This window comes from Piliocolobus tephrosceles, chromosome 12 (genome assembly GCF_002776525.5).
Source record: "Piliocolobus tephrosceles isolate RC106 chromosome 12, ASM277652v3, whole genome shotgun sequence".
In the NCBI taxonomy this organism is placed as follows: domain Eukaryota; kingdom Metazoa; phylum Chordata; class Mammalia; order Primates; family Cercopithecidae; genus Piliocolobus; species Piliocolobus tephrosceles.
This window is the reverse complement of record NC_045445.1, coordinates 113,293,560-113,361,137: the sequence shown is the minus strand read 5'-3', so window position 1 is coordinate 113,361,137 and position 67,578 is coordinate 113,293,560. Positions and strand designations below refer to the sequence as shown.

At 37.2% G+C, this 67,578-nt stretch overlaps 1 protein-coding gene across 1 annotated transcript; it reads right to left on the bottom strand.

Moving 5' to 3' along the window:
• Positions 1-10,406: 10,406 nt before the first annotated feature.
• On the bottom strand, positions 10,407-41,119 carry TMEM47 (transmembrane protein 47). Its single transcript, XM_023202976.2, has 3 exons — positions 40,436-41,119; positions 22,913-23,053; positions 10,407-13,823 (listed from the first exon to the last, which is right to left on the bottom strand). The coding sequence occupies exons 1-3, from the start codon at positions 40,659-40,661 to the stop codon at positions 13,645-13,647; spliced, it is 546 nt and encodes a 181-aa protein (XP_023058744.1). The 5' UTR covers positions 40,662-41,119; the 3' UTR covers positions 10,407-13,644.
• Between the last annotated feature and the right edge of the window lie 26,459 nt (positions 41,120-67,578).

The following is a 67,578-nucleotide window of genomic DNA, read 5'->3' as shown; positions in this document are numbered from 1 at the left end:
GTTGAATATTGGCCCCCACTCTCTTCTGGCTTGTAGAGTTTCTGCCGAGAGATCTGCTGTCAGTCTGATGGGCTTCCCTTTGTGGGTAACCCGACCTTTCTCTCTGGCTGCCCTTAAGATTTTTTCCTTCATTTCAACTTTGGTGAATCTGGCAATTATGTGTCTTGGAGTTGCTCTTCTGGAGGAGTATCTTTGTGGCGTTCTCTGTATTTCCTGAATTTGAATGTTGGCCTGGCCTGCTAGGTTGGGGAAGTTCTCCTGGATGATATCCTGTAGAGTGTTTTCCAATTTGGTTCCATTTTCCCCCTCACTTTCAGGCACCCCAATCAGACGTAGATTTGGTCTTTTGACATAATCCCATACTTCTTGCAGGCTTTGTTCATTTCTTTTTCTTCTTTTTTCTTTTGGTTTCTCTTCTCGCTTCATTTCATTCATTTGATCCTCAATCGCTGATACTCTTTCTTCCAGTTGATCGAGTCGGTTACTGAAGCTTGTGCATTTGTCACGTATTTCTCGTGACATGGTTTTCATCTCTGTCATTTCGTTTATGACCTTCTCTGCATTAATTAGTCTAGCTGTCAATTCTTCCACTTTTTTTTCAAGATTTTTAGTTTCTTTGCGCTGGGTACGTAATTCCTCCTTTAGCTCTGAGAGGTTTGATGGACTGAAGCCTTCTTCTCTCATCTCATCAAAATCATTCTCTGACCAGCTTTGATCCGTTGCTGGCAATGGGCTGTGCTCCTTTGCAGGAGGAGATGCGCTCTTATTTTTTGAATTTCCAGCTTTTCTGCCCTGCTTTTTCCCCATCTTTGTGGTTTTATCTGTCACTGGTCTTTGATGATGGTGACGTACTGATGGGGTTTTGATTTAGGTGTCCTTCCTGTTTGATAGGTTTCCTTCTGACTGTCAGGACCCTCAGCTATAGGTCTGTTGGAGATTGCTTGAGGTCCACTCCAGACCCTGTTTGCCTGGGTATCAGCAGCAGAGGTTGCGGAAGATAGAATATTGCTGAACAGCGAGTGCACCTGTCTGATTCTTGCTTTGGAAGCTTCCTCTCAGGGGTGTACTCCACCCTGTGAGGTGTGGGGTGTCAGACTGCCCCTAGTGGGGGATGTCTCCCAGTTAGGCTACTCAGGGGTCAGTGACCCACTTGAGCAGGCAGACTGCCCCTTCTCAGATCTCAACCTCCGTGTTGGGAGATCCCCTGCTCTCTTCAAAGCTGTCAGACAGAGTCGTTCGCGTTTCACAGGCTTCTACTCCTTTAGCTGAGCCCTGTCCCCAGAGGCGCAGTCTACAGAGACAGGCAGGTTTCCTTGAGCTGCTGTGAGCTCCACCCAGTTCCAGCTTCCCAGGGGCTTTAGTTACCTACTTAAGCCTCAGCGATGGCGGGCGCCCCTCCCCCAGCCTCGCTGCTGCCTTGCGGTTAGATTGCCGCAGACTGCTGTGTTAGCAAGGAGAGAGGCTCCGTGGGCGTGGAACCCTCCCGGCCAGGTGTGGGATACAATCTCCGGTGTGCCGGTGTTACAGCGCAGTATTGGGGTGGGAGTTACCCGATTTTCCAGGTGTTGTGTGTCTCAGTTCCCCTGGCTAGGAAAAGGGACTCCCTTCCCCCTCGCGCTTCCCAGGTGAGGCGATGCCTCGCCCTGCTTCAGCTCTCGCTGGTCGGGCTGCAGCAGCTGACCAGCACCGATTGTCCGGCACTCCCGAGTGAGATGACCCCAGTACCTCAGTTGAAAATGCAGAAATCGCCGGTCTTGTGTGTCGCTGGCGCTGGGAGTTGGAGACTGAAGCTGCTCCTATTCGGCCATCTTGCTCCGCCCCTCTGGTCTGGAACTCTTGACCTCAGGTGATCCACGGGCATTGGCCTCCCAAAGTGCTGGGATTACAGACATGAGCCACTAAGCCCGGCCAATGTACTTAAATCTCAGATATTTGAATCCTAAGAGGTAACTGTGAAGTGAAAGTCCTTTACTTAAAAATAAGTAATAACTATATTTGATCAATTCTAAAACATATTTTTACATACTGAAATCAAAGTGCATCTTATAATCAATAGTATGCTTAATTTCTGTCAGCCTAGATTGAAGTCAAGGTCTTTCAGAGAGAATTTTCACTTGCTTTGGCCAGCCAACTTCAGGTACTAACCACCTGAGACCACTTTAAATTAAATTCTCTGCATGAGGTGTTTTGGGTCACACTGGTAATGTGAATTCAGACCTCAAAACTGCCTAAGTACTAAGTAGTGGTTAAAATTTTCCACCCTATGCCAAGGTTGAGATATGAAAGTTCTCTTATTATTTCTTTCTCTGTGGCCACACTATTGGGTCATGTAGTCTTATAATGAAGGTATAGCCTTTGTTGTCCCCATTTTATTTAGGGAATTCCTGTTTGATTGCCTCTCCACAAAATCCTGGTTGCATTTTTTCTTTCTTATTGGTACATAGAATCTTACAATCACTGGTGCCTTAGTTCATACAAAATACAGGTTACAGGTAATTAGAGATTTGGTTTTGTTTCCAAAGGAAAGTATTTAGCCCAGAATTGGATAGGAAGACTCAGATTGATGTTTACATGTATCATTTTGCTTAAGCACACATTAAATTTGGTCAGAATCTTGCTACATGCTCTATATTGTTAGTAAAAGCATCAGGTTGCAATAAGATTAGTGAACTTACTTTGAGAACTGTAAGTAATACTACAGTATAAGGAAGAATTGTTTCTAGGTGCATACTGCATTCCCAACTTGAATTCTAAGACCCTAGAAGTCTAAGATTATATTTTTAGCAATGTCCTGCTGCCTTGTATAGTATTGGGCCCATGTTAAAGATGCAATAAAACTTGTTGAATGGTTGGAGAGCTGAAAAATGAACATATGAAATAAATACAGTTGTAAGAAACACAAAAACTTCTGTAAATTTGTGTGGGTGTATGTGTGTGTGTACAACCGAATGCAAAGAAAAGGTCAATATCAGGACACAAGAGAAAAGACAGCTTCTGAGTCGATCTTCATTGTGAAAATGTTTTGGCCTTGCCAGGATTTGATATTATGGAGGAGTGCTTGGGAGGAGATTGGAAATCCTATCTACAATGCTTGCTCCAACAGATTCAATTCACAGCCTTAGCAGGTAATAAAAGAAGCCTCTGGACCATGTAAGAGATTGCTCTAGCATAGCTAGGTGCATTGGCCATTTTATGTATTAATGCCAATCTCAGATAAATCACTTTTCTGGTCTGCTGTGGAAGGAAAGAGGATATTTCTTTCAGTAAGCAAATGGAGGATTACTGACTTGCTGACCTTTCCTGACTGTGATAAAAGATGACTTCTTTCCTTTCAGCAATACTTCAAAAATGGAAATTGCTCTTTTAAACGTACGATGTAAGAATGAAGTAGGGAGCCAGCTATTATTCCATAAATAGATGGTGGCAGAGGGCATCCCTTGGGAAAGGGAGAGTTCTCATTAGGCCTGTTTTTCTGAGAGCTGTCAGTATGCATGTATTTGCATTTAAAGATTGTGGAGAAAGGAGGAAGCAAGTCTTGACCGGATATATTTTTAAGACTCTATTCTTATTCCTGCTACACTTAAATATAGTGTGTAAAATACAGCACTCTTAAATGCCTTATGCTATGTTTGTTATGTGGATTCATATGTCATTTTCCTGATGAAGGAGTCAGGAATGCAAAATTATTTTGCCCCACATTGTTAGATCCAAATAAGAATGGAAAATAACAAGGCACGTATTTTCTTTTGACCCAGGAAATTTGACAGTTTCCTAGTATTTCAAAAACAAATAGCTTTTGCTACGCAGGCCATAGGCAAAAGGAATGGGCTAAAGGGTTAGAATTTTCATTATGTATGTCCAAGAGTCTTTTGAAGGCTTGAGAAATGTAAACAAATGAGAAAATTATAATGTAGACTACGTAGTAATATCAAATACTGACAGAACTAAAATGGCCTGTCGGAAGTCCCACCATATTGCTCAAGTATTTTCCTGTCAATCAAGTCTTATAGGGCTCTTCTTTCCATGGCAAAAGTTACCAAAATTATTCCTTTGTCTTGTGTTCTGAGTGTATGTGGCTTCGCTACCAAACTTGAAGATATTGTTTACAACAAAGTAGGGATGGTGTGTTATACCAGTGGACATTTGCAATGATGAATCAATTTGTCTTAAGGGCCTAAGGCTATCTTCTGTCATACAGAATCAGAAAAATATCCATCAAAGCTTGATTGTCAATCAATCAATAGAACTTTCTTTTTGGAATTAAAACTTCTCAAAGTGGAGGGAAAAAAAAAAAAAAAAAAACCTCAAAGTGGATGCTTTTCTTTGGCCCTGGAAAAAGCTGTGGAAATGACAGATAATTTGAGTGCTTATAATACACTGTGTTTACAGTTATTAAAATCATTCCACCACATCATTTAAACACCTAATTTCTTTTTTTGTTTCTTTGCCAAAAAAAAAAAAAAACCTTTCCTTTTTTTGTAGGTGTTTATGTCATAGGAAGCAGTCCTTTATTTGAAGGTTTTTATCTATGTTGTAGGTGCACTTGAGATTGAAATACATACAAGTCATAATCTTTTCACACACACACACAAAAAGAATAAGTAGATTTGCCTTTAGGAAACCTGATAGCAAGAAAGTGGGATTTTACTTCCCCTCTTTTATTTAACCCCAGGCTGACTTGGGAACACAAATGTAGAGACTAGGTCCTGACCTTGGGTTCATCTGTCCGTACTTGTGTATAATCATTTTTTCATACACATAGTCACTATGTTAGCCAAGGGATGATCTAACAATAGTTGTAACTGTTAGGCTGACTTGCTTAAGCAGTCATGTAGGTCAAGTCACCAGAGACTTGGATGAGTACAATCTTTGTCCATAGTCAATTAACATGTCTGCTTCCACAAGCTTGGTTCTACCTGGACTTGATTCACCTGAGTCCAAAGTGGCACTACAGTGAAGACAGTAGAAACCCCAGTTGGTAGTTATTTGTGTGATACATTACTGTAAAATCCTCAAGAGCAGCCGTAAGCACAAAGAAGCAGTCAACTAAACTAGCATTACTGGAGAACACACATGAATGATGCTATCTTATAGGCCAACGCAGAATGTCGATGTATCCTAAAGATAAGATGGAGAAGAAACTACCATGAGTGATTTCAGAGATTCCAGGACAGTTTTCATGTCATCTGATAATGATTGATTTTCTCCCCTTAGCACATGACTTTGATCCAGAGAAAAATAAACACAAAAATGGAGAATTAATACTAAAATGCTTTTTACTTAGTTATATTCTACTGTAAGACAATTGGAACCAATTTTTTATGGGGGCAATAGAGAGTGTTTGGCACTCCCGGGTGGGATGGGAAGTTTGTAAACAAATCTTCGTGTACTTTTCAATTCTTGTTTGGAGAGTTAGCACAATATGAATACTGAACCATTTAAAACAAGGATCTTTGTCAAGATTCTCTTGCATCCAACTAAACCTGGTTTAATCAAAACAGGAAATTATTGGAAGAACACAGGAGTATTTTATGGACTATAAGGCAACTTGACCTCACTAAAAACTGAGACCACCCACTCTTGTTCTCTCTGGGTCCTACAGGATTCTCTCCTGACTACTTCTCTGTGCATATCTATTTCATTTCTTTATTCTTCCCAGTTTGTTTTCTTTGCATCTCTGCATACCCCAAAGCCTACAGTTTATGCATTTTATTACTAGCTACATATAGAGACCAATTCCCAATTAATAGGCAAGAGAAACAGAGTGGCTAGTTAAAGGCAGGAACTATCTGTCTAATTGTCTTTGACCAGGGGTGTAGGGTCATGTGGTACAAATGTGGCTACCTGCCAAATCTTCTGTTTGTCTCTAAGAAACCATTATGGGTGGAGCATAAACTCCAAAGTTAATCAATTCCATCAACCAGTCAGATTTCTACTCTTTTTTTTTTTTTTTTTTTTTTTTTTGAGACAGAGTTTCACTCTTGTCGCCCAGGCTGGAGTGTAATGGCACATTCTCGGCTCACTGCAGCCTCTGCCTCCCAGGTTCAAGTGATTCTCCTGCCTCAGCCTCCTGAGTAGCTGGGATTACAGGCACCCACCACCGTGTCTGGCTAATGTTTTGTATTTTTAGTAGAGACGGGGGGCGGGGGTTTACCACAGAGTTTTACCATGTCGGCCAGGCTGGTCTTGAACTCCTGACCTCAGGTAATCCACCAACCTCGGCCAGATTTCTACTTTTTCTCATACCTGCACGCTCTTATAACATATAATCATGACTAAATGGCAGCACTTGGAAGATCCAAATCTTTGACTTCCTTTTCCTATTAAATAACTTCCCCCAATCCTTCTTCTTTGTATTCCATAAGTTATAAACAATTTTAAAAGTGCTCTCATTTCAAAATAGATACCACACAAACCATTCAAAGTACATAAATGTATGCAATTTATATATATTTATACTTATAAATAAAAACCAGCCCAACTTCAGGAAAATAGCATATTAAAAGTGATTTCTCCATCCAAACAGCACAATAGTCAAACAAGCCTAACTGAAGCCAAACAGCACTTTTGGTTTGAATGAGCATAAGAGGGCTTAATTGTTGTCTCATCTTTTAGAGCATTTCTGATTCAAAGATGTCATGCAATCACTGGTAGCAGTAGTTTGCTGTATTTTGGCTCATACTTGTAACATCCTCAAAGCTCAAATGCCTGGCTAAATATGTACTAATGTTTATTGACTGTCTGAGACAGACAGGGAAAACTTATTTTTACTCAAGCCTGAACAATGGGGGAAGGTAACTCAAAATATTCCATGTCTCACAAGTTGGCTGGAAAGATAAGTGCTAAATACTGAAGTTTGTACAGAGAAATATACTGAGCAATGAATTTTGCAAAATTCCTCTTCATTATGAAGCAGTGAAAAACGCTAATGTCTTCAAAGAATATAATTGGAAATTTTTAATGAAACAGTATATCCCTATAAGGATTTCTATATTGTCAAATTTATGCCAGTGTATTCCAATGGGAAACGGCATTTGTACCTTGTGGTCAAATGAGAAACATACTTTTCATCATTATAAGTGTTAAATGTTTTATCACAACTTATTTTGCTGCCTTCACACAAACCATGTGCCTCAAAGAATTAACACAACCATCATAGCTAGATAGTGTTTAAGAAATCACCTAAAAGTTAAAAATAGGAAAACTTGTGCTTGATGTCAGAAGTTGTCACACCACTGAGCACTGATATAGACAAAGACGGACCTACTCTCCAAACATGCTTTGATGCAGGAGAAGTTTGCCCGGGAGAGGTTACCAAGCATGATACTATTATCTGCCTTTTTGTTAACATACAGTATCAAAGACTAGCAAAGTAGTCATTCTTCTCCATTTAACCCTTAACAATATAACTTTCCATTCATAAGAATCTTAAGAGAAATGCTTCCTGCTCAGGTTTAAAACAATTCCTTCAATGTCTTCGTTAACTATATTTTAATTTAAAAATTAAATAGAATGTAGGGATGATTTTCATTTATTTTACCTTTATGATGACAAATTCAAAGCAAGCTGAGGGGTAGCCTATGGTACCATCATTCCATATATGTAGTATTTTAGGCTTAATTCCATGACTGACTGCTCTCATCTAGTGTAAGAATGCCTTCAGGTCATCATAGACATAGCTTCATACATGGAAATGTAGCATACATAGAATTATTTTTTAGATACAGTTTTCTTCATTAATCCTTGTCACGTGTAAAAATTGAAGTATTCAAGGTTTCTGGTGGTTCGATGGCATGATTTTCCAGTACTTGTTCCAAGTTTCTTTTATAACCATTATTTCTATGAAGTCATTCAACTTGGAAATCATTGCTTGCCAAAACTGAGTTTCTCTGGTGAACCACTCAACACAGCTTTAGTTTTACAAAGAACACCATTCTTTGTGTGCTGTTAATCTTGGCTTAGAAACACCACATATTTTCCTTCCCAACTGAACAGTTCAGCTCCTGTTCTTTTAGTTATACTTTGGAACCATTTAAAGAGTTACTTGTAGAATACAAATGTGAGTCACCTAGCTGATGACTCTTTGAAAAAAGAGTTTCCACGTATGTGTACATATATTATATATATGTATAGGGACACTCTGCCCAGGACATCATTCAGTAGTTATTAGAAATGTGAGGACTTCTCAGTCCCCAAGCCTGCCTTGTATAGGAAACACTGTTGACATTTTATTACATGGGGTTTTATTATCTAGTCTGATTTTAACTTACTGGGATTAAGGTGCTACGGTACCACGACCAAACACTTGACATAGAAGTTAAAAAGTCAAATAAATTAGTGTTTCCTGTGAAAATACTCTTAAGCACTGAATTCGAATTTCTGGGTTTTTTTTTTTTTTTTTTTTTTTTTTTTTTTTATGGTGTCTTGCTCTGTCACCCAGGCTGGAGTGCAGCAGCACGATCTCGGGGTCACCGCAACTTCCACCTCCCAGGTTCAAGCGATTCTCCTGCATCGGCCTCCTGAGTACAGGCGTGGGCAACCACGCCCGGTTAATTTTTTGTATTTTTAGTAGAGATGGGGTTTCACCATGTTGGTCAGGCTGGTCTCGAACTCCTCACCTTGTGATCTGCCAGCCTTGGCCTCCCAGAGTGCTGGGATTTCAGACGCAAGCCACTGCGCCTGGCCTAATTTGTGTTCTTTTAATCTTAGTTAACATCACACTTCTGAAAAGCTATGAACAGAAAATAATAGCACGAAAATTTGATAATTTAGGTATTCAGTGGTTTAGTCTACAGAATACAAAACAATTTCACTATCAATTTACTTTCTAACCAAAATGACTTAAAACCCATCAAAATGGAACAGTGTTGACATAGCATGTGCCTGATTTCATAATTCAAACTGCAACAGCCCATATGGCCATTATGGAAAAGTAAATTGAAATTGCTTTTCTGTTTTCTGTTCACAGTGAAAGCTCTGAAGGCAAAGGATTTTTTCTTGTCAAATTCTAGTGAAACTATGTCTCCATGTCTTCCAAATTCAGAGAGACTGGGTCATGGATAATTACTAGGCAAGCCATGTTTGTAAAGGTGATTTACTCAAGAGTATGCTGTATAAAAATGAAAGCACTTATACTTAAAATACAATACATCAAATGAATGCTGCTACTCCATCAAATTAGAGTAAGGCCACTGAAAAGGAAAATTTCTAAAATGACAGAAAAACTGTGAAAAGGTTAGAAGTTATAACTTAAGTATGGATACATCTGAAAGTGTGATATTAAATATATCATAGGCTTATAGGGAATTTGTAGTATTTTCTTCTTAGTAAAACAAATACACTGTGATCCTTGCAAAATGTGATGGTTCCTATGAGACATGAAAAAACGTCTTGATGACAAATATATATTTTATATTCAAACTGATTTTATCAACAAAAGCAAGTTTGCTCAACTGTGGTTCTATTTATATCTTCAAGAAAAATTTTTGGGCCAGGTACAGTGGTGCACGCCTGTAATCTCAGCACTTTGGGAGGCCAAGGCAGCAGATAGCACTAGCTGAAAAGTTTAAGACCAGCCTGGGCAACATAGCAAAACCCCATCTCTACAAATACAAAAAATTAGCCGGGCATGGTACCATGTGCCTGTGGTCCCGGTTACTTGGAAGGCTGAGGTGGGAGGATAGCTTGAACCCGGGAGGCAGAGGTTGCAGTGGGCTGAGATTGCGCCACTGCACTCCAGCCTGGGTGGTGACAGAGTGAGACCCCTTCTCAAAAAAAAAAAAAAAAAAAAAAAAAAAAGAAAAAGAAAAAGAAAAAAATATTGGCATACATGCAAGTGAATTTTATTGAATGTCTAATTTAAATTGCTTTCCACATATACTCACCATTTATATACATTAAAGGGTGATGAGTTTTATCAGTTTCTTCACACATGCACATTGGACACACATGCTCATGCACACATACACACTGAATTTTTAGTCTTTCTAAGAAAGAGATAATACAGACAAGCCTGCTTTAACACTCTGCAAACATTGAAAATTACACAAAGAACAAAATACCATATCAAACCCTCTGACTAATTATTTCCAGTTGTGTGATTGGAGTCGGAACAATGGAAGCCAACACTACATCTCCTTTGTGTACCTTTTAAAACAGAAGGTTAAAAAAGATATTTAATAGTATTCCTTTATCACTGATCGCACAAAGGCTGTGGAGAATAGAAGGATCTTGGGAGATAATCTGTAATAAGAAATTTAAAAATGTTTTCAAGTAAAATCAGCATGTCATATTAAGATGTTTTCTAAATAATATATATTTTGAAGGAGAAAATGTAATGAATATATGTAATTTAGAAGCGCTGTCTAAAGAGTTTACACAACAGAGAAGACACAAAGTCAAACCACATCCGTGAAATCACTTTTATTTTTATTTTTTTCCACATAGATAACTTCATGTCAACTACAAAAATCATGAAATGAAGAACTGATTGTGAAACTGCAAACTCAAAATCACTGGAGTGATAAACAGGTTTTCCCCCAGATGACTTAAAAAAAAGTAACCAGGATACCATGAATTCATGTTTAAGTAGTAAACATGTCACATATTTAAAAATAATAAATATAGAATAGCAGTACAGAAACTAATAGCATAAACAGCATGAAGTATATTTTATTTTTTAAGACAGATGAAATTTCTAGGCACAGTTTTAGGCATTAAAGAGGACACAGAGGCATAGATTAGAGTGCGCTGCTCTGTACAAAAATACAGTCTGAATAAATTACATTGCTAGCCATACAATTAGACGTCACTTACCAGTCAGTTCATTGCATGTTTAACAATATACAGGTACATGCTAATCCATATATATCATTTATATTCAAACACATAAGTCTCTCTATATTTATGTCTTTAAAATTTACATGTTGAACTTACAAAAAGCTAAATAATTGTGCAAGAAATTGGAATAACTAGCCCTGCTGAGTATTTTATGCTATATGTGTGAGTATATATGTGTGTGTATACCTATATCTATAGATATAGCTCTATATCCATAGATATCTAACAATGGGTTTGTGGCTAACAATTCTGCTTAAGAACACATCAAACAAACCTAAAGCTGCAAAGACATAATGTTAATGTAGGTGAAAATTTCACTTGTGTTTATTCTGATAGACAAAATTGTAATTCAGATGAGAAGCAACAATTTTCATGTTGTACTGAGATTGTTAGTAATGAAACACTTTCAAATATCAGTGATGGTAGAAATATAGCATAGGGCTCTTTGCTGGGAAGGGAAAAAAGTCACATAAGAAATCCAGTTTTCAGTAAACTGCAAATATATGTGCCTCAACCTATAACATATCCTGTCACTTTGAGCTTGTCATATTGACAGAGAATGAAAACTTGATAAGACTCGAGATGTGATACTGGTTTAACAGGACACTGCATCCTCTACTAGGACCAAGAGAAGGGACTCATTGGTGTCAGCACCAAACTACTATTGTTTCATTATTCAGGAATAAAGAGATCTCAGAACAGAGAATGTTTAGTTGCTGAAATCCCTATCCAAATATCGTATTTCTCATGCTGCTCTGACAATATGCAATTAACTGCAAGACAGTCTGCCCCAAATTTTACTATTTCTCAAAAACTTGCTTCAAAAGACTCTATAATATTATCTTTCTGGAAAATTTCCATTCATAATTTCTAATGATTCTTTACAGAATCATATATTTTTATAAAGGTTTCTGTCTATGATGTATTTATTCACTTTTGTCTATCATTGCTAAAGTAAGACTAAACCTGGTATTTCATATTTGTGATTTTATAGAAAAGTCGTTAAGTGTGTTTTTTAGCATTTGGATAATAAAGTAGGTTTTTTTTTTTTTTTTTTTTTGGCTGTTGTTTTTGGCGACCATTCTTAAGACTAGCTGAAAGTAGAACTGTGCTTTGGGAGGTAAAACAAATTATTACATACTATCGATGTGGTCCTGGTCTTAACAGATTTTGCAATACAGTAACACATAGCTACTTTTTAAGTAATTTTTCTAATGCTTCTTTCTGCAAGAGGGCCAAAACCAGAACATACTGTTTTAGTGTCTTTGTTAACAAAAATAATTATTTATAACTTTTATATTAGAACTGTATATTTGATATAAAAATATGTTTACAATTAAGCTATCCAAATTTGTATATGAAACAGAATTAACACAAGTTTGCAGCATGAGATTAGTTGCAAACTTATTCCCTATTATTAATACTTCCTTCCATTGAACAGTCAGTAATTCCCTTAACATAAATCCACCCTAAGTGTGTGCACAAATCGGTTAGCCCATCAGTTAACTTCAGAGGACCAGGTGATAACCAGATGAATTCTACTCCTCTACTCAGACATTTAGATATTTATATAAATCTATCGCTATTCCTTTTTTTAAAAAATGAAGACATTTAAAATACTTGCAAAAAATAGCAGCCTTCTATTTTAATGAATTTTACACAAAATGATCATCCTAATTGCTATTCTCTTTTCAACTACAGTGCTTACAGAGAATCATTAATTTTCAGATTAACACCATTTCAATTTTTATTCTTAGGCAACTCTATTAACACTTTCCAGTGAAACAGTAAAGAACATAGAGCAAAAGCTTTAAGGTACCATACTTTTGTATGGTAAATAAGCATGAACAATCTAAGCCTCTTAACAATGCGTACAAGGTTAGTGTTCAAACCACTTCACTAGAGTAAATATTAATTTTATGTGTAATAGGCAAATGTATGTGGAGGGTTAAGGAACAACTAATTACCATTTATACTAATAGTTCACCTTCTATAAAAACATGGAAGCTTGTTACATATGCACACTTGTTTGCTGCAATGTTTGGCAAATGATTTAAAGGGTACAAAAGCAACTCATGCAGATTTCTTTCTGTTTGCCCCAGGAAAAACACAGATCCTCAATTTTTCCCCAGTCTAGATAGGGCTGAGGCACCAATTTCTAACCACATAATGAGAAGCACATGTCTCCAAGTCTTGACTCTCCTCCCAGGGAGATGCTGATTGCCAAAGCATAACCTCCCATTAAAAAGAGTATTCTTGAAGGTGGAATGTGTACCATTAACCAGTTACATTCACAACTCCCATTAGATGCTGAAGGGCAGTTCATTTTTCAAGGGCTCATTCAAGCAAACAACCAATAGCCAATGTAGTCATTGGGTAGGATAAGCAGGCAGTAAGGGCTCTAACAGTGGAATCCTTGTCAGCGCAAAGGAACTTCTAAATGTTGCTTATGCCAACTGCTCCCCTGCAGGCAATAGGAGATGGAGGCAAATCTCATTCCAACTAGTTTCTCACAATGGTTGCTGTCATATAGACCCTTCATTTGTCAAGAAAAACGATATGAACATATTGGAAGTTTGCAGCATTTGCCTATGTCTAATCAGCTTTCTTAATTTTGTGCAGATTTCTAACATGGATGTAAAAGCTGGTTATGATGTTGACAGCCAAAAGGCAAAAAAGATTAAATCAACTGAGCAAACTGCTTGATGCTCCACAAGTGTTTTAGAAAATAGTAAGTTAGAAAAGATGCAGACGTAATCCTTTTGTTGGATGGTGGTGGTTGTTTTTACTTTGAGACTATTGGTTCTAGTAGTAGTCTTCATAGTTCTTAGGGTTCAGGCAATAAAGGATGGCACCCCCAAACGAAAATATAGTTGCACCCCAGGCCAGGCCATAACCCCAGTTGAACTCATGGTAAATTTTCAAGCTCACAGTTTCAATGAACTTGATTGGGTAAAGGACCAGGCTGCAAACCTGTAAAACAACTGAAAGCAAAGCAAATCAAAATTAGAAAAATGTTATTTACAGCAAATAAAATAATATAAATATATAACTGTATATGTATGAGAGTAACTTTGTAATCAAATACACATAAAGGCCAAAAATTTTAACGATTGCTTGTTCTAGATGGTATACTTTAAAATACTAACAATGTTTTTGTTTAAATACCTTTTCCCAGTATATAAGAATTATCCTATTAATTAGTAAATCATTATTAGTATTGACGAAATAATTAGTGCAATATAATAATTTATATGAGCATACAAAGTAGTGATTTTCGCTTTACAAATATAATTATTATTATTATTATGCCAAGTAGTACTAGTTAAACTAAATTGTGCCACTACTAAAATGTGTAAGTAGCTCCTCAAGAATAGTGACCCCAGCCAGGCTCAGTGGATCATGCCTGTAATCCCAGCACTTTGGAAGGCCCAGGTGGGCAGATCATGAGGTCAGGAGTTTGAGACCAGCCTGCCCAACATGGTGAAACACTGTCTCTATTAAAAATACAAAAATTAGCCCGGTGTGGTGGCTTGCACCTGTAATCCCAGCTACTCAGGAGGCTAAGGCAGGAAAATCACTTGAACCCAGGAGGGGGAGGTTGCAGTGAGCTGAGATCGTGCCACTGCACTCCAGCCTGGGTGACACAGTGAGACTTCGTCTCAAAAAAAAAAAAAAGAATAGTGACCCCAATGCCAACTGGAACTCTTGTTATTTATGTATGCTATTAAGGAATTAGGAAATTCAAATTAATTTATATTGATGCAATTGGTCAACCTGTGAGTAATAATGTGCTTTTGATGTTGTTACTGCTTTGTAATACTAACTCATACCACTATACCAGAAAGCCCTACCATGATGTCTTTGCTTACATTACTCTGATCCAAAGCTACTTTCATTATTTTCTTCTCATCCAGTCTATGCCTCTTGTCTTTAAAAAGTGGCTTAAAAGTTATTAACAGATGCTATTTTCATATCTATTTTCCACCTACTTTCAAAAAAGAAGTCTCTAAAGGCAAGAGAGATAATGGCACAGGAAAACCTAGGCTAATTATGGCTACTCTAACAGAGGTCAAAAGATAGCTCTTAGTCCCTGGTGAGATCCGAGTTCTGTCAGGGCTAAAGGGAAAATATGATTAGTCATCCCGAATAAAATAAACCAAAATAATCAGGAAGGGAAAGTTTATTTTGTTTTAGTTTTGTTTTGTGTTGTTTTTACTATCTAAAATAAAATGAAATTTATCTTGTGGATATGCACAAGAGATAATGTCTTCCACTTAAAAGTCTTAACTTTCTATTAGATCAATTATTATGTAATTTTATTTTAATCAGTTTAACTACAATTAGTTAACTACAGCTTCATTCTCTACCATAGGACAGCTTCCACCCTCAAGAAATAGACAATCTTTTCCCTAAAAAATACGGACTACAGTTATATTTAACAGGGGTTGGCAAACTACCAAATCTGGTCTGCTTTTTTGTTTTTGAAAAAGTTTTATTGGAACACAGCCACACTCATTCATGTATGTATTTTCTATGCAACAATGGCAGAGTTGAGAAACTGCAAAAGAAACCACACAGCTCACAAAGCCAAAAGTATTTACTTTCTTGCCCTTAACAAAAAAGGTTTGCTAACCCCTGATATATGAAATAATTTTAGGGGGTAAAGTAATTTTTGTTTAATTCATCTTAAAAGAACAAAAATGTGAATAATTAAAGAAAAGGAGGGAACAAACTGACATAGTAAAACTATGTACATAAATATTTTTAATATAGCTTATATTTTCTAAAAGGAACATTAGGATGGATAGTGTGTTTAATTAAGATGGAATTTCATGTTTTAAAATATACTCTCATCTATTTTTAGCACATGTAAAAGATTATTACCAGTATGATGAAGCTTCCTAGAAAGTCTACATAAATAGTCATCTTTCTCTCCCATAAAACTGGTGAAATACAGCAAATTCATGAGGAAATGATTCCTCAAAATTTCTTTCTATAAGGCTCTGGCTAGGTGTCAAAGGACCTACCTGGAACTAGATATAAAAATACCCAACATTTCTGCTGTGTAGCCCAACACTGCTCTGCGTCAGCACTTTGCCTACCATTACTACTGAGAGTGGATACATAAGTAAGTTTGTATAAGAGGATACGCTACTGATATCCAAAACAGAAATTAGACCTTCTCAGAAAAAGTTTTGGTTGTTGTTAGGACTCAGCTGATGGCATATTATATGACCCACACTTCATCTATTTCCAGCTGGTAAGTGCTAAAATGTGCATTAATTTAAAAAAAGCCCAGTTGGCTCTGTGCCTTTGTGAGGAAAAGGGAGCTTTCATGTTTTAAATGTCATAAAACTAACAAGAAGTCAATTACTATCAACCATGACTACAGAAAAGAAAATTCCAAAGTTGCCAAGTACATTTGAAAAAAAAAAAAAGGCACTTCTCCTTAGGTTTCTATACTCTGGTCACTTGTCAAATATGCACTGATCCTACCAGGATATGACTGAAACCAGGATGTGAGTTAGGTTTAGTAATTCATTCACTCATTCAATAAATGCATCCATTCAATAAATATCTGAATGTTTCTAAAGTGATACGGTTTAAGGCATTACTGGTATCAAAAGAGACAAAGCTGCTACTCTCATGGGTAGCCAGTCCGTTAGTAAACAAATATAGAATATAATGTCACATATTGCTAAGAGACAAGAAATGCAAGAAAGCCGACAGACACAGGGATGAGGGCTGCTCTTTTAGATCAATCATGAGAGAAGGCTGCTCTGAAGAGGAGATACTGAGCACAGATCTGAATGAATTGGGGGTGCAGAACAACGTAGTGGGGACCGAGCATTCCAAAGTGAAAGGCACAGGCACTGCAAAACTCCCGACACAGGAGCACATCTGGTGCATTGGAACAGAAGTCAGAAGGCTGTGATTGCAGTACAGAGAGCAGGGAGGGAGAAGCATGAGATATGATGGAAGAGACAGCAGGGGCCCTTCATGGTTTATGGACAGCCTGTGACCCATAGCTAGGGTCTAGATTTTATTCTAAGTGTGACAGGCAGCTGGTAGAAGAGTTTGAGCAGAAGAGTAATAACTAATCTGAATTACTCTAAAATAATTACACTGCTTCTTTTGTGAACTGACTAGTCCCTGGAGTGAGGTGTTTACCTAGGCTGCTTTTAATATTCATTTCAACGTGTTTTATTTAGCAAATATTTGGCCTCCATGGTATAATATAATGATATAATTTCCCTCTAGTGGAAAAATGGAAATACAACTCCAATAGGCTCCACTGGCATACTCTCCTGAACAGCTTTCTTAGACTTTTATTGTGTTGGAGCTCAATAAAAATTACTGTAAAACACTTCGTGCCTCTGAATTATTCGACTCCCTTTGGAATCACAGAGAAAAATGAATGTAATAGCAAAACTGAGAAAAATAGAATTCTGCATTTGTAAATAATTTTCTCCATGTAATAAAATTCACAGATGTAGGTAAAAATGCCTTCTTGCCTTTCATAGATTCTGTAGAGGGAAGAAAAAAAAAAACAAAGAGTTCAGAAGTCAAGAAAATACCATTATACTATATTTCCATTTTACTACTAATCAATGAAACAAAATAGGCATTGGATATGGTATTCTCAATGCTCTACCTCAAAGATAACATAGGTATAGTTCTGGAACATTTTAGAATCTTAAGAGATTTGAGGTTCATTTTATGCCCCCTGCACTTTTTTGAAAACAGGCAATGAAACTATTAACCATGAAATTGTGTGGACCAGAGGCATGATGGGAATGCCTACTCATTCTTGTGTTTTATTCTAGTTTTAAGGGGATATTTTTCAGTGTTTTCAATATTAAAATATTCAAAGCAATTATACTGAAATATTCATTATTTTCTTCTAAGGAGGATATTTCAATATTTTGACAAACACATATTGGGTGCCTACTGTGTGCTGGATGAAGGGGATAAGATAGATAAGACATGGCCCTCGCCCTTTGATAATTCATACTCTGATAGTGCAGACAGGCACACAAGTAATTACAAATCAGTGCGTTCAACAGCAATAGTAGAGGCATGTTTACTTATAATACGTTCAACACACATTTACTGAGCTCGAACATTGTGCCAAGTACTGATTCAGCTTAGAGAAAGAAAGGAGGGCTTCAGAGGGACATCATTTGAATCGCTTCTTAAAGGATGGATGAAAGTTGGTCAGAAGAGGCAGAGGAAAGAAAAGACCTCTAGGAAGATGAAGCAGATTATATAGCATTTATAGGTATAAGAGAGTATGGCTAGAAGCAATTCGCATGGGTAAAATGAAGGGCGCATGCACAAGGCTGTTTAGTTCATACTATAATAGCATAGTGTTTCATAAAGTAATAAACTTTCGTTTCTCTAGGGAGACCATCTGAGAGGTTATTGTAATTGTATATGCGGTTGGTGTCCTATTCATATATTTTTATCCTCACCACTTCAGTACATGCTAGCCTGACTTCCAAATGCCAGCACCTGCATTTCTTTGCCTGAGTTTCCTCTGGCCACTAAAGCTACTTAAGCTGCCCATGGGGCAGGCCAGGTCCAGAAAATTAACACTTCTCCCCCTTGATCATAACTGACATTTCTCAACCAATGACTCTCCAAATTTGCTGTATTAATACCCCAGCTCTGTAGTCCTCCGAATGAGATAATTCTCGAGGTGTGTGTTCTACACCAGTTTTCAAAGTTTCCCCAAGAAGACTAAGCTCCAGCTGCTTCAAGTGACAACTGGCTTGATAATGTAACCTTTTAATGGCTGCTTTCCCATCCCTGTCTCATTTTTCCATATACCTTATCATATCCCTTCTTTTACCTTGCAAATAAAGTATATGCACTTGATTTCTTGTCTCGGGGTTGGCTTCTGAGGAAATCAAAGGGACAAGTGACAAGACCAGATGTTTATTTCACAAGGAGACCTCATGTGTTGTATCCAAGACAGATTACATGGGGAAGAGACTAGAGAAGGACAGGCCCCTAGGAGGTCATTCAGTTTGTGGGGACCTGTGGGCAGTGATGACTAAGGTGTCATCAGTGGGAAAGAAAAGCCAGGGAATCTAAAGAAAGACTAAAAGAAAGAACTGAAAAACTAGATTCTCAAGAAGGCAAAAGAAAGGAGTCATATGAACATCTTAAAACAGTCAGATATTGCCATAGAAAAACAAAACAAAGTAAGGGAAGACCAAATTTGGGGACTGAGACGTTCCATTTAGGGAAAAATTGTGGCCTTGACTAAGGAAATAATGATGGTGTATGAAAAAAAAAGGTATAAAATTAGGAGATAATTTAAAGGCAAAGGTTGATAGGCCCTACCAGCCAGGTTGGTCCCTAAATATAAAATTGACATAAAAGAAACAATAATTTGGAGAATAAAAAGCATTTGCCAGTGAAAAGTTAATATGAAGGTATCAATTTATTTTCTTTTTAAAATTCAATTTGTAACTACTCCTGGTAGCAGTATGAAATTAATTATTGGGTTGTGATACTGTAAATTGTTCTAGCCAAAGTGTAGTTTGATAACGGTACAGGGAAATTAACATGGAATCTAAATATTGTGAATAGAAGAACTCCCTTTCAGTTTGAAATCTAAACTGAACACTGATTTTTCTACCAAAATCTAGACTTGAAATGGCTCCACAGTATCTCACTGTGACTTATAGCATGGTGATGAGGGCTGTAAAACACAAGTCTCTAATCAGAGATAGCTCAGAGATGGAAATCAGTTGCAGGTCCCTGAAAAAAAAAAAAAAAATCACCTTTCTATATAAACAATCCTTATAGGAGGGTTTCTGCAGATGTAACATAAAGGAATCATCCTTAATAACATAATAAATGGGGATTCTGTATGTAAAATCAAATTATAAAAGAGAATTTTCTGCAGTTTGTATTAAAGGTCTTGGGAAGAAAGAAAACACTCATCCTACATTCCTGTGGGACATACAAATGACCTGCGGATAGTTCGAAACCAGACAATGAAAGAAGAGAACCTGGAAAGAGGCAGTTCCTCTAATTTCACCAAGTATTTAGTGAGAACTGGATGCCAGTTATCAGAATCACATCATATATTACCTATCACTGTCAGTTACACACACAAAAAAATATGCTGTAGTCAACTGTACTGGAAATGTGCATAGCTTTCATTATGTGCTATGGTTTAGCCATGCTGCACTGATCAGTTTGTGGTCTTTGTGACATCTCAAGGTACTGAATTCCTTCAGCTGTTGCTCCCAAGAAACGGAGTAACTGGAGTTACACGATGGACTCCAACTGTAGTGCACAGTTGGCAACTGAGTTCAAAATCAAGGCTGATTCTGCACTGATTTTTCCTATATGTGATATGTACTGAAGTAAAGATAACTGGGGAATCCTCATTCAGGCTTTCAAGTCAGATAGGTATCCTGAATTTAAACCCTAGATGTACAACTTACTAGTTAAAATAACCCTGGGAAATTACTTAGTTTTTCTGAACCTGTTTCTTTATTGATAATAGGGAGAAAATAAATAGCTAACTTTAAGACTGTTATATCCGAGACAGTGTATGTTAAGTGTCTAGCACTGTGACGTATGACAGGTGCTTAATTGATCATTCCTAGCAGCATTATTATTATAAAAATATCTAATTCTGAAGTCTAGATTTCTAGGATAGGTGAGAAAGAGGGTTGTGGAAAAAAGGACAGGATTTTAGATGGGCTACAGCAATGGCTAGCTCTTAGCTCTTCTAGCAACTATTCAAGAAGGTAATAAGGCCACCCTAAATAAAAGACCTCAGAGAAAAAAAAGAAGACAAAATCTTTAAAATCTGTTTGGCTATCTTTATGAGACTTAATTATCAGTTTTCAGTAAAAACCCTTAGAGTGGCCGGGCGCTGTGGCTCACACCTGTAATCACAGTACTTTGGAAGGCCGAGGTGGGTGGATCATGAGGTCAGGAGATCAAGACCATCCTGGCTAACATGGTGAAACCCTGTCTCTACTAACAGTACAAAAAAATTAGCTGGACGTGGTGGCGGGTGCCTGTATTCCCAGCTACTCGGGAGGCTGAGGCAGGAGAACGATGTGAACCCGGGAGGCGGAGCTTGCAGTGAGCAGAGATCGTGCCACCGCACTCCAGCCTAGGTGACAGAGCGAGACTCTGTCCCAAAAAATGAACAAACAAACAAAAAAACCCCTAGAGTATATTTTATACCACCAAGATTGTCTACTTGTATAGTGTAGGAGCCCAACATATTAAATAAGTAAAAACATAAATATATGAAAAAACATCCTTTTGATAATTATTACTTTTTTGAGCTCTTTTGGTCTTACCTTCGTAGTCATGTGAAACTAGCTGCTTCCTTCCTAAGACCCCAAAAGAGAAAGGGCTTAAATAAAAAAAACCTGAATTACAGTTACTTATTTGTTTACATGTCTGTTTTACCCCACCAGATTATGAGCTACGTGCCTTAGTCATTTTTATATCATTCATTCAAAAACTATGTATTGCGTGTATATGAGTACCAGGCATAGCACACAGTACTAAATCAAGTAAGTGTGAAGTCTCAGACAGAGAGGTTTCCAAGCGGTAGTAGCAATATGTCTGTTTTGATTTTATGTACTGCACGTGTCTCAGCAGAAAAAAAGACTTTTTATTTTATTTTTTTCCTTGAGACAGAGTCTTACTCTGTTGCCCAGGCTGGAATGCAATGGTGTGCTGTCGGCTCACTGTAGCCTCGAGCTCCCAGACTCCAGTGATTCGCCCATCTCAGCATCCTGAATAACTGGGACTAAGACTTCAAAGCTTTTTACTCTATTAGTGAGTATCTGTGGTGATACTGTGGCCAGTTTTATAGGTGTCTGATACTGTGTTTAGCCTGTAATAGGCACCTAAGAAATAGTTGCATAAATAAGTGAGGGAGTCAGTGGTTAATGAACCACTAGATTAAGATTCAGAAGCCTCCCAGGCCCAGGTCTGCCAGTAGCTACTAGGCAATCTTGAGCAAGTCACTTAAAGATTTGAATTAGATGTACTTCTGGATTCCTTCAGCCCTTTGGACCTTCGTTTTTATGACACCCCCAATTCTGACCAGCCTTCATGGGTATAAGAAAATGAACACAAACAGTAGGGGGCAGCAGAACACTTCTGTTTTGTATTTTTAGCTCAAACTACCCTTTAAATCCTGAGAAATTTAATCTATTCCAATCTTGAAACAGCTTTTAAAATCCATCTAACAGCCTAGATGGTTTTGTCAGTGTCTTCATTATTGACAGTCACAGAAGCTTATTTTGCAGTCTTCAAATCAGATATGACTGACAGGGTAAATTGAAGGCACCATAGAATGTTGCAGTTTGAGTCAAAAAGGAACAATATATTCAAAGGTATTTTTATAAATGAAAATTAAAGCTCACACCAAATCATGTATTGAATCATGTATTGGGCTTTTAGTCTGCAAGCCCCTTTTCTAAACAGTCCCCTCTCTTTTCATTTCATTGGTTGATACTTTAATCCAAGCTTTGCTTCATAGAATGATGGTTGATAAATTAATTAACATACAATTGACTTCATATAATTGACTTGTCTAATGGTTGGAGTTAAACATCACACATTTTCAGGATAACTATGTTTATTTTCAAAGAGATGTACAGCTTTAAGGGTACACATTTTGGAATTTGTTTTCAGTTCCTTATCAGAAAAAATAATGCTGCCTTAAGATCACCAGGGAAGCAGTATAAAAGGGGGGAAAAACTGGATGTAAAAAAAGACTGTTAGTAAATACACCTGCTGCAATTCCTAAGGTAATAGCCCTGTCAGGCAGTATTATTTATTCATGCTTTAGTTAGAGGTTTAGAAACTGCCATTGTGTTCTGTGAAATGCTTAACACACTGAAAACTTACAATCTGATAAAGCTTTAGCCAGGTTACCTTAAAAATATAGTAAATGCCTCTCAATTTTTATGTAATACAGCAAACACATACCTCTTCTGCATAAGAAAGGAGGATGGTAGAAAGGTTCATGAAACTTTAATGCTCATTTAAAAGTAATAAATCTGTTTACCTGCTGCAAAAAGCATGACCGCAACAGGTCTATAGAAACGCCTTCGAGATCCCACGCAGATAGAAATCAAACCCACCAGGAATGCAATGAGAATGATGGCAGCACCGCCCAGGAGTAAAGCCAGAGTAGCAATCTGCCAATCTGGAAAGAAAAAAGAAATTGTTTTTGAGTGGTAAGTCCTCAAAGAATCAACATAACTATGTTCAGCAGCCTTCACCTTGCAGTGGCTCAACAGATGTGATTTTACCGCATGCTAAGCATCCTTTGGCGTTTCAAATGCTTTGCAACAAAAATGAATAGGAAATGTACTTATTCAGAAAAGTCTCCTATGCTAAGCTCAGCAGAGTTTTTAGACCAGGGGTTTCCTAGGATTTTCTTCCAAGGACTCTATTACGCATTCATGTTAAGTCAAGTGTCCCCTCCATGACCTATTTTCAATATTATTATGATTTAAATTTTTATTGAGCAATAAAGTTCACAAATCTTAAGTATAGAAAGTAGAGAAGTAGATGAATTTTTATAGATATTTATACACCATCCAGATTAAAATACAGGACATTTCTATCACCCAGATTGTTCTCTTGCGCCCCTTCCCAGTCAATAATGACCCTCCCACCTGGGCTACTGAGGACATCCGTCACCACAGATTGAGTTTTGCCTATTCTTAAACTTCACATAAATGGTATAAACTATTTTGCGTCTGGTTTTTAAGTTTCTCATATTCATCCATGTTGTTGCATGTGACAGTAGTATATTCTTTTTTTATTGCTATTTCTTAGAAAGCCTTCCTTAATCATATAAAAATCTCCAAAGTTTTTATTTGTCTCTCCTCCACTCCCTCTAAAACAACTCCCCATCAAATTAGCATCAGGAATATTGTTTGTTTTTTCCACTTCTTTTTTATTTGATTCTAGTCTCACTGTTGTATTTACCACCATGGGTGTGGTTTCTAAAATTAAGTATTCCCAGGGAGCCAGAAGGGACTCTGAATGGCTGCTCAGCCCCTTCATTCATACACGGAAACAGTAAGCATATACTGATCACTTGTTATGTGCAGGCCTCTGTTCTCACACTCTTAGTGACACATAAACCTTATTGAAATGCACTCATTTCTTATAAAACAAAAATGTAGAAATAACATGATGAAAAACTGGCTCATTTTCCATTCATAAGTGGTAAAATATTCTCTCAAAAGAGACAAAGTGAATCTATGAAAGTACTATATAGGTTGGAAAACATCATATAAAACTATACTATGGAGAGCAGCAGTCGTTTAAAAGCCCCAAGTGCCTCTTCTGGCCCTCAATTTAATGTAAGTGCAGAAAATGCAAGTGGATTTTAATCTATCATTAAATTGCAATAGATTCTATCCTAAGTCCAGAAGTCATGGTATTTTGATGCTTCCCTCTGAAATTATCCCCCCAGAAAGCTTCCAAAATACACTCTTTGTTATGGTAGGATAAACGATGAGCAGAGGAATTGCCGATACCCTAAGATTTTCTTTTATTTATATTTGTATATCCCTGCCTCAAGCATCCTCTTCCACATCCTCTCCTCCTTTGAAATTGTGGATGCTTCACAGGCTCTCAGCTAGAACTTGCACTGCAATCAAGAAACAAACAAGGGGAAAATAGAACAAATCCAAACTTCTTAAAATATAAAGATGAATCACAACAAAGTGGAGAGCATCTTTTTAATGCCATCTATTTGTAACAAAGCGATACAACTTCAAACAAAAGTATATCTGCCTTTTAACTAGAAGTTAAAAGGATAGCCACACTGGGCTTTTTTATTCCATAACAGCATGTTGCATTGAATTAAAAGGCCAATATATATATATATATATATATATATTCCTTACATTTGAAGTCTCTAAATTTCTTGGGAAAAGTTTATACGAGTAAACAATTATATTGCACTTTGGCATGATGGAAATTCTTCTCAAAACAGGTGTGTAAATTGAAATTTCTGCATTAAAAAAGTCAAAGTTTAATTATATAAAAGTGTACAATGAAAAAAATAAAATCCATCCATCCATCCATCCATCTAGTTCCTGGAGAGTTTAAGAAAGCCTATGCCGAATATGTTCTAGTAGGTCTATTATTTTATAGAATGATTATTACTGTTAGCAACTTATCCTAAATTATTGTACATAAGTAAAAACTTTAAAGCATTGGCTTCATTTAAATCAAAATGTGACTAACTATCTACCCATATAAAATATCTTAAAATGAAAGCACAACAGATCTCTTTTTCCTGATAAGCTCTTTCACATAGCTCAATGTGAAAAAAAAAAAAAAAAATGCCACACATTTGACTGTTCACTTTCAGCCATAATTCAAATAGGAATTAATTTTGATCACTTTTCTCTATTTTAAACATCCTCAAAAAAATAGCTAAAATACATATGTTGTTTCGCATTTTGTAAAGATAGACTAAGGTAGAAAATGATAAGCAAACTTTCCGTATAAAGGGCCAGATGAGAAATATTTTTGGATTTATGATTTATGGTCTCTGTTGTACCCACTCAACTCTGCACAATAGCGTGAAAGCAGCCATAGACAATGTGTAAACAAGCTGGCTGTGCCCCAATAACTTATTTATTTATTTTTTTGAGACAGAGTCTCACTCTGTCACCCAGGCTGGAGTGCAGTGGCACGATCTAGGCTCACTGCAACCTCCGTCTCCTGGGTTCAAGTGATTCTCATGCCTCAGCCTCCCAAGTAGTAGGGATTACAGGAATGCACCACCACGCCCAGCTAATTTTTGTATTTTTAGTAGAGACCAGGTTTGCCATGTTGGTCAGGCTGGTCTCAAACTCCTGACTTCAAGTGATCCACCCGCCTTGGCCTCCCAAAGTGCTGGGATTATAGGCGCGAGCCACTGAGCCCGGAACCAATAAAACTTAATCTACAAAAACAGGTGGTGGGTTGTTTTGGACTCCATGGCTGAGCTGCTGTTTGCTAACCACTATACTTTATATAGCATTTCAAATGTTGAACTTTTTTCTAGGTAAAGATCTCTTAAACTACAAAACACACAATGAAGTTAATTTAATAAATGAATAATACAGGAGTGCAAAGTGATGCTTAACCAATATAGTGACAGAAAATTCCAAAAAATTCCTAATCGCATTTTTTACATTTCCTCAATATAGTAATTCTTCATTTCATTTGGAAAACAAGTAAAATGCTATAGTAGAAAGCACCAGGAGAATAAAAGTTAGTAAAAGGGACTAGAACCTAATTAGGAAAAGAACCTCCTATAGCATAGGAGATACTTCTAAAATGTAGATAAATGTAACCAGTTCTGGATTTTCTTCTAAATGTCCTATGTTTATTTTCAGCACTGAGGTTGTAGCTAATGACAAAGTTACCCTAGATGTAAAGTCAACAAGGAGAAGCATCAGCACTACCACTGTTGTGATATTTCTACCTTTCCTTTGGTTCACAACCAGAGATATGCCTGCTCAAACAGAAAAGTCATTTTATTTTCCAAAAGAAACTAGAAATGGGCCATGACTGCCACTGTTCTGGCCAAAACCTGGGGCTTAGACTGGATTATTGAGACTATATCCCTGGCGAATGGTGCCAAATTTTAGAATTGTTGTCATTATATCCATTTGGAATGATTCACTCAGGCCAGTTGCCCAGAACCAAAACTTTAAATTGCTGATCAGTTTAACCTCAATCAGGAAGCTGAAAAAGTGGTTCGATATGGCTATCATAGTCAAGGAGGTCCAAGGTGCATTTCAAGGTTCAGTGTGGGTACTTTGGAGCTGCAAACAGGGCCTGTGGCATCATATCTCTTTCAGTAAACAAATAGAATCCATTGTCCAAATAATAGCGCCAGCCTAAGAGGTGAACTAAAATCAGGGACTGTGTAAATCAGCCAGTTACCATTTCCCTCTCTCTTACTGAACAAGACTAAAATATGGGGAGTGAAAAAAAAAGCGAAAAATATTTTATAGACACCTACTAATGGCCATTCAAATAATAGGCTGGGCTTTATATTGACACAGTTGGACAGATATTTACTTACCATCCGAAGTCCAATACTAGATTTAGCAAGAATATATACATAAGACTTGGACAATTTTACAGTAATATTGTAAGTGACCAGAAAACTTGTTCTACCCTGACTTTTCCACTAAAAGATTTGCATGCCACAAATATTTGCTAACCTACACTCAGTGTTTGCAAAACAAATTAAAATTTCATAAAATTCTGTTTCCAGCACCATTTATTCAAAAAAGTCATGCATTTTAAGTTTTCACAATCAGTTAATTTCTGTATCAATCGTAGTTGTCCAATTATAGCCTTCACGGTATTTAGTCAGATCAGGTGTTAAGAGTCTGTAAAGATTTATTACTCCGCATTAGTTTTCTACCTTTCTATAAATAATATACCAATACTATAGCGGAACAGTAAACATAAACCAGACCTGCAGAACATCAATGACCATGGTGCTCTTTTACAAATTGCAGTGTTCTGCACAATTAAAATGGGCCATTGTTCAATGTCAGGCCAGCTGATTGGAAATCTGAGTTTGATTTCTGAGACCACAGAGAACAGGTGAAATCAGTTTTGAGGAAATAACATACATCCTTGGTTGATAAATTGGTGAGAGTTCGAATGAGCCGGGAGGCATGTTTTGGATCTGAAGACCAAACCTGAAATCAGGCTGCCATGTTACGTGTCAGGTTCTCTCAAGAGAATTTTGGCAAAATTGACACAGTGACACACTGGGGGCATTCAAACTGCACCCAAAGAAGTGGAAGCTCAAAATAAGTGTATCCTTCTTTACTAGTGTTTTCTATAACAGAAAAAAAAAAAAAGTAAAATGAAAAAAAAAAAGCCAGGAAAATACATATGCATAATGTTATATTCCTCTTGCAGTTACAGGATAAAAATCAGGCAGTCCCTATACTACACCATCGAGTTCAACATTAAGATGCAACTCAGGAACTGATTTCAAGTCCTCTTTCAAGGTATTTTTATTAGGTGGCATCAGAGTTTCCAATGTCTATAAATGGTTTAGTATTCTGCAGAATTGTGCTGACTTACTTTAGCAGTGTAACATATGAGACTGGTCTGAAATCGCCACTGCATTATGAAAATTCTATGGACCACATTATAATTGTCCAAATGGAGAATTGTCATTCCCTTGGGGAATTCATGATCAAAAGTCACTTCCAATTTTCAGAAAAGATAGAATTTTAACGAGGATACGTTTTCCATATTTTCGAGCCAAGGGCAAAACACAAAACCAGTTCCTAAAGCTTTCTGCCTCCACTCACCTCATTTAGAAAAATTCCATTTGTCAAACATTGGCTAATTTATTTACCTCTGTAGCTATTGGTTATATGCTGAGATTCATTCTACTATATGTAAATCCCTGAGCACACAATGGCTATTTCCTTTAGAAAATTAGATACAAGTAAAAAGCAATGGAAAAATACGTTTTTAACCTTAGCAACAGAAGTCCTACTGTTTAGGTGGGTAGTATTTCCCTCAATGTATTCTGTTGTTTTTATGGATGATTCTCCCTTTTCTATAATTCTCATCACAAATTAAAACACTGATTTTTAAATCACATTCTCATTTGTCAGACTGGCACTTGTATTTTCATTTTTGAATGCCTCCAAAAGGAAATTATATTATCCAAAATGATATCTATAACTGTAATAAAATAATTCGCTAGACAAGTTAGAACAGTGATTTTTCCCTATTATCTTGAATTACAAGTTATATACAAATTCTCCCTAATTCACCCACACAGACTGGATTATTTTCGCTCATTCCCATCAAACATTCAGCTTTTCTAAATACTTGTATTCATTTGTAGGATATATTTATAGCAAAACATTTAAATTATATTGTTGAGAACTTAGTTAAGTTAGTATTGCTAATCCCATTCTATCATCAGAAATTGGAAATAGTGGGATGGTTTAGTACTAAAGGCAAAAAAAAAAAAAAAGCTCAGATACAGAAGAATATTTCAAACTCACATTCCCTAAATTATCCATCTATTCACCAAAGACTATGTCTTTTTCCCAACTAGCTCACTTTGTCAGAAATTATGGCATTTAATTATTTTCACCAAATGTAACTAAAGAATTTTTCTTAATATTAATGCTACATATTTCTGAGTTTGGATAGGAAGGCTGTATCCTCACGTACAAAGAATGGAATGCTATTTTGTGTAGAAATATAAACTTAGCCTAACTACTTCTAAAGGTATCAAATGATCTACTTAACTTTTAAAAGTTAGTCTGCATGTGACTAATGAAGTGGAAAACTGAAACCGTTACTGAGGCAGTTTAAATCTTGGTTTGTTGGCTAAGTTGCATTCCGACCTAAATTTGTCGATACTGCATTAATTTTCCACCACTCTGTGATGTAGACACAAAGAAAGGCAGCCAAATGAATTCCAATTCTAATTTCAATAATTAAAATGACCACTTCTTTTATTAAAACAACTGATATCAAAACTATAATTTTTCTTAGGCAAAGAAATATTTCTTTGTATATGAGGATACAGCCTTTCTATCCAATATAAGGCAAGTAAGTGTTTGTATTTTATACATTTACGATATAAATACTATGTGTTGTGACACACAAAGCAAAATAGATGTTTGCAAAATAGATGTTTGCAAAAGCAACTATGTTAGGTATCCATAGTAGTAATCAGGCTGGCAACAATTTGATTTCAAAAGCTACCCTTTAGGCCCATTCACAGATACAGAGTGCCTCCGAAGTATGGTGCTAACCTGATTTTAAACTACAGACATAAATGACCCCAGGTAACCATCCAAACAGATGATGCAATTACCCTAATGACCAAAATGCATGTTAATTTTGCCAAATTTTGGAAAATCCCGGTTGTCCAAAATGCCAGATGGGTGCTACTAGTGTTTAACAATGACAATTTCATTCAAGATCTTGGAGCTGTTTTATGTTGATGTTAGAAAAAAAAAATACACATACTTTTCATTTTTAACAAATAGAGGAACATTTTAGCTGCTTCATAGAATTCTTAGACAATTCAGTGGAAATGTAATTAATAATCTAAACACAATAACATATGGTGTTTTTTCCTCAAATAAAACCATTTGAATACAGTATTTAGCAAAGAGCCTTGCTGTTAAGGCAAGTTCCAGTATGTGGACAAAAAGAAAGACACTATCATCTCTAATGACTGCTGTTTCTTACCATACACCATCTTTGAAAGCTTTCATTAGCATTTGATGGTAACTAGTGTTATCTAACAGGTACTGGTATTTTTCAATAATAATTTCTCATCATGGTATTTCTACCAAGTTGTGATGACTTTGGTATTTTGAACATTGCTCTTTTTTCACTCTTTGAATAAAAACCAAATTAGGTTACAACTAGGAAAAGTTGATTATTTTGAAAAGCACAAAGAAAACCTACTACTCCAGGATTAGGAGTGGGTGAAACTTACTTTAAGCAACTAAAGTTACTGTGATGGGTTTAGGGGAGCTAAGAATAATCGAAGAGTAGAATGAAGAAAGCCAGCCAGCCAGCCACGATGAGTATTAAGATATTCCTTTAGTAAATACAGAGGAATAAAACTGGCAAAGCTAGTACTCCCACCAGCTCCTTCTTAATGCCCCGCTGCAGAAATAGAACCTTTGTTTCCTCCTTCACAGCACTTTGCACATTTATTTAATTATTAATAATTTGTTTAAAACACACCATTTGTTTCACTCATCATTTTATTCTCACTACCTTCCACAATGCCTGGAACACAGACTAACTGGCTGACATTGTATCAGAATAATGTCTACCCCCTGCTAGAAAATCAATGACTATGTTTCAATGAAGTTAACTCATTGAGTACATGTGAGAAGATGGGAAAATAGAGGGAAGCACTCGAATATACCTCCCTTTAAGTTACCCAGAGGAGCTAAGAATAGATTCTAGGCTTCATTCACAGAGTATCATGGCAGCATTCTGGTGAATATTTGGTTTAGGGACCTTAAACATGATGGCAATAAAATCTTCTGTGATGAAAATTTGAGTTATTTTGTGTCTGTCCCTTTTTATGTACAGAGAATAAGTAATTCAGGGGTTTCAACTTCTATTTTTTTAACATTGTTTTGCCTGATAAACACACATTTTGAACAGAAAGCATAAATATTTGTGATCTTTTGAAACATGGCTCATTAAAATATCATTTTAAACCTCATAACAGTCAATAAGCTGACAGAGACAAAGGTAATATAGATATTTTTTCCCGGTTCTTTGGAAGAGCATGGATGATTCGTTACACATTTTTAAGTGAGAGTCCTTGGTGTCCATGATTAGAATAGAAAATTGATGATCTACAAGTGTCCCCAAATCACACATAAACCTAGGAGTAAAAATGTTAAGGAAAGGTGTCCTTGTCTAATTTTCAAGGGAGGTGAACCAATAGTTTGAAAAGATGAGTGAAATTTAACTGTCAGTGCCTTTAATGTGAGAGGCTGAAACTCTGCTGAAAGAACATTCTATCTTTTTTGATAAATTAATACATATTTTTAATAAAGCCAGAATGCAATTAAGTTGTTGAATGAAAAATTAATATTCATTTAATCAATTTAAGAAACTTAACATAGCTGACTTCCACATAATTTTGGGAACTCTTATTCAACTTAAAATTAAGCTATTGTTAGCCAAGCCGAGAGCCAAATCAGGAAGGCAATCCCATTTGCAATTGCCACAAAAATAAAATAAAATATCTAGGAATGCAGCTAACCAGGGGGGAGAAATATCTATAGGGATAATTATAAAACACTGCTCAAATAAAGCACAGAAGACACAAACAAATGGAAAAACATTCCATGCTCATGGATAGGAAGAATCAAGAGCATTAACATGGCCATACTGCCCAAAGGAATCTACAGATTCAATGCTATTCCTATCAAATTACCTATGGCATTCTTCACAGAACTAGAAAACCTATTTTCAAATTCATATGGAACCAAACAAAGAGCCCGAATAGCAAAGGCAATCCTATACAAAAAGAACAAAGTTGGTGGCATTACATTACCTGACTTCAAACTATATAACAGGGCTACAGTAACTAAAACAGCATGGTACTAGTAGTACAAGAACAGGTATATAGACCAATGGAACAGAATAGAGAGCCCAGAAATAAGGCTGCACACCTACAACCATGTGAACTTAGACAAAATTGACAAAAACAAGCAATGGAGAAAAGACTCCTTATTCAACAAATGATGCTGGGATAACTGGCTAGGCATATACAGAAGATTGACCCCTTTCTTACACCGCCTACAAAATCCATTCAAGGTGGGTTAAAGATTTAAATGTAAAACCCAAAACCATAAACTATAAACTACGTTGTCAACCCTAGAAGACAAGGTAGGCAATACCATCCTGGACACAGGAATGGACAGAGATTTCATAACAAAGACACCAAAAGCAATTGCAACAAAAGTAATAATTGAAAAATTGGATCAATGAAAGTTAAGAGTTTCTGCACAGCAAAAGCAACTATCAACAGAGTACACAACCTACAGAATGGGATAAATATTTGCAAGCTATACATCTGACAAAGGTCTAATAGCCAGCATCTATAAAGAACTTAAATGAATTTACAAGAGAAAAATAAACAACCCCATTAAGAACGGGCAAATGACATCAACAGATGCTTTTCAAAAGAAGGTATTCCAACAGGCATATGAATAAAAAGCTCAACATCACTGATATTAGAGAAATGCAAATCAAAACCACAATGAGATACCGTCTCACCCCATGGAGAATGGCTTCTATTAAAAAGTCAAAAAACTAACAGATGCTGGTAAGGTTTTGGATAAAAGGGAACACTTATACACAGTTAGTGGGAATGTATGTTAGTTTAACCATTGTAGAAAGCAGTACAGCGATTTTTCAAAGACCTAAAACAAGAACTACCATTCAACCCAGCAATCCCATTGCTGGGTATACGCCCAAAAGAATAGAAATTGTTCTCCCATAAAGACACATGCAGGAGAATGTTCTCTGCAGCACAACTCACAATAGCAGACTTGGAATCAATTTAAATGTCAATCAATGACAGATGGGATGAAGAAAGTGTGGTGCATATGCACCATGGAATACTACGAAGCCAGAAAAAAAAAAAACACACAAAAAACAAGGTCATGCACATTGTGGGAACATGGAAGGAGCTGGAGGCTATTATCCTTACCACACTAACGCAGGAACAGAAAACCAAATACAGCATGTTCTCAGTTATCAGTGGGAGTTAAATCATGACAACTCATGAACACAAAGAAGGGAATAACAGATACTGCAGTCAACTTGAGGGTTGAGGGTGGGAGGAGGGAGAGGATCAGGAAAAATAATAACTATTGGGTACTAGGCTTAATACCTGTACAAGAAACGCCAGTGACACGAGTTTACCTACATAACAAACCTGCACATGTCCCCTGAACCTAAAATAAAAGTTAAAACAAATTAAGCTTTTTCAAATTGTTTTTGAGATGGAGCCTTGCTCTGCCGCCCATGCTGGAGTACAGTGGCACGATCTTGGCTCGCTGCAACCTCTGCCTCCCAGGTTAAAATTATTTTCCTGCCTCAGCCTCCTGAGTAGCTGGGACTACAGGTGCCCGCCACCACGCCCAGCCAATTTTTTGTTTTTTTAGTGGAGACAGAGTTTCAACATGTTGGTCAGGCTGGTCTCGAACTCCTGACCTCGTGATTCACCCACCTCAGCCTCCCAAAGTGCTGGGATTACAGGCGTGAGACACCTTGCTCCGCCAAGCTGTTGTTTTAACGTACCCCATCATGGAGAAACTTAAAGTAGAAGTGTTTATTTTTAAGCACTAGTCATGGTTAAAATGTAAATTTGATGGTAATAAACATCTGAAATGTACTTATCAACACATATAATTCTATTTTCAGACTTTAATTCTATGTGAATTCAAATCATGGATGATAATCTTACAAAGAGTGGGCAGCTATTTCACATGCAGTCCTTCACCTCTTCATCCAAACTGCCATACATGACATCATTCAACAATCCTTCAAACACCAAGTGACAGTTACCTACAATATTACAGAACATTTTAAAAACCAACCCTCCAAAAATACTATGGCAAAATGTACCCTCTCTATTGAGTCTTTAACATTGTACCCTTCCTCATTTTCCTTAATCATGTAATAAATGTGATTAGACTGGGTTATGTTAAAAATCTTGTCTATTTTAAACATGTTACAACTCTGTGATTCAATATATGGACAGTAGTCAAGACAAGAGTTATGTTATTAAAACAAAGGAAAAGGAAACAAACAAAAAATAACTCTAACTCCAACACTTCTCTGGCGCTATAAAACTTGGCTCCTGTCTGGAATCTTAATGTTTTAGTGTTCATGTACCAAGCATATCATCAGATGCATTCACAACTTTCTAAAAAAAGAGTAAAATCTTATCATACAACATAAAGTAGCAAATTACAGTCCAGATTCATAATCAGTTTGAGCCTTGGTTGTATGAGACTAAACCAAAGATTCTGGAAGGTTTTATATGTATCTCTCTGTTTGTGGAAAAGTTAGGTTCTTGAGTTCATTCCATCTCCTATCCAAAGTACAAGTAACCAGTCATTAAAGCCATATGCTGGCTGAGGGAAGTTTCTGTCCCAGTCAGACATTATTTATATAATCAATTCAGAGTTCTTAAGTACAGAAGCTACAAAGCACAGACAAGTTGGTTGGCTATTTGTTGTTGTTGTTCTTCAAAGGCAATAAAGAATGCAGATTTGCATTTAGACTCAGCGTCAGACTGTATGCTCCAAACATAGTGCAACAGCAACTCCTATCCCACATTCTCTTCTACAATGTGACCTTGCCACTGCTCCATCAAAAGGTGGCATTCAATTGTCCTTCCCTTAAATCCAAGCTAGCCACATGGCTCCTTTGTAACCAACTGAATGTGGTAGAAGAGATGTGTGATTTCTCAGCCTAGGTCAGAGAGAGTCTGGCTCTCTTATGACTCTTGCCCTGCAGGACTCACTCAATTTGTAAGAATTCCAACTATCCTAAGACCACAATGCTAGAAAGGCCACCTGTGTAGGCATTCCAGGGAGAGTCACAGCTTTGCCCAGTATCTCACGGCTTTCCCCACCAAGGTGCCAAACCTGTGAGCGAAATCATTTGGTAAATGACCCTACAGTTCCAGACGTTCCGGTTCCTAGCCATTCAAGCTATCTTCAGCAAGGGCTCCAGACATCCATCCTCATTATGTCCTATCTGAATTCCTGACCCACAGAATTCATGAGTATAATAAAATGGCTATTTTGTATGACTAACTTTTGTTGTGGTTAGTTTCCCGGCATTAGCAACTGGAATACTCTTGGTAAGAATCTGTCTTTACCACCAGTTAATTGAGACCTTGGTAATCTTAACAAAAATCCAAAGTTTCCTCAATAATGTATAGGGATAACTTTAGCTACCTTGCAAGTTTATTGTGACATTGGGGATAACTGAGGTGTCTGGCCTGTAATAGTACTGAATAAAAGGATAATAAATTTGTGATCAACCAAGAGCATTGTTACATGCTAGGTAATGCATATCAAAATTTAAATTTAAAATTAACAAGGTACTTCATTATGCAATGCATTATGCAATGCAGAGACTTTACTCCTTAAAGGAGAAAAATCTTCAATTGTTGAAAAAAGTATCACTGGGTTTTACTGAATATATAACTAGGAAGAAACATAACACTAACAAACAGACACTTTCCTATATTTAATCTTTATGATAAACCAGACATTAAGTTGTACGAGGTCACATGATTGGTAAGTGGCAAGTTCAGGTCAGTTAGAATCCAATGTCTCGTGAATTCTCCAAAATACTACTCTACTCTGACACAGAATTACATTATAATTTAGCATAGCTCACATGGAAGTTTGTTGTGGTATTTATTTATTTATTCAGTTAGTTATTTGGGGGTAGCCCTCAGAACCAGAAGAGGTTCAGGGAGCTCCCTGCTGTGGTATTTAGGTTAGGTATTCCAGAGACATATTTTGAAGCGTCTATATCCATTTCACTAACATGTCTAGTAGCACTGACTATACCTATGGTCTCTGTAAGTGGTCTTACTATTAAACAAAAACTTGCAGGAAATTTCTTGAAATGTATTCCCGACAGCAGGTGAAATCTATTGCTTGAGATATGTTTGTGTTTGTTTTTGTTTGGTTTTGAAATGTTTTATTAAAGGCCAGGCTTTTCCCACACCCATCAAATCCCTTAGCTGCCAAGATTCATCTAAGTGGCTCCCTGGGGATTACAATCCTTCTAAGAATGTGAGCAAAAGAAAAATTATATCTGTTCACAGATTAAAATGTCCTTTGTAAAAGTAAATCTAAGGAACTTGAAAATTTAAAAGACATTAACAGAAAGTCATCAGGAAAATCTTGAAATAAGTCATACTTGGTTTTCTCTGGCTTATCAGTAGAGAAAGTTTTGGTGCTCTCTGGTATTCCTAACTGTCCACCCGTCTATGCTGTCTAGGTTAAAGAAAACTGCATTTATTATTCTTATGTTCTTTTCAAGGAAGTTAGAAGTGGGTATAACAATGGTGACTTGCAGGCTTGCTGGGCTATTTGTGAAAATGCATCAATACTAACACATTTCAAGCAACAAGCTGAACCTTCCCTGGAGCAAATCACATTGTGAGGTTTCCTAATGAAACTGTGTTTTTGAATTAAGGAATAAATGCAAAATATGAACAGATGAAACATGTTTGAACTCAGAATCACTATATCTCAGATTTGCTAAGACTTGCAGGTGGTTAGGCAGTTCCATTTATCTTTAACACCTAAGATAGGCTTTCTTATAAATTCCTTTTAAAGTAGCTTTTTATACTGAAGTTAAAAAAAGATCTACATATAAAGCACCCTAAAAAGAATTTCTTGTCAATTAGAAATAATAATATTCACCTGTGATTAGCATACGGTATACTGCCATTTCAAAACTACCAGTGACTCATGTTACAAATGCAGCTATTTTTAAGATAGTATGTGAATGATGTTAACAATATCCCTTGAAAAAGGTACTATTTGATCAAGTACTTTGTGGATGAAAAAACAGAAAAATGAATTTATTATATCCCTAAATGACTGTTAGTAAAAGTGTTCATTAGGCCATCTGTATGTCCTTGCTTTTTGCTTAGTCAACAAATTACAGACACGAAAAAGCAACATGCTTTATATGAAATAGCTATGTATTTACACATTTTAAAGAAGAAACGTAAAGTCTCCTTAGAGGTTATACAGCACATTTGATATCAAATTTAGGGCATCAGCATTCTGTATACACTTGTGCCTATCCTATCTACACTAAGGATTCTTGTAATTGCTGTGAAACCCTAGCAACTATGTCCTAGAAATAAAGTTAGCAAACTAAATGTGACTAAGCAGAAGTGTAAAATATTACTATAATTTGTGTAAGATTTAAGGTTTATTAAAAGGTTCCCCAAAACAGTACCAGGGAAAACTATCCTAAGAAAGAATTCTGTGGCCGGCAGCCATGTGAGTACTGCGTATTCTAAACTTCCTAACAAGCACACTTTATTTTTTTTTCTTTCCACCATTAATCACAGTCAATTAGCCACTTTCTCATATGTCTTTTTGGAACACTTAGAACTTAAGATGAGTGCCTCAACTGTCCTCCATACATTGAATTGGGACACCAGAGAAAAGCATTACGGCTGACTGACAACCGGATTACTGGTTCGTACTAGAAGAGCTGACGCAACCTTCAATACACCAGAACACAAGGGGCATGGTTCTACTTTTGCTTAAAATCATAAAACAGGTTATAAACAGCAAACGATGCACATTTGGTACCAAAATTAAAATGCAAGTTTAAAAATAATGGCCTAGGGGAAAGTTTCAGTGGAAACTGGTCTAAGTAGGGCATACTATTGTGAGTAGAAACATTCCTGAAATGCTCCTTCAGTAAATACAGGCCTGCCTTTTCACAGCAGTTTTAATTCTAATTAAGACAAACATTTTTAATTAAGCCTTAAATATCCTGGTGAAGGGCCTTCAGTAAAATTGTCCTCGGTGATTCCTCCCAAAGTAATTTATTTTGAAAGACAAAGATGTGGATCTCTTAAAATCTTCACAGAAGACATTTCCCTTCCTGTTTTCTGCTACTCCACACAGCAAACAGACTGAAAAAAGCTGCTTGCCCTTTGGAACAGACAAGAAAAGCACTGCTGGTTTTGATTCGGGCATTCCCCTTCCTTTCAAAACACTGGTGGAGAGAAGCTTCAAGTTCACATAACATAAGAAAGCACATTTTGTAAAGTGGGGACACAGAGCAATTTTCAATATCTTGTTTCCTTTCCTCCACCCCCGCCTTGTGTCCCACCATCCCCGTGGAGAGCAAAAAATGAACTGCTATTATATATACAGAAAGTCAAGAACTTGTTCCAGAAAACCTCTAACAAAACCATCTCTACTTTTTACCCATTTGCTTATGAATTCTACTTTATCTGGGCTGAAAACTATTTTTTTTAAGGCAAGATAAGATGAAAGTTGATTTTCAGAAACACAAATAGAAATATACACTGGGCTATGACTTTCAGCAAGGGGGTAGAATAAACGGGGAAAAATCCCAAACTGGGCCTGCCTTTGATTTTTACTCTGCAGAGTGGTATTACCGCTATATTTGCATTAGGCTTGTGTCTCCATATTTCCTTGACCAGAGAGGAAAAAAGCTGAGATAAATGGGTATGGAGGCAATTAAGAAAAGGTTAGCAAACACTGTATGTTGCTCTACAAACTCGAGCTGGCTTCTCCCCATTCCCTACATTCCTGGCCAAGAAAAATGGATACTGGCCTAAAAAGCAAATGTGAGTTGAAACTGGTTTCTCTAACCTATCTGAAAAGTCTTTATGCAATCAGGGGGCTATTATTTCAGGAGACAGAGAGAAAGGGGCAAAACATTCACGTTGCTAAGGAGACGTGCAGAAGCTGTCATTCCTACATAAATTTTATTATTGAAGAGGGGAAAGGAGATATTTTCGCTAAAGTTTATTTGGATCCCCTGGTTACCAAAGAAAGAAATTCTGCCGATTTATTTTATCTTTAGTTGTAAACAGCCAACCCTGAAAGAATTGAGGGACCTAAATGTTGACCTCCTGCTGCCAACCAGTTCCCTCCACAGTGAATTAACCAACAAAGAGGAAACCCTTCAATGGGAATTTTGAGGTAGTATCAAAGAAAAAGCCTTTTTTAAACACAAAATTAAATTTACAGAAGAAACTTAATCAAATGAACTAATCTGTGTTATAACAGGAAACCAAAGACAAAGGAAAATCAGATTTTTGTGGCTTTTTGTGCTATTTCAACTTTGTTACAACTTGAAATGTTTCCAGGAAAGCTTTATAAATAGTCCCGAGAAGACATGAAACTGGAAGGAATGTAATGAGTTTCTCAGGTGTCTATGTGTGTGTGTGTGAGAGAGAGAGAGAGAGAGGGAGAGAAAGAAAATCGCCGGCAGGTCCTCTCCATTTATTCCCCTTTCTCTGCGCTGACACCAGCAGTTGAAGAATCAAAATTAGAAAGGAAGGGATTTGTAGCAAGAAATCATAAGTTGACAGATTTCTGCTAAGGGCATAACTGGGGCGCCAGGGAAGGCAACTGGAGGGTCAGGGAGGGCGTAAAGCAGTAAAGCCCCCAGGAGACTGGTAACCTCAGTAGCTACCTTACTCTCCACTTACCACCCCCATCTTATCCATTTGCAGCTTTCAGCGCTGGCGGAATAAAGCACAACTTTCTAGGCATCTGTGAGTAGCTCATGGAGAAAAGAAAGGTCTGGAGGAGAGAAGAGTTACTCAGAGTGGCAGAGAAAGAAAGGCAACTCACAATCAACGGCGGCGTCACCAAAAAAGGAAAGGAAAATAAGCCTGTCCCTCTCCCAACTCTTCATATCCATCAAAAACGTAAGGAAATAAAATCCAAACGGAAATACATTGGTGAAAACGCAGATAAGGTGGAGTGAAACGGGCAGAAATGTGAACACTAGGCAAATTCGTCCTCGAGAGAGGAGGGAAAAAAGAGTGGGGAAGACCGAACAGAGAACCCCCGCAGCATCTCGGTGGAGTTGGGGAGTTTTTGCCTGCTTCTTTTTTAACGGGGGTGTGGAAGGCGTCGCATTTTTTACACAGCCACATGGCTCTCGCCTCAAATGATAACAAATACCCAAAATAGCGTACGTGTTACTCCAGAACAGGAGGAATGGCCACGGGGGAGGGAGAGGGCGTGGGCTGTCGCTTTAGGTTTGGCGACCAGGGATGTGGAGGGAAGAGGGGTGGAGGCCAGGAAGGTGGCTGGAGCCCCAGGATCCGAGAAGGGCCTGGACGGGGTGGGACGGGCCAGGGCATGGGACGCGGGGAGGTGGGGACAGGTGGTGACTGTCCTGGCAGTGGGACGCGAGGCAGTCCGGGGCGGGAGGCAGGGGTCGCGGCGCGCCGGGCCCTCACCGCTGCTGAGCGTGGACTCGCAGTGCCAGATGTCCAAGCTGGCGGGTTTCCGGCAGGACTCCCACAAGGACAGGTAGTACTGGTGGTCAGCCGTGACCCAGGCCGGGCTCAGCACCGCCCCCAGGTCCAGACACAGCGCCAGAAAGATGCACACCAGCCCGACCAGCTTCAAGGGGGTCAGCACCGACACGCGCACCTCCTCCATGCCGCTGCCCGCCGAAGCCATTCCTGGGAGCCGCTGTCGACTGCCCCGCCGCAGGCGAGGACGCCAGGAGGGTCCGGAGAGCCGGGAGCCGGACCTCCCAAGGAGGGAAGCCGCCGAGCCGCCACGCGCGGGGACTCGCTCCCTCGGGAGCTCCCTCTGCGCGCCCCCTGCCGCGCGGCCAAGGTGGGTCTGCGGAGGCGGCCGACCGGGTGGGGGTCGTCGGCAGCCGCAGAGACGTCGATTCCACCCCGGACCTTCGCCGCCGGCCCCGCGCCGCGCTCTGCCCGCGCCCGCACCCGCTCCGCCCGGCTCGGCCGGGCTCGCTCCGCCCCGGCCCCTCCCCGGGCTGCGGGAGGCGGTGCCGAACGGGGAGGGGCGGAGGGCCAGCACTTGGTGGCTTAGGCTCCAGTTCCCAGGGCCGGAGGCTCGCGCCTGTCCCGCCCCTACCCCGCCTTTGGCCCGCGGGCGGAGCCCAGTGCCAGCCCGCGCCCCCGAGCGCGCGGCAGTTCCTTGAAGCAGCCCCGCGCCCCGCCCGGCTCTCGCCCGGCCCTGGCCCTGGCCCGGCCCCCAGCCTCGCTGACTCCAGGTCGCCGGGCTCTCCTCCTTCACCCAGTCACGTGGGTTTCCTTTTCTTAGGGAGCAAGAGTGGGCCGTTTTCTAGAAGGCGCCAGAAGTGGATTCCTAGGTTTCCTAAGCTGTGCCTCTTGGAGCAAGGACAGGTCCTCTGTCTCAGTGATGTAACACGCCCCTCCCCGGCCAATTTAACATCCTGAGAGATTTGGAGGAAGGAGAAGAAAAGTGACTAAATGCATTTCGCCCTCTTTTCAAAACCAGGACGGGCCCAGGAGTCCCCTGGTTTTACCTATTTCCTCACTTCTCCGCTAGCCTGCTGCCACTTCTGTTCTCCGGGCTCACCTGCTTTTGCGCCCCCCCCCCCCCCCCCCCCCGCCCCCCCCCCCTCCCCCCCCCCCCCCCCCCCCCCACACACACACACACAATGAAGGGCATTTGCTCTGAAAACGCAAGCGCTAAAAAGGAAATGAGAGCTACTGCAAAATATGAAGTAAATTTTATTTGCGTCTCCACTGCTCTGCCCTTTGGGTGTTGGCTAAAACCTTTATTAATTCCGCTTTGCATTATGCCAAGCTGGATCTAATTCCCCTCCTGGGTATTAAGATGTCCTTGTCCTTAGCAAGATCTAGCCCAGGACCTGCAATAGGAAAAGTGATGTGTATATTTCCTGAATGGGAAACTAAGCAATCTACAAATATTTGTTGAGCATCGAAGGTCTAAGGATTCAGCACAATAGGACATCGTTCTGTTCTTAAGTAGATGCACCATATTTTCCCCTATATGTAAGGACTAAACACCTCTTGAAATTGAAATTCTGTTAATTGCCTGGTTCAGTATGTGATTTGTGGGTTATCTGTCTTTTGTAGCTCTTTAACTCATCTCCATCTTCTCTATAAAAGAAATAATTTACTGGATAGATTAGTGGGGAGGGCGATGTTTCCAGATCTTTAGTCATCCCAAAAATTTGGTGAGGCTCCCAAGACAGTGATTAAGAGCTGAAGAATGCAAGAAACACATTCTGTCTTTTATGAAACACAATCCTCAGTGTTGCAAGATTTCATACTTTTGGTTGATGAAAATTATTTTCCCCCAACCACATCTCTCCATACGTTGAACACATGTTGACTGCAGCAACACTTTGGGTGTAAGAAACAATCGAGTTAGTGTCAAATGAAAACGAACCTAATATAAAATAAAAACGCCCAGGCTTTTCTTATATTTACAATTTCGGGAACTTTTCTCCCACCTCTCAATCATTACCATGATAATTATTGCAGGACCCTTAACAAAGAATGCCTAGAGCATCCAGAGCTCACTAACCTCCAAATCCCAAAGGGCTTCTTGGTTTCTCAACTAGAAAGAAGCCTAAGTGCATCTTCTCCTTAAAAACTTAGGGAACACTGAAAAATTTACAAACCGGGACAATCAATAGGTGACCAGGATTGTGTGACTGTTCTTTTATCTAGATTTATAATGTGTATTCAAAAGTAATAAGAAAATGTCTTGAGTATGTTTTCAAAGATATAAAGAAATCTTTATTGTGTCTTCAGTTTCTATCATCTTCTCTTTAATAAGCTGATTTTCCAATCAGCCAATAGTTTTCTTTATTCTCTTCAATGTGGGCTTTCTTTCCCCTCTACCCCTACCCCAAACCCCACCTCCACCCACATTTTTGCCTAATTTTTTTCTGGCTTGTTCTCAACTGCTTACTTGAGTTACTCCATCCTTCTTTATGCTGCCTAAAAAATTGTCTCTATGCTTTCTCCAAAACTAGAAAAGTAAACAATTTTTAACAAAAAGTCAAATTCTCCTAAAAACTCTATTCCTCTATTAATAATTTATGGAATTTTGCACAACATAAGGCCCATCAACCACCCTGAATCCTCAATTTCAAAATACAACAAACTCTCAGAAGTATTTTTTTTCTTTTCATAGATTTGTAGCAAACTCAAGGGCACAGGGACACTTCCTCTCCACCTGCTGAAGGTTCACTGAAAATGAACTGAGAAAAGGCAGATTATTTGGAGAAAAAAATGCATATAAAACTTATTTTATGTGCAGAGGGGAAAAAAAATCACAGGAGTGTGATTACCCTATAACCCAATGAGGTCCAGATGCTTATATACTCTTCTTCATAGAAAGAGAAATGGGGGTGTAGGAGCAAATGATTGCCAGGGGAAACTGGGCCCAAAGAACAATGGCCTGAAACAAAGTTTTTCTGAGCTCTCGGGAAAGTGGTGGTAAGGTGAGGGGCAGAATGTCACTGTGAGCAAAGGTCGTCTTGTAATGCAGATTGGAGCTCCCAGGTAATTTCTGAACTACCCTGGAAAGAATAGATGAAAAGTCGGTCCTGACATGGTGAGAACTCCCAGTCTCTTCTGGGTGGTTAATTTTGCCTGGTTATTTGATGAGATTCCAAGGGAAAGGATCTTAAGATAATTGCATTTTTTTGGAAAGGAGTTTTCTTAGTTAGATAAGGAAATTCCAGAGGGAATTCCTCCTGGTGCTTCAGGAAACAATGAGAGTCAGAGAGACAGAGAGGCAGGGAAAAGTCAGAGAGAGACCTTGAGGCTGATTCTTGAGTTCAGCATGTCAAAGCACCATATTTGGGGATTTTGTTTTATCGTCCAAAAGACCACCAGGATGGTTAAATAGTAGAAAGAAGAGCTTTATTGTCGATATTAGTTTTCAAACTGGGAAGAGAAGGTCTCTGGCAGGAGCCGAAGGTGCTCTCTCTTTGAATAGAGGAAAGACAGGTTGGGTTTTATACCTCACGGGGTCCATATTACAAAATATAATCATACATATTCAGCAAGTTTAGAAGAAAAGCTATACATATTTATCAGAGGAGAAGAACACATGCCCAATGGGCAAACATATATGTAACATCCCACGTTCACTTTGGGACAGGGTCTTAGCACTCAAATGAGGTGGAATTTGGCTCATTACATCAAAAGGTGAACTATGACACAAAGACAGTTTCTGTGCAGCCTCTATAAGCTGGCTGAAATTTGCTTAAGCTCTGTAATCGCTTATCAGAAGAGAATGTTTCTAAGGTCCATACTATGTTCAATCAGAGTTGCAGTGGTCTTGGTCGTAAATTAGTTAGTAGGAATCTGATAAATCCTATTGTTTGGAAGTTCAGAGCAGTCGGAATCTGCAAATTTGCCATGCTAGCTAGGCCCTGAACCCTAGACCCATAAGTCATTTTGTTCCCTTAAGCATAGGATTCATATTAGCTAATATAGGGGCATCTGTTTCTCAGATTAGAGCTTTATGATCCCCAACAGTGGGAAAACATATTTCAAACTGATGTGAGGCTATCTGTGGTTTCAATTTATCCCGTTTAATGTGAAGAAATATGTAGGCAGAGATCCTGTTGTAAAATTTACAGTGTATGCACCATAGTATTCTTCAAATATCTGAAAAGTCATGAATTGCCCAACATAGCTGGCCCCCAAAGTTTCATATAAAAGACAGTAGACTTGGCCGGGAGTGGTGGCTCATGCTTGTAATCCCAGCACTTTGGGAGGATGAGGCAGGTGGATCACCTGAGGTCAGGAGTTTGAGACCAGACTGGCCAACAGGGCGAAACCCCGTCTCTACTAAAAATACAAAAATTAGCCAGGCGTGGTCATGCATGCCTGTAATCCCAGCTACTGGGGAGGCTGATGCAGGAGAATCACGTGAACTCAGGGGGCAGAGGTGGCGATGAGCCAAGATTGCACCATTGCACTCTGGCCTGGGCAACAGAGCAAGGCTCTGTCTCAAAAAAAAAAAAAAAAGAAAAGAAAGATGATAAACTTGTATTTATCCTAAAGATGGGAAAAGTAGAATGGGAGATTCCAAAATTAGCAAACATTGAATGAAAACCTACCCCCAAAAAAGTATCTGACTGGAAGTGGGTGGTAGTTGGGGTGGGAAGTGACAGTTAAGATTTATGTATATATCTTATATATGTATCATATATGTGAATATATATATATGTGTACGTGTGTGTGTGTGTGTGTGTGTGTGTGTGTGTCTGGCAGAAACGAAAATTAAAATAGACCCAGATTTGAGAAATGAGATTGAACTGTGAAGAAAATTCAAGTCCCTAGTCAAGAAGATTTAAGATCTCTTGAAAGGGATGGCTTTGTTGGCACATTCTGTTTCATTTCTGGAATTTCTTATTGCAATGTTGCAAATTTTTTCGCTTAAAATGATCATAAATGATGGTGACTGATAGTTGCTGTTTCTGCTTTTATTTAAAAAATAACGTTTATAAAAATTAATAATCCTGCATCTAAAAGTCAAAATTTTATCATTTTCTAATGTCTTTTCTATTTTAAAAATGTACTATACTGTTGAATTAGTTAGATTTCAGTCAATAATATCACTTAATTTACTATTCACATTAGATGCTGTTTTGATTTCAAAGTAATTGATGTTTCACAGTAGGATCTATGACCGTAATAATATAGTAGTCCACAAAAAAAGAAAACAAATCATGGAATTGGAAAAACTAAAAGACATGAGAGGGAAAGGATGATTAGTTTTAAAATAAATGTGTTCATTGTAATGAAAGAAGTGTGCGTCAGATGACCAGGAGGTAGGAATATGGGAAACTTAGACTATTCTCTTTGGGACCAATTCTAAATGCCTTTTCCATTTCCTTGTCAAGCATTCATTTCCTTAACAATGGTTACATATAGGGATAACTCTTCCTCCACATTTATATTGTATTTGTATTCATTTAAAGCTATGTGAAGAAATGACCAGGTGTATGTATATCAAGCACATCATTACTGCAGTTTTAATCTTTCTGGCTCCTTGTTTTTACAAGTACAAGTTGAAACTTCTGGTAACCCTGAAGCAAGTGCATGCCTACCAACTTACTCTCATCATGGTGGAATTTTGGTTATCCTTGGACATCATCATCATCATACATCATTTCTATATCTGTTTTGGAGTGTCCTGTGCTTGGGAACTAAATGGAAAATGGAACACCATAGCCTCAGAAATAGTTACCCTGAATAGCTGAAACATTGGTAGGATGAGCAGGCTTAGTTGATTCTTGCTGGAGCTTGGAGGGCTAAGTGTAGAATCATGACTTATGTGTTGACTGAGACACAGATCAAGCGGTCAGAGTAGAGAAGGAAGGCATCAGGAAGTTATTTGTCCTCCCCCACTGCTCTTTGTGGAGCTGGCTAGTTAAGCTTTATCTGTGACTTTAAATTTTAATCAAATCCACCTTTGTGGACTTCTTGGTGAATTTTCATAGACAGTCTTCATAGAAACGTTTTGTCCTTGTGCCTTTGAATGAAGATGCTTGCAGATAGATGGAAGAAGTCTAAGAATTTCCAGCTTAGACACCCCCTTCCTGAGTTTGAGTCCTGTTTTGTCAGTTTCCCACCTTAGCAATAGATTTTGATTGACCAGATGACCAGCACTGTTGTGTTCACTGCCATGTGCTTATTTTTTGTAATATAGAAAATCTCAAAACTGTTGTAGCTGGGAGCCCTTCCCCAGTGTTCTCCTGATGGACACTGTATCTGTAGTGTCAGAAAATTCTCCTTCATAAGGAAGTATGGGTACCTCCTCTCTTTTATGGTCGAGGACTCGCACTTGCAATGGGGACAAAAGTGACCCCAAATCGTACATCTGAAGTATAGTGATGGCTCAATGTCAACTAAAGGAAAAGCTCAAATTAAAAAGCATTAAGTAGAAAGAATACCTACAACAGTTTATACTCACATTCCAACTTAGAAGAATGCAGCTAAGCTATTTCTCTTGAGTTTCCAAAAGCTGGTCTTAAATGTCAGCAGTACCAGGGGATTGAGGATAGTAGAATAAAGATTCTCTTAGGAATTTTATTTCAGTGTAGCTCTCGCCTTTAGATTTCACCTTTTAAAATTAGTCTGTAAAGTGAGTATTACTGCATGGTATGTCTACAGTCTGTCAAAATTCAAAATGTCAGTTGATTCGTGTCCAAACAAACATAGGTGGGAAAATATTAGAACAATATGAAGATCTGTGCTTATGTCATTTCTGAATCATTTTCTTTTCAACTTTAGTCTACATGTTTCGCACTTTTCCCCCCTCTCCTTTCAAGCTTTCTTATCTTTGGCAAATAAGAATCGGAATCTCTTTAAATTCATCAAGACCAAGGTTAAAATACTCACTTTGAAACCTACTGACTGTATGGCTTTGAGCATGACATGAACCTCAGTTCCCTCCTTTATAAAATGATATGATGTGTCACTGGGTTGTTGTGAGGATTAATGGGGTAATTTACATAAGGTGTAATGTCTGGCATATGGTATGCACGAACCGTGATTATTACATTATTATAATCCAGATGTCAACGAGGGCCTCCTGATCTCTGGGAGATTTAGGTAAACTTTGCTCAAATCTCCAATTTCATGATCCTTCAGAGTACAAAGTCCTTTCCAAAATTCTTGCTTCTTCTGTTCTCTGTATTTGGCTCTGCATCTTACACTGAATTCTTCCCCTTGAAAACCTGGGTGCAAATGTCAGTCCCTTTACCAATTTCTGGGAAAAAAAATCAAATGGCACTGTTTAGTTTTGAGTTAATACAAGACTTTTCTAACTGCTTGAGAAGTCATAAGAAAGGGGTGCTACACAATGAAGAGGAAAGACTTCCATATCTTGCTTGCCTCATCAGAACCCACATCTGCGCCCTCTTCTCTCTCTGTCAGTCTTCTCCCTCCTTTCTTTCCCCAGTGCTCATTCAGTAGTTTCCATCCCTAGTGCTCTAAACTCTTGCTACACGAAGTGCATATGCCATTATTACTGGCATCACCTGGAAGTTTGATGGAAAATGCAGATTTCTGGCCCCACCAGAAATTCAGACCTACTGAATCAAAATCTGTAGTTTAAACGGGATTCCTAGTGACTCTTGTACAGGTTGAAGATTGAAAAGTGCTGATCCACGTCATCTTCTCAGGCCTCTTAGGGCTCAACATCTACCCCAGTAACTGTATCAAAGTTAAGAGAATAAAAATTCACTATTTTATACCCTACCCTTCAACACTTTATGTGGTGACCGGGTGAATGGTGTTTCTTTCATGTCCACTTCTCAGCAGGCTCTATTTGTCACTGATTTTGGTCCCATTGACAATGATGAGTCAGCTTTGTTTTCGCTGACATAAGTGTATTCTTCACTCAATTGTTCTAAACCACCTTGTTTGTTATGCTCCCACTACTGGGGGCTGTGATTCTCAGTGCAGCCCATAATTCTGACAATGTATTAATTGGCTGATAAAGATAAATGAGGATGTCTCTCTAGGTACACCTTAAACACCAACTTTTATGACAAAGGAATAAAAAGAGTGACATATGGCTTCTGTGAATTCAGTTTGTGACATTCATACAGCTTCACAATGCATAAATAAACTACTAGAGATTTAGAAGTAAAAAGCAAAAGTTCATTTACCCAAGTCATCTGAAAGAACATCATGAAACAAAGTTAAAAAAAGCTGCTAATCCCCACTGATAAAAACTATCAAATAGGAAGAGTCACAGACTTGGAAATGATATCTCTAGTTAAAGTAAGAGGATGAAGCTGCATTTTGGTTTCAAACCAAATGCAACGTGGCCACGTTGACATTTGCTCTCTGAGCTCTTTTTAAATCCCTTATCTTTAGCCAACCCAGTTGTCAGATTTTCGAATAGTCTTCTTAGTTGACAAACAAAAAAATGGTGTGCCCATGAACAGTGCTGTGAATAGAAGCTGCTTATGGAAGCCAAAGCAAGTTAGAGATGGCATTTGGAAAAATGGATCCAGGTGACATGATGTACAGAGATAGTGGATATAGGTTTTATAGAATAATGGCGAGAAAGTTAAAGTGGAAGACAAGTGAAATTTACTTTAAATAGAATTAGAAAAGTTCACTTTTATATGAATGGTTGATAGGTTAGGAGAAAAAATAGAAGGGAAATAAAACATTGATTACTAGAGTTGATAATTAAGACTAAAGGACAGGCTAGTTACCTTTGTAGGTATCAACGTTTCATGGCTGACATTGAATCAGGATGATTGACACCATCATTCTGTGTTTTGACACCACTGCCCTACAGTGAACTAAGTAAAGCTGTGATATCTGATAACCATTTATTATTTCTTGACAAGGTATCACCAATTTTGATAAAGCTAGACAGATAAAGCAGATTCCTAAATATATTCAGAGAAATACATTTTTCCAATAGATTCTATTCAATGCCAATTACAATTTTTCTCATAAGGTTTTGAACCTTTTTATCAATTCACTGTCACTTTCATTTCAATCTCTGGGCATTCCTTTGTCATGCATTTTAGCACTTTGAGTGTGCCCAGGAAGGGAAGCACATAATGTGTGTGTGTGCATGTATGCCTTCAGTCTTCTTATTTTTTAAAACATTAGTTTCTCAGTGGCTGAACTAATGTGCATTTTGTTCATGCCTTCCCTGGAATATGTTTCTTTCTTAGAAACAGGCTTCCTTTTAAGAGAAAAAAACAAATCTGGTTTTCATTATTTGCTCAAGTTTCTGAATGCAGGATCAAATAATGTAAAAGAAAATAAATACATTAAAGTTTTGCTTTAAAGTCAGCAAAACCAAAGTGGTAATTATTTTAAAGGATATGGTTATAATTATAGACTTGCTGTAAAATAGTTTTAGTTATTCCATGCTTAATTCTATATTCATTTATGATATCATTTTACATTTATGGTATTTTCCTGATAATTTTCAATGTTTACTACCATTTTCCAAATCCAAAATGAGAGAAACAGAGACAGAAAGAGATAAAGACAATCAAAAAGCATTCCTAAAGTATGTATACAAATTTACAATTTTTCCATTTAGAAAAATCGTACTACTTTTTATTTCTTTTTCTGCTCTTATTTAGTCTCTCACATGATCCACATTTTTTGGAATAAGAAAGCAGTAAATCAAATTGTGTGAAAACACACACACACACATTCACAGGCACACACACACACACACACAGACACCATACACACAGACCATACTGTATTATTTTATGACATCCCATCCTTGTGAATATTCTTGTGTTGCCCCAGGAAAGAAGTAGAACCATCTTTCTCTGAAGTATAGTCACATTTCATCAAACTAAAAACTATCTGCATATTTGGGGATAATATTTCTACTGCCATTTTACTGAGTATAGTGCTTGTTTGGCCATTGCCAAGCCAGATCCATGCCAACCAGTATGTTTATCAAACGCAAATTTGGGACACAAGGTGTGACAAACTAGACAAGGTGTTCTGAAGGAACAACTAGACAAAATATTAAAAATCAGGCATGTCTTGCCAAATTTGCAACATAGGATTGCTAAATCTGCAGTGCAAAATGTTCACTCTGTCCTTGATCTCTCCTCTCAAACTTCTTTACCGTTGAAGCCAAACATTTAAATGGCTTTGTCCTCAACTTCATTTTTTCTTCACACTTCCAAATGTTTTTCTGACCATGCCCAAGTTTATCATCATATGCATTAATGCTGCACTCTTTAGTCTTGGAAGGTATTTCTTGCCTTATCATCATCCCTTCTGGGAAGAATAAGGATAATGTAAGATAGTAGTAGAATATGTGCATAAAAGAGGATACTTTTGGTGGTGATCATTAATGATGCTGTAAATGCAAAGAGGCCAGAAATAGAGAAGTTAGTCTAGATTGAGCAGAGTTCACTGAACACTGAATAATTGATATGGTAGTGATTCTATAAGAATGAGACATTAGGAAAAGCATTGCATAAGAAAAAATGCAAAACCTCTTTGGAAACAATCAAGATATGTGAATGCTAAAGAGTGAAGAATTGGAAATGATTCCACAATGTTTAGGTAATCAGTCTGTTTGAAAAAAAAAAAAAAAAAAAACTGATTCAAAAGGCAACTTTATTTTTTGCTCTCTCTCAAGGTCACTTTAAACATTTTTAGTATGGGCTAATTTTTCTTCACTCCTACGTGAAATGTCTTACAGAGCTCATGGGTTCTGTTCACTTTCAGGTAATAGAGTCCCATGCTCACTTTGGTTTGCAAATACAATTTCAATTCATTGATTAGAATGGCCAGCTGCAATACATTAATCAAAACTTCAAACTTGATTTAGCATTAAATCTTCTTTGTAGCTCAGGCCTGATCCAGGTCAGACATATAAAGCTGAGCCTTTCTTTAAGGGGTGCTGCTTCCCTTCTAGGGATATTTTTATGTCTTTGGTCAGGCTAAATATGAAATTGGTCCCACTTTGTTTTGCTCATAAATTCAGCAACTGGAAAAAGGGGGTCTGTTTCACCTGTATCAAGACACTCTTGTGTCTTGGTATCTGTTCTATATGGCACCTCCCTTAAATTTGAGGAAAGGGAAGTTCCATTATGACACCCAGTTACAATCTGCTGCCAAACTTGGCCAGGAGGTTGACAAAGAGAGGGGACGGTGTGAACATTATTCAGATGGCTGGTCAAGAACTGTCAGAGATTTAAATCTTATCACAGTGTGTATTAATAACATCATTTGAGATCTAAATAGCTCCTAATAAGATTTTACTGCATGTTATTTTACTAATATCATTTTTTATAACTTACTGAATGCCTACTATGCACCATCATTTTCTAGGTGTTCTACACATGTGCTTGTATTTATTAAATGAACACAAGTACACTAGATGCTAGCCCTTCTTTTCAGGTTAGGGAACCAAATCGCACAAAATTTGAGTTACTTCCCTAAGGCCACATAATTAAGTAGTAAAGCTGAAATTTTAATCTTATGTCATCTGAAATTGATAAAACATAAAAGCTATGTTATACAGAGGGAACCAGGATTGACAAGCACTGCTAATTGCCTTTTGTTTTATTCCTACAACTACACTAGACCAGCTCGGGACTGACTCCCATCACTCCCCCTTTTCCCCTTGGTATTGCTAATTGCCTTTCTCTCCACCTTGAGACTGAGTCTGTTAGACTAAGCAGTATTTACAAAAAACACACACCAAGTTAATTTTATGTAAAGCATGATCTGAATACACATACAAAGAAAAAATTTGTAAGACTACTACAGTTTTAATATCCTTTATCCAACGTGCTTAGGACTAGAAGTGTTTGGGATTTTGGATTGTTTTTTAGATTTTGGAATATTCACATATATATAATAAGACATCTTGGGGATGAGACCCAAGTCTAAGCCTGAAATTCGTTCATGTTTTATGTATATCTCTTCCACCCATAGCCTGAAGGTAATTTTGTATAGTGTTTTTAAATAATCTTGTGCATGAAATAAAGTTTTGACTACTTTTTGACTGTCACCTGTCACATGATATCAGGAGTAGAATTTTCCACTTCTGGTGACATGTTGCTGCCCAAGAAGACTCAGATTTCATGCATTTTTGATTTAATATTTTCTGAATAAGGATGCTTAATCTGCATATTAACCAGAGATGAATGGATGTGTCTCAAGTGAGAGATAATAGATGTCAGTACACTATTGTTTCCTAGTTCAGATTTCTTTTGTACTATAATACTTTATATATCATTTTGATGTATCATGATCTCATGTAAGGAATCTATTTCTACTTATCCAGCTCACCAACTTAACATTCTGCACTCTGTCTGTAAAGCAAGCCAAGACATACTAATGTAAGACTCATGGTTAGTAGATCACATTATTGTTGACCCACTCATGTATGGAGATATTTACCAGGAAGGGTTTGTGTTTGCTGTGATACCTCATTGTGATATTGCACATGTTCTAGTAATTGTTAAATTAACTGTGGAAAAGGAAATGGTAGAGCTTTGGAAGTAATTGGACAAAAATCTAGATGCAGCCCAAATCCAGAATAACTCCAAATGAACTAAGTTTTCTTTCTTCTTAAAAATCAGACAAACAAATGAACAAAAAGGATAATAATTGATTCATGAAAGATATTAGGGAACTTCTATCCGTGGACCTTTATTCAAAGGAAGTCTCTTGAGCCTGTATCACATGATTGGTCAATTGATGCTCATACTCTGAGAAAGTCCCATTTTATGTTGAAGAACAAGGGTTGAGAATGTCTGAGTGTGACATGAAACACACACACATACACACAAACACACACACAACCCAATGATAAAACTGGAGCCCTTGACCAGGGTACCCCTGTGTCCCATGAAGGGTCCAAACCACCAAAAGCCTGGGTCAGGCAGTCATCATACTTTAGAGAACCAGAGTTAAACTAGAATCCTTATGGCAACAACACAGTGTCATTAGAACAGGACTTTCTAGCCCTCTATATGGATAACTTTTGGGAGGAAAACTGATTTATTTGGATCAAGTAAATTATCTTTTTGCTTAATGCAAGCTAAAGGGCTTAAAAAGAAGAAACTGGATGTTCTGCTAGTAAAGATATGTGAGGTTTTAAACAATACATTAGAAAAATAAAAGAGATGTGACTGTGTTTACATCTCAACCTACTGAAAAAGGTCATACACATTAAACCTGATTTTAGGACATATTATTAGATTGAATATAAATCATCTAGTTATCTTTACAAAAGATTATTTAGTATCACTTTATTTGCAAATGGAGGAAGCTACAGACTTAGAGAAACAATGATTTTATTAAAAAGAATAATAGATTGAGCGTCCCAAATCTGAACATTTGAAATTTGTAATGCTTCAAAATCCAAAACTTTTGAACAACCCCAACAAGGTGCTCAAAGAAAATTCTCACTGGAACATTTCCGATTTTGTATTTTTGGATTTGAGATGATCATTAAAGTATAATGCAACTATTCTAAAACCCCCGAAAGTCTGAAATCTGAAACATTTTTGGTCCCAAGCATTTTGGATAAGGGATACCCAACCTGTATAATGTCTTGCATTTAACATTATTTTCTTGCTTTTGGTTTATCCAATAATTCCACTTATAGGTACATGCCCTAGAAATACTCTTTATAGTTAAAACACAGATTTTCTTGCTTTGGCTACTGCAGTGAGCTAATGTTTGTACTTAGTTCCATCCAGGTTATTTGTTTTTAGCATTATAAATATTCCGTAAATATGTAGTTAAAACACCTAAGCTAAAGTAGGTGCTTATACCCCTCCTTCCCTCATGAAAAAAGAGGAAAAGAAGTATGATAGAGCTCTGGCACGGGGCCAGAGCATTACTTCTTCATGAGCAGTACAATGAATGCAGCTAATTCAAGACATGTATGGGACTGCATGCTGGGGAGACACCCGGCAAACCACATCAACAGATTTTCAACCCTAAAGCGCAGACCAGGAAGTAAAATCCAGGCCTATGGCAACCAGATGGGACTGAGGGAATGAGATGATATCTAGAGGGCCCACAGTGAAAAGTGGAGAGGTAGAATACCGAGAAATCCTCTGAGAAGAAGCAGTAGCTGCCATGGATTTTTACAAGATATACAAGGCTTCACACTTGTTCAGGAGGGAGCTGTCACCAGCTCTCACATGGCTTGGACAGTAGTGGGTAATTTCTCAGCTGAAGAAATTTTTTTTTCAGTTTCCACTGGATTCATACACAGTGTTCTAACTTTGTGAAAGCACCAGTGGGCATGGGATGGGGTTGGGATGGGTATTGCAACCTGGTGTAGGTAGGTCCTCAAAGGTTGTTACACTAAATCGCCATATAGATGGTAAATGAGTTCCTTCACACCAGAGAAGCAAGTTCACATCGGGCAGCTTCTGCCTCTGAGCAAATTACCAACTCTAAAACCATGTTTCTTCCCAATTAGCTCTTAATATGAAGTACAACATACTTATAACCAAGGGTATATAAATATAAGCAACAACAATTAACTGAACACTCATGTGCCCAACCTACATTTAGACTAGAATTATAATCAGCACCTTAAAGCCCCTGTATGGTCTTCTTCATCTTCCCCTCTCTATTCGGCTTAGAAGTTCCACAGTACAAAATTTTATATTAATTTTCTCTTGCTTTTACTGTGCGTTTTCCCCACAAGAACAATCTGCTATTTAGCTTTACTTCATTTAGTGCTTTATGAATGTAATTGTACGGCATGCATTTTTCTGTGACCCTTTTCTGAGTGTCTTCCATAATGATACAGGTAGTTGCTATCCACTCATTTCTTCTGTTGTGTAATATTCCAATGTATATTCATACAATGAGTGAATATGTGTCCTCTCTTCTGTGGAAGGCCATTTGAGCTAGTTCCATTTATTGCTTTTAAGAACAATGCCGCTAAAAATATTCTTGTAAGCATTGCTTAGGGTGTATGTGCAAGCATTATGTACTCAGGAGTGGAATTATGGGTTATAAAGTATGATCTTATTTACTTTTGCTGGACAATAATGAACTGTTTTCCAATTTATACTTCTACCAGTACTGCATGAAATAAAGTTTATGTTGATCAAGTTTTATGTTGATCCATGTTGATCCATGTTTCTGTTGATCCAAAGTTTATGTTGATCCATGTAACGTCTCAGAATTGTCCACCTGGAAGGAAGGAAGGAAGTACTGATTGATCGATGGGCTCTTCTACCTTTCTGGTGAAGATAGACTCATGTGCTGCTAACTAACTACTTTGTACTTTTAGGTTTCATATGTATGAATGCAGATGAGTTCATGCAGGCAACCCTAGACAGCATGGATTCTGGAAAGGAGAGGTACAGGGTGTACCCTTGGGAGAGAGAGCTCTTTAAGTAGCTCCTGAGCAAGCTCATTAAAGACAGTATGGAAGCAGTTGCTAAAGCAGGGGATGAAATAAGAGTTGACACACAAGAGAGTACAAAATTTTAAAATATTTTTTGTGTTATTTTTTGTTCGTAGGTATCCTTTATCGAGTTATTAGTTCTCTTTTGATTTTTATCAGTTTTATTGAAATAAAATATGCATACAGTAAAATTTACTTTAAGAGTACAATTCAATGAGCTTTTACTAGTGTATAGTCATGTGACCTCCACCCTCATCATGATAGAAAATATTTTCATACACTCTATAAGTTTCCTCATTTTCCCTTACAGTCAATAACCTTCTGACAATGGTGGATCTGCCTTCCATAGTTAATAATAGTGGTTAATGATTTCCTTTCATTTCTAATTTTAAAAAATTCATATCAGGAAAGGATGTTGAATTATATCAAATGTGTTTTATTAATTTATTGATATGTTCATCTTGGTTTTTTCCTTTTATAGTCTCTTAAAGTAGTGAGTTGCACTAATACTTTATTACTATTTAAATAATTCCTGAGATAGCAATTTGATAATGATGATTTTTTAAAATAAACAAGACTATATTCATATTGTTACTAGTTTCTTTATGAGTAAACATCTATATTCATGAAATGTTCTTGTAACTTTGCATCTCACACTCTTTGGGAGGAAGTCACTATACACGGTTCACACTTGGGAGTGGAGAATTATGATCTACCTCCTTGAAGGGTGAGTATTTACATAAGTTATTTGTAAATCTTCTGCACGAGAGATTTATGTATTTTCTTACAAATATTTGTTCAATCACTTATTTATGTAGCTATGGATTCATAGACATTTATTTTATAGTTTAGGTTACAGTCCAATGCTACATGATTTTGTTGCTCAAATGTTGGTTCCTGTGATCCTTTCACACAACACAATCATTGTACTTTGTTTCATTTTGTTTTTTCAAACACATCCTTACTTTCTAGCACTGCAAGATGCTCCAGGCTCATCTTGTACATTTCTAACCCAAGTCCTAGAATCAACTATTTCTCAGGGAAGCCCAGTCCTATACATTTTTAATACACTATTCTTTAAAAATTTTTGCTATTAAGGTTTTTACAGAATCATTGAATAATTTGAAGTATTCCTTCCCTTCTTTTTCTCTACTTACCTGTAAAGCCATCTGATTCTTGTGTGTGTGTGTGTGTGTGTGTGTGTGTGTGTGTGTGTGTCTGTGTCTGTGTTTTTGGTAGAATCAACTATTGATGCTGTGTTTTAATGAATTTTAATTTTTTTAATTGAACCAGTTAAGGTAGGTGATATTTTTAAAGAATTTTTCCCCATTTCATCTAAGATTTTAAATTTATTGACCAAATTATTTGTAGTATTATCTTTTTAATCACTTTAGTATCTGTGGTTGTTTCATCTCTTTCACTTCTAATAGTCTATTTTGTCTTCTCTATTTTGTTTGATTTATTATTACGACTCAAGATTTATTAGTCTTTTCAAGGAACTGTTTTTGGTGGGCTTTGTTGACCTCTTTTGTTTCTATTTTTAAAATAATCTTTATTATTTCTTTCCTATTAGGTGGGTAAGGTTTACTCTGTTATTGTTTTTATTCTTAGGTTGGATACCTGATTAGTTATTTTTAAATGATTATTGTTTTCCAATATACATACTGAAGGCTTTAAAAATTTCTGTAAGTACAACTTTAGCCAGATCCTACAATTTTGATGTGTATAATTTTTGTTATTTAGTTTGAAATGGCTCATAATTTCATTATGATTTTTTCATTTATGATTTTTTCCTAACTCAAAGGTCATATAAAATGGTGCTTTAAGTTGCAAAATTCATTCAGTTTTTATTTATTCAACCAATATTTGTCACATACATAGAAAGTACCAGAAGCTATTCCAGTCACTAGTGATATAACAGTAAATATAGCAGAATGAAATCTATACGATTTGGGAGTTTACATTCTAGAGAGGGGAGACGCATGATAAGATACATAATATTGTATATGGTGTGAAATGATTTGGAGAAAAATAAAGTACGGATGAGGGATAGAGATTGAGTTATCGAGAAGGTGTTTGGTGAAGGCCTCAGTAAAAAAAATAATAATAACATTTGTAAAAAGACCTGCAGAATACGAGGGAGCGAGTGTTCAGATATTTTCAGAAAGGATCCTGACAGAAGAAATAGTGAGTGAAAAGTTCAGAGGTGGAATCAGGTTTAATGTGGTAATGGAACAACAGAGGCCAGTGTATCTGGAGCAGACTGAATAAGGGAGAGGGGAGGAGATGACATGATGAGGTAAGAGAGACAAAACCAGAAGCCATTGAGGTAATATGAAGAGAGGTAAGACTCATCCAGCTAAGATTTTCACAGGATCATTATAGTTGTGGAGTTGAGAATAAACAGTGTGGGGAAAAAGAAAGCAAAAAGACAATATTTCCATTTGCTTTGTGGCCTAGAGCATGGTCAATATCTACAATGTTCTCCAAGTTTTTGCAGAAAACATATATCCTTCAATCACCAAATGCAGTGTTACGTATACATTCATTAGATCAAACTTATTCATTGTGGTGTTCAAATCTTCTGTATTTTGCTAATTTTTAAAATCTATTTGATTCATCAGTTGATACAGATATATGTTAAAGTCTCTCAGTATGTTAGTATTGAAAATTTTCATTTAATTTTGTCAATGTGTGCTCTATATAGCTTAAGGCTATATTATTAGGCACATATGAGTTAAGAATAATTATCTTCTTGCAAATTAAATGTTTTTCTCACCTTGTAAAACTCTTGTTAAAATGAATTAAAATAGAGACCATGTCTGAAGATTCCCTGAGTAGACAAAACTAGTTAGGCCTCATAAGTGACCTAAACTTGATGAATTTGCAAACGTAAGTGAAATTTAAGTTGAGCTATTTCCTATAAATGCTGATATTGAAGGAAAACAGAATTTAAGCTCAACCAATCAGAAATGACCAACAAACTTGTAATTCTACAACTGAGGACTTTCCAATGGAACAGATTAAATAAGGCAATTATATAACTAACCAATCAAATATTTTCTTTGCTTTACTTCTGTGTCTGTCCTATAAAAGCCTCCCTTTTGTATTTCCTCCATGAAGCTCCTGAACTGCTTCTGGTTTGGAGCTGCCCAAGTCATGAATTGTTTGCTCAAATAAACTCTTTAAAATTCTATTGAGTTTCAGTTTACCTTGTACACATTCTTTATACATGCATAATTTATTTAGTCTCTTTCGCATTTTCCAACTCTGTCTTTCTGAGATGCATTCTTGAGAGCTTTTATGAATCTATCTTTTATTTATCTCTTTTCTTCTTAACTGAACAATTTGCTGTTTAACTATCAAATTTTTAATTTTAATTATTATGGTTTTCATTTCTACAAATGCCCTTGATCCTACTTCAAATATGCTTTTGTATTTTTTATTGTTTCTTATTCATTGTTATATTTTCAAACCTCTATTTTATGTTTTGAAGTATATGAACATAGTTATTTTGTATTATGGATTTGATGATTCCAACATTGGGATTCATTGCACATCATATTCCCTCTCTCAGTTATAGTAACTGGCTTCTTGTGGATTTTGTATTTTTGTTTCTGTAAACTCATGTTCCTTAGATTATTACCTCTGGAAATTATTTGAGAATTGGGTTGCAATTGTTTCCCTCGAAGAGGATTTATTATTTCAGTCATTTGGGGGTTCAGAACAGTTATCTTAAATACACCTCTCGAGGTTTCTGTTTACATGAATTTAGGCTGCAAACTTGTGTGAGACTAGTTTGTGTTTAAAAATTCTCAGGGGAGGTTGTTTCCTCCCTTTGTACAAGGTGAATGTCAAGACAACAAGTTTTCTTGCTGTCTTATTGGTGTGTCAGGTTTATTTCTTACTACTGTTACGTGGAATGTCTTTCCCTCTTGGGTCCTAGCTTTATTCTCAGTTGTATTAGACTCCTGCCTTGAGCAAGCCTTAAACTCTTCTCTTGTCCCTGTGCCTTCTGTAGCAGCAAATAATACTCTGCTCAAGGTTGCCAAGGTTTACAGATGCCCTGTGGACAAAGGATTCCTTATTTATCTCTTACATTCTGATATTTGTGCTTTCATTTTATTTTTTTGTCATATTTTCATTGTTTATTTCTTGCCAAATCAGTGGTGACATTTAAAAAAATGTTCATATTTTTGCAACTTTTTATTGTTTTTCTTAGAAGGGATGCTCAGGGTTTGAAGTCAGCCGCATGGCTTCTAATAGAGCCACTTTACAAACTCTTTCTCTTCATGTACATTATTTTCCTCTTTTATGTGTACAGTATTGTTTAGGTATTGTTTAACCTTTACCATCTCCCAGAAGATTACTTTGAAGAGAGAAAACTGTGATAAGAATTAATCCTGATAATTTGATAATTGTTGATAAAATTGGAAACAAACAATATTTTAGTATGTCACAGAAAAATATTCAATTATATTATCACCCAAGTCTACTAGAAACCAGCCAAATGTAAACCACAGTTATTAGTATAAAATGTGGACAACCATTTTCCAAGTTGAGAATCTGAAAGTTATAAGCAAAAACCACTCAATATAATCTCTATTTTAGGGTTATATTTCTTCTAACTTTCACCAGCAATGCTAGGTAATTGGACAGGTACTATGAAAGAGAGATGGATAAAATGCAATCCCTGAACTTCTTTCTAATTTCTGTCAAGTCATTGACATCCATTCTGATAACCAGGGGATATATGCCTAAAAGAGCATAGAATTATATCAGTAAAAATAAGTCTTTTATAAAATAATAAGCTCCTTGATAAGAAAAATCTATTAATATTGTTAAAATTTCAAATTATCTATAATGATACACAGATCCAATGCAATTTCTACCAAAATTACAAAGGCATTTTTCACAGAAATAGAACAAATTCTTATAAAATTTGTATGGAGCCACAAAAGACCCTGAGTGGCCAAAACAAACTTGATAAAGAAAAACAAAGCTGAAGGCATCATACTTCCTGATTTCAAATTATATTACAAAGCAATAATAGTCAGAAATGTATAGTGTTAGAACCAAAATAGAAATATAGACTGATAGTAAAAGTAGAGAGCCCAGAGATAAACCCAAGCATATATGGTCAATCAGTTTTTGGTAAGGCCACAAACAAGACACAATGAAGAAGTATTAGCTTCTTCTATAAATGCTTTTGGGAAAATGGGACATCCACATGCAAAAAAATGAAACTGGATCCTTGCATTTTGTGCATTTATCATTTATGTATTTATTTAAAATTTTAATTGAAAAATAAAAATTGTATATATTTTTGTGTACAGCAATGTATTTTGAAATATGTACGTATTGTGGAATGACTCAATTGAACTAATAAACATATGTATTACCTCACTTAACTTTTATCGTGGTGAAAACACTTAATATCTATTATCTTAGCAATTTTTCAGAATACAATACGTTGAAATCATAAAGCTCTGACAAGAAAACAGAGGAAAAGCTCCTTGATATTGGCCTTGGCAAAGATTTTTGGATATAGCACCAAAAGCACAGGTAAAAATAAACAAGTGGGACTATATCTAACCCACACACACAAATGCTAACTATGTGGGGTTGTATAGGATAATTAGCTTGACTGTAGTAATCAGTTCACTATGAGCCTCTGCATCAAAATATCACATTGTATACCTTAAATATTTATAATTTTTATTAAATATTTACAAGAGGTGAAATTAGAAGAAAAATAAAAATTATCTCTATATTCAAGGAGATCATTGGGTGGTAGTTTAGCCTGACTGACAAAAACATAAATTATATGGGTACAGTGAACAGACTTATAAAAAGCATCACGGAATCACATGAAAAAGACCCTTGATCTGGTATGCTGAGACAAAGGGGTTGAGCCGTAATAGACTTTTTCAGAAAAATTGGAGGTTAGGTAGGTGAGAAACAGTTGGTGCTTGCCAGTTATCCCATCTATATTTTACAACCTGCTTTGCAGTTAGGTTTGACCATATTACTAGTTCTGGCCAATAGACAATGAGTGAGAGTAGCATAAGTCACTTCTTAACTAAGGCAGTTAAGAATGGGGAATGCCTCTGTAGTAGTCTGTTTTCATACGCTATAAAGGTACTACCTGATACTGGGTAATTTATAAATAAAAGAGGTTTAGTTGACTCACAGGGGTGGCCTCAGGAAACTTACAATCATGGTGGAAGGCAAAGGTGAAGCAAGCAGCTTCTTCACAAAGCATCAGGAGAGAGAGAGTACAGGGGAAATTGCCACTTTTATACCACCAGATCTTACGAGAACTCCTTCACTATCTTGAGAACAGCATGGAGGAAACTGCCCCCAGATCCAGTTACCTCCCACCAGATCCCTCCCTTGACATGTGGGGATTACAACTCGAGATGAGATTTGGGTGGGGACACAGAGCCAAACCTCATCAGCCTCTTCCATCCCATTCTGCCCCCAGACATGCCCTAGGAAATTGTGCATGTGATGGTGCTCAATATGGAGCACTGACCAGTCTTGATTTGACTTTACAAAAGTGAGAAACAAACATTGTATTTAGTGATGAGATTTTTGAACTCTGGCTTTAGTGGTAGGTAATGTAAATTACCTAGATTAATGCAGTAGGTTTCAGGTTTGGGATCCCCCAGGAACAGATGCCAACACTAGGATTCAAGAACAAGTAGTTTATTTGGGAAGTGACAGCAGGACATGCCAGATAGGAAATAAGATGATGATCAGATAGCAGCCAATAGAAAATTAATTTTCAAGCATTTATTATTGGTAATTTGAACTTGATTCTGCTAGGGAGTTCTGGGGAACAGTATAGAATATGCACTTTTGAGTTATTCTTCAATGTTTGATAGGGTTGAGGGAGCTGAAGTTGTATACAGCAGTTCTTGTTAGTCAGTGATTGAAAGTTTCTCCTGGGAAGTGTTAATTCCCCAGCACTTTTACTTACTATGTAGATGAAAAAATGGGCCTTAGTGGCTAGAGAAAACATTAAAAACAATGCAGCTGGAAACAGCATGGTTTCACTTATATGAAGGCATGATACATGACATTTTTGGGAACCATAAATACTTGACTGCAGTTGGAATGTAATGTGAGTGGCTGGATGGCATGAAATAGGGCTGAAGAGACAATATGCCAACTAGTCATGGAAGCACTTGTTTGCCATGTCAGGACATTTTGTCTTTTGTCTTGTCAGTGACAGAAAACTGTGAATTGATTATAAGTGTGGGAGTGATGTGGTCAGATTTGCATTCCAGATCGGTCACTCAACAAGGTATTTGGAGATGGAATCGAAGTGGACCAATTCAGAGACTGTTGTATAGCTTCAGTGATGAGCTCACGAAACTGGAAACTACAATAATGATAATACAGACAATATTGATAGTAGCTAATATTATTTAGCAGTATGTATATGCCAAACTCATTTTTAGCTTCTTATATAATAAGTCACTTACTACAACAATGGTATCAATAGCAATTACTTTTATATCCATTTTTGGGAAACTGGCACAAAAATTTTAAGTACAATGCTGAAAATCAGTTCAGCAAACTGAACTGAACGAGATGGACGGACTTGGACACATCCCAGCATATGTTGTTCCAGAGTCTACACTCTTAAAGTAACAACACTAACGGATCGAAAAGAATGGATTTCATAATGTTATTTGAAAAAATCACCAGATCGTGATGATTTGTAAGAGAAAGTGTGAAGGACGATTAAATTTCTACCATGGGTAAAAGATAAGATGCACATATATAAACAATATTTTTAAAAGAAGAGAAAATTCTTGATTGCATAAAATGCTGCTAAAATGCATGTATTTTAGCAACAACAAGAAAAGCCTCTGAAGTTTATTTTATCCCTACAGGTATAATAAAAGAAATGAACCCTGAACTGCACTAATTTCTTCCAAGAAACTGGTACATTAATTTGTGGCCCAAGAGCTAAAATATTAAATAGTTCATTTGCAGGGAGTATAGCATTTTGTTTACCAGCAATTTGGCAGATAGATAGGGTTTTCCGACCTAGGAATAAACATCCCTATATGCAGAAGGGGCTGATTTTTGTCAGGATGTAAAAAGCAGACCTAATCACGAATAAGACTAGTAGCCTATAGTGGTCATTTTACCTGTAGTGGTCATTTCACATAGACTTAAATTTTAAAAAAATGCTTAAAGACAAAGATATGTCATGCTTCAATCTAAAGATAGCTAAAATTGTATGAAAAATGAACTTGCATGTTACTCTTGGTGGTTCAGACAGCAAAATAACCACTGTAAGTGGTGGTGTAGAGCTACTCTATACGCCAAGGGAAATAATCATTCACTTTTTCATTTGAAAGTACATTTCCTGAGATCAATGATCTAAAAATATATTTCACAGCCTAGGTGAGTGCTATAGGTGAAACTTAATTTAACCTTTTGATTTTTGAGACAGTGTCTCACTCTCTCACCCAGGCTGGAGTGCAGTGGTGCAACCATGGCTCACTGCAGCCTCAACCTACTAGACGCAAGCAATCCTCCTACCTCATCCTCCTAAGTAGTTGGGACTACAGTTGTGCACCACCATGCCCAGCTAAATTTTTTATTTATTTATTTATTTATTTATTTATTTATTTATTTATTTATTTATTTATATATTTATAGAGACAAAGTCTCCTTTTGTCTCCAGGGCTGATCTTGAACTTCTGGTCTCAAGGGATCGTCTCACCTCGGCTTCCCAAAGTGTTGGGATTACAGGCAGAAGCCGCCATGACTGGTCTTATTAAATGCTGTTAGCAACTATATTATCTTGTAAGACGATTGTGGAATTGACAATACTCTTATTGAACTACTCTACATGTAATGTGTGTGTTTTTTTTAATGTGGTAAAAAACACAACACAAAATTGTATCATTTTAACCATTTTAAGTTTACAGTTCAGTAATCTTAAGTATATTCACATTGTTGTAAGACAGACCTCCAGACCTTTTTCAGCTTGCAGATCTGAAATGCTATACCCATTGAATAATAATTCCCCATTTTGCCCTCTGCCCAGCCCCTGGTAACCAGCATTCTACTTTCTGTTTCTATGAATTTATTTTAGATGGCTCATATAAGTAGAATCATACAGTATTTGTCTTTTTGTCACTGACATTTCATTTGGCATAATTTCCTCAGGGATCATCCATGTTGTAGCCTGTGACAATATTTTCTTCCTTTTTATAACAAAGTTATAGCAAACTGTTTAATAACTAAAAAATTTAATTAATCAACAGCAACCAATTCCTTAAGCATTCTGGTTGTTATTATCCTATGCTGTTTAAATGCTTTTCCAATTGAATTGAATTGTAGTTCCCATAATTCCCACATGTCATGGGAGGAATGTGGTGGGAGGTAATTGAATCATGGGGTCAGTTACCCCCATGCTGTTGTTCTCCTGATAGTGAATGAGTTCTCATGAGATCTGATGGTTTTAAAAGGGGCTTTTCCCCCTTTTGCTCTGCACTTATCCGTGCTGCCACCATGTGAAGAAGGATGTGTTTGCTTCCCCTTCCACCATGATGGTAAGTTTCATGAGGCCTCCCCAGCCATGTTGAACAGTGAGTCAATTAAACCTCTTTTCTCTATAAATTACCCAGTCTTGGATACGTCCTTATTAGCAGTGTGAGAAGGTACTAATACACATGAAATTTAGAATTGTTTTTTCTTATTCTGTGAAGAATGTCATTAGTAGTTCAACAGAAATAGCGTTGAATTTCTAAATTGCTTTGGGCAGTATGACCGTTTTAACAATATGATTCTTTCTATCCGTGAAGATGGAATATATTTTCATTTGTTTGTGTCATCTCTGATTTCTTTTAGCAGCCTTTGTAATTCTCATTGTGAAGATCTTTCGCCTCTATATTTAGCTGTATGTATAGGTATTTTATTCTTTTTGTGGCTGTTGTGAATGGGATTGTGTTCTTTATTTGGCACTCAGGTTGGACGTTGTTGGTGTATTGAAATGCTACTGATTTTTGTACATTGATTTTGTACCTAAGACTTTGCTGAATTTGTTAATCCGATCTAGGAACTTTTCAGCAGACAATGGGGTTTTCTAGGTATAAAATCATATCATCTGCAAATGGATAGCTTGACTTTCTGTCTTCCTATTTGGATGCCTTTTATTATTCTCACTTGCCTAATTGCTTTTCTTAGGACTTCCAGTACTCAGCTGAGTAGGAATGGTGAAAATAGGTCATCTTGTCTTGTTCTTGTTCTCAAGAGGAATGCATACCATTTTTGCCTGTTCAGAATGGTGTTGGATGTGGGTTTGTCATAGATGGCTCTTATTATTTTGAGGTATGTTCCTTCAATACCTAGTTTGTTGAGGTTTTCTTTTTTACATGAAGGGATAATGAATTTTATCAAAAGCCTTTTCTGCACCCATTGCAAAGGTTGTGTGGTTTTTGTTTTGTCCCTGCTTGTGTGATGAATCACATTTACTGATTTGTATATGTTGAACCAACCTTGCATCCCAGAAAAGAAAAAAATACTTGATCATGGTAGATTTCCTTTTTGAAATGCTAGATTTTGTTTGCTAGTATTTTGTCGAGAATTTTTACATCTATGTTCATCAAGGATATTAGCCTGAATTTTTATTGTCTTGTGGTGTCTTTGCCAAATTTTGGTATCAGAATGATGCTGGCCTTATAGAATGAGTTAGGAAAGAGTCCATCCTCCTCCTCAATTTTTTCAGAATAGCTTCAGTGGGAGTGGTATCATTTTGGTAGAGTTCTACTGAGAATACATCTGGTCCTGGGCTTTTTCTGTTGATAGGCTTTTTATTACTGTTTCAATTTCAAAATTCATTATTGGTCTGTTTAGGCTTTCAATTTTTTCCTGGTCCAATCTGGAGAAGTTTTATGTTTTCAGGAATTTATTCATTTATTGTGGGTTTTCTATTTTGTGTGCATAGAACTGTTCATAATAGTCTCTGAGGATAGTTTGTATTTTTGGTATTTCTGTGCAGTCAGTGGTAATGTCCCCTTTGTCACTTCTGATTGTGTTTCTTTGGGTCTTCTCTTTTTTCTTTATTAGTCTAGCTAGCAGTCTATCAATCTTATTTATTCTCTCTAAAAACAAAAAACCTGAATTTGTTGATCTTCTGTATTTTTTTTGTGTCTCACTTTTCTTCAGTTCAGCTCAGATTTTGTTTATTTCTTATCCTCTGCTAGTCTTGGGGTTAGTTTGCTCTTGTTTTGCTAGTTCCTGAAGGTGTGATATTAGGTTGTTAATTTAAAATCTTTATAACATTTTGATGTGGCCATTTAGTACTATAAACTTTCCTGTTAATACTGTTTTAACTGTGTCCTAGAGATTCTGATATATTGTGTATTTGTTCTCATTAGTTTCAAAGAATTTCTTGATTTCTGACTTAATTTCATTGTTTACCCGGAAGTCATTCAGAAGTAACTTATTTAATTTCCCGGTAATTGTATGGTTTGGGGAGATCTTCTCAGCATTGATTTCTATTTTTATTGTGCTGTGGTCCAAGGGTGTTGTTGGTATGATTTCATTTTTCTTATTTTTTGAGATGGAGTTTCCCTCTTGTCGCCTAGGCTAGAGTGTAATGGCACGATCTTGGTTAACTGCAACCTCCGCCTCTCAGGTTCAAGTGATTCTCATGCCT

What these genes read in the sequence shown, in the direction of transcription:
- TMEM47 (XM_023202976.2), bottom strand. Translation starts at nt 40,661, where the DNA reads ATGGCTTCGGCGGGCAGCGGCATGGAGGAGGTGCGCGTGTCGGTGCTG. An exon ending in CGAGTCCACGCTCAGCAGCG is followed by an intron (nt 23,054 to 40,435) that starts GTGAGGGCCCGG and finishes TTTTCTTTCCAG; the next exon opens with ATTGGCAGATTGCTACTCTG. An exon ending in GGTCATGCTTTTTGCAGCAG is followed by an intron (nt 13,824 to 22,912) that starts GTAAACAGATTT and finishes CTTTGCTTTCAG; the next exon opens with TTGTTTTACAGGTTTGCAGC.